At 45.3% G+C, this 72,089-nt stretch overlaps 3 protein-coding genes across 9 annotated transcripts; 1 reads left to right on the forward strand and 2 right to left on the reverse strand.

Annotated features, from left to right (window-relative positions):
• Positions 1-3,688: 3,688 nt before the first annotated feature.
• LOC141100186 (uncharacterized) lies at positions 3,689-35,600 on the reverse strand. Of its 5 annotated transcripts, none has more exons than XM_073588492.1 (7): positions 35,500-35,600; positions 21,088-21,170; positions 20,767-20,955; positions 20,558-20,681; positions 14,659-14,756; positions 8,478-8,598; positions 3,689-5,143 (listed from the first exon to the last, which is right to left on the reverse strand). In XM_073588492.1, exons 2-7 carry the CDS (start codon positions 21,157-21,159, stop codon positions 4,038-4,040), a joined length of 1,710 nt encoding a protein of 569 aa, XP_073444593.1. In that variant the 5' UTR covers positions 21,160-21,170; positions 35,500-35,600; the 3' UTR covers positions 3,689-4,037. The 5 variants fall into 5 exon arrangements, with proteins under 5 accessions (XP_073444593.1, XP_073444595.1, XP_073444592.1 ...); XM_073588494.1 differs by lacking the exon at positions 35,500-35,600 and adding an exon at positions 35,244-35,267; XM_073588491.1 differs by lacking the exon at positions 35,500-35,600 and adding an exon at positions 34,009-34,133.
• A 5,516-nt stretch (positions 35,601-41,116) lies between these two features.
• LOC141100192 (uncharacterized) lies at positions 41,117-43,658 on the reverse strand. Its single transcript, XM_073588506.1, has one exon. The coding sequence runs from the start codon at positions 43,487-43,489 to the stop codon at positions 41,840-41,842; it is 1,650 nt and encodes a 549-aa protein (XP_073444607.1). The 5' UTR covers positions 43,490-43,658; the 3' UTR covers positions 41,117-41,839.
• On the forward strand, positions 43,508-52,356 carry TMEM17 (transmembrane protein 17). Of its 3 annotated transcripts, none has more exons than XM_073588550.1 (4): positions 43,508-43,596; positions 46,562-46,665; positions 49,475-49,588; positions 50,700-52,356. In XM_073588550.1, exons 1-4 carry the CDS (start codon positions 43,590-43,592, stop codon positions 50,931-50,933), a joined length of 459 nt encoding a protein of 152 aa, XP_073444651.1. In that variant the 5' UTR covers positions 43,508-43,589; the 3' UTR covers positions 50,934-52,356. The 3 variants fall into 3 exon arrangements, with proteins under 3 accessions (XP_073444651.1, XP_073444649.1, XP_073444650.1); XM_073588548.1 differs by lacking the exon at positions 43,508-43,596 and adding an exon at positions 43,664-43,799; XM_073588549.1 differs by lacking the exon at positions 43,508-43,596 and adding an exon at positions 43,814-43,936.
• Positions 52,357-72,089: the final 19,733 nt, after the last annotated feature.

Raw genomic sequence — 72,089 nt, forward strand, 5'->3', positions numbered from 1 at the left:
GTGAATTGGAACGCGCGGGGTTAAAATTTCGCCTCACAACATAGCCTAGGACGCTCTCGAGGTCCAGACGTGTGACTGTGCCAAATTTTGTGGCTGTAGCTGCGACGGTGCGGATGCCTATCCCGGACATACACACACATACATACACACACTTGAGCTTTATATATTAGACTAGCTGAAGAGCCCGGCGCTGCCCGGGCATAGTAACTAACTGTGGTTAGTTGTAGCAAATTATAATTATCCTCCATCCCATAGTCCCGTGCCCATATACCCATCACACATCCTCCATCCCATAGTCCCATGCCCATATACCCATCACACATCCTCCATCCCATAGTCCCATGCCCATACACCCATCATACATATTCGCCATCCCATAGTCGAGTGCCCATATACCCATCATACATATCCGCCATCCCATAGGCCCGTGCCCATATACCCATCATACATATCCTTCATCCCATAGTCCAGTGCCCATATACCATCACACATCCTCCATCCCATAGTCCCATGCCCATATACCCATCATACATATTCTCCATCCCATAGTCCCATGCCCATATACCCATCATACATATTCGCCATCCCATAGTCGAGTGCCCATATACCCATCACACATCCTTCATCTCATAGTCCCATGCCCATATACCCATCATACATATCCTCCATCCCATAGTCCCGTGCCCATACACCCATCATACATATCCGCCATCTCATAGTCCCATGCCCATATACCCGTCATACATATCCTCCATCCCCTAGTCCAATGCCCATATACCCATCACACATCCTCCATCCCATAGTCCCGTGCCCATATACATATCCGCCATCCCATAGTCCCGTGCCCATATACCCGTCAAACATATCCTCCATCCCATAGTCAAGTGCCCATATACCCATCACACATCCTCCATTCCATAGTCCAGTGCCCATATACATATCCGCCATCCCATAGTCCCGTGCCCATATACCCGTCATACATATCCTCCATCCCATAGTCCAGTGCCCATATACCCATCACACATATCCTCCATCCCATAGTCCAGTGCCCATATACCCATCACACATCCTCCATCCCATAGTCAACCATTATGACATCATAATGAGCGGTGGCGGGGCTTGCGACCTATGATGACATCAGCGTCGCCATGGCAACCGTTGTGACATCATAATGAGGGGCGGGGCTTGATACGCACACACTGCTTCCCCAGTATGCAAATAGGGGCATTATGATATCACAATGAGGGGCGGGGCTTGACATGCACACACTTTTTCCCCCAGTATGTAGATAGGGGCAAAATTGTTAGGTGAATTGGAACGCGCGGGGTTAAAATTTCGCCTCACAACATAGCTTAGGACGCTCTCGGGGTCCAGACGTGTGACTGTGCCAAATTTTGTGGCTGTAGCTGCGACTGTGCGGATGCCTATCCCGGACATATACACACATACATACACACACATATATACACACACTCATACATACACACTTTGAGCTTTATATATTAGATTACCACCTCCATGTCCTTTATCACTTGTGCCTCAAAGAGGTCTATGAGATTACCAGGACAGGAAAGCGGCATATAATTAGAAGGTACCCCTTGATGGTGGATTTGTATACACTGTGTTTTCTGGACTAGTACCTGTGATCGCGGTGTCAAGCCTAAACACGCAGGATGGATTTGACAGCATAGACCTGCAGCGGTACCGACTGTCTTTTTTCTTGTCCGGTTGATAGTCAACATACACTATGGAGAAATGTGTGAGGAGATAGCATGGGGATGGAAAAATGTGGGAGGAGACCGTATGGGAAGAGGATGTGTGAAAAGACAGTATGGCGAGAGGGGAGAAATGTTTGAGAAGACAATATGAGGAGGGGAAATCCATAAGGAGACAATATGGGAAAAGGGGATGTGGAAAGATATAATAAGGTGAACAGAGGAGAACTTATTTTTCATAGTTTCAGGCGTTCCCTCAAAACACATTTGTTCAGAGCGGCCTATCACGTTCACTAATCAGTCATTCTATGTGTAAGTGTGCGTGTGTAGCCCATTCACTATCTCCAGCCATCCTTCACTCCCTCAAGATGGCTGGACCATCATAGTAAATACACCATTGTAAACACACACCTGTACTTTGTATCTCCCCCACCTCATTGTAGATTGTAAGCTCTCACGAGCAGGGTCGTCTTATTTTGCTTTAATTATTGTATTGTTAACGTTGTTACTTATGACTTGTGTTTTGAAACTGTTAAACTGTAAAGCGCTGCGGAATATGTTGGCGCTATATAAATATTATTATTATTTATGAACCAGTATGGGTGATGTGTGAGGACATAGTATGCAGATGAGGAGGATGTGGGAAGAGAAAGTAAGGGGAGAGGGGGGAATGTATTAGGAGACCATATGGGGAAGGGGATATGTGACAAGACAGTATGGGGAGAGAGGAGACTGTGAACACATAGTATGGGGAGTTGAAATGTGTGAGGACATAGTATGGGGATGTTGGAAAGTAGGAGGAGACAGCATGGGAGAAGGGATGTGTGAGAAGGCAGTATGGGGAGAGGGGGGAAATATTTGAGAAGACAGTATGAAGAGGCGAAATGTATGAGCTGACAGTATGGGGAGGGGGAATGGGGGAGCAGATGGCATGGGGAAGAAGGAATGTGTGAGGATACAGTATGGGAAGGGGGAAATGTGTGTAGAAGACAGTATGAGGAAATCTGTGTGGAGATAGTATGGGAAGAGAGGGGAATGTATGAAGAGGTAGTATGGGGAGGGGATATGTGCGAAGAGACTTCGTGAGGAAGTTTAATACTGTATGTGGGAGGAGACAGTTTGGGGAGGGGGAGATGTGTGAGGAGAAACTATGGGGATGGGGGGATGAAGGAGACAGTATGGGACGCAGGAGATGTGTGAGTAGGTAGCATGGGAAAGGGGAATCTCTGTGCATCCTGATGCATGTAAATAGTTACAAAACCTTTGTTCACTTGCACTGGAGGTAGATAATGAGTGAATCTGATGTACCTAAATGCTAATCTAATCCACATCATGGCTCTAAACAGTCAGTTGAGGAATTACAGACAGGAGATAACCCTGGTTAACAAATTCATCCTAATCCAATTTTCCTAGGTCCAAATTCCCTGAAATCTTAATTTTTTGTGACAAGATGCCTGTGTGCAGGCATTACTAGATTGGTGGTGGGGCTTAACACTTTGAATGCCACCATCACCTGTACTTGTGGAGTCTAAAGCCCCCGTTACACACTGCGATATCGCTAGCAATATCGCTGTAAAGTCACTGATTTTGCGACGTAGCAGCGATATTGCTAGTGATATCGCTACATGTGATACTTAACCCCGTTGATTATCGCTGATCGCGCGAGAAGGTCCTGGATCATTTCTCGTCGTCAGCTTCCTGCTGGACTTCCTGTGGCGCCGACGAGCGACGCGTGGACGCGGGCGGGAGGACGTCTTCAGCGCCGCGTCTGACAGGTAAGTAGCGACCCCCGACCCCAGCGATGACGCTGGTGAGATCTGCCTGTGTGGCAGCTCACTAGCGACCACTTAGCGATGCACCAGCGATCCATATCGTTGTCGGGATCGCTGGTGCATCGCTATGTGTAACGGTACCCTAAAAGGAGAAACTGTGACAAAATGCAGGCCCAATAATAAAATAATACACGTGCACACTTTTTCTTTTACAAAAAATAAATTATTATAAGCATTAAATAAGATACATATATTGGGTATTTTAAAAAGTGTAACAATATATTTATAATAGGGCATAAAATGATGAAAACTGAAGCAATTTTTTTTCTTCAAAATTAAACTGAATATAAGTTAAACACTAATGTAAATGTATAACAACCTAACAAAAAGTACAGTTTGTTCCGCAAAAGAAAAATGTTATACAGCAATGTCAAATAAAAATGGAAAATAAAAAAATATAATGTTCTGCGCAATACCTTTCTTTTCTTGGATTATGATAACATGCAAGTACAGGAGGTGAAAGATCGAGACCTAGTCCAAATTGAAAAATTCAAGTGCTGGGAAGACTCCTGTTCTGTGAAATGTTAGGCATTGCCATCGCCTTATGAATTCTCTCATGTTTTAGAAGTACAGATTTCTGGGTAAAACTTTTTCCGCATACCAAACATGGAAATGGCCTCTCTCCTGTGTGAATTCTCTGATGTTTAACAAGAGCTGATTTCTTGGCAAAGCATTTAGCACATTCTGAGCATGGAAATGGCTTCTCTCCTGTGTGGATTCTCTGATGCTTAATAAGACCTGATTTGAGAGCAAAACGTTTACTGCATTCTGAACATGGAAAAGGCTTTTCCCCAGTATGACTTCTATGATGCTTAACAAGATCTGATTTCTGGGTAAAAGATTTTCCACATTCAGGACATGAAAATGGCCTCTCTCCAGTGTGAATTCTCTGATGTTTAATAAGATCGGATTTCTTGGTAAAACATTTCTCACATTCTGAACATGAAAATGGCTTCTCTCCTGTGTGGATTTTCTGATGTTTATAAAGATCTGATTTCTGAGTAAAACTTTTTCCACATTCTGAACATGAAAACGGCCTCTCCCCTGTGTGACTTCTATGATGTTTGACAAGATCAGATTTCTGCGTAAATGATTTTCCACATTCAGGACATGAAAATGGCTTCTCCCCTGTGTGAACCCAATAATGGTTAACCAAACCATATTTCTTGGTGAAACATTTTCCACATTTAGAACATGAAAATGGCTTCTTTCCTGTATGGATGATCTGATGTTGAACTAAATTCGACTTCTTTGTAAAACATTTCCCACATTCTGAACATGAAAACAGCTTTTCACCCTTATGAATTTCCTTATGTTCTACACGACATGATTTCTTGGCAAAACTGGGGCCAAAATCCAAACATGAAAATGGTTTCTCTACTGTGTGAACTTTCTGATGCTCAGCAAGACCAGATTTCTGCTTAGAATATTTCCTACATTGTGGACATTGAAAATGTGTCTCTTTTGTGAGAGTTTTCTGATCTAGTCTGTGTTTAAGCCATTTCCCACACCCTAAACATTGATAATGATTATTTTCATTTTCTTCACAGGCTGGGGTGGAAAAGAGGTTTTGTCCCAAGTCCTTGATGTGGTCATCTGGAAAGGAGGAGAGCAGCTTAATTTTCTCACATTCCTCACATAAAGCTCTACATTTGTTAAGAAAATATGAAAAATCAGAAGTATGACCTCAAATCAATCCACTAAAAGGGGAAGAGGCATACAAAGATAACCACTTGAAAAGGATTACTTTAAAAATAACATACTTTATTTAAGTTTAAAATCAGCACAACATATAGTGATAATAATAATGAGACAAAACAAAAAAGGTGTCTCTTGTGTGAGGGGCTGCACGTCAGAAAATCCCTAGATTATATTAATAATTCTGAATTACAGTGATTGTTAAATGGATTATATTATGAGATTCCTATTACAAATTAATAGGTTATGTACAAAGTACAATCATGGCCAAAAGTTTTGAGAATGACACAAATATTAATTTTTACAAAGTCTACTGCTTCATTTTTTCTAATGGCAATTTGCATATACTCCAGAATGTTATAAAGAGTGATCAGCTTAACAGCAATTACTTGCAAAGTCAATATTTGCCTAGAAAATTAACTTTATCCCCCAAAACACATTTCAACATCATTGCAGCCCTGCCTTAAAAGGACCAGCTAACATCGTTTCAGTGATTGCTCCAATAACACAGGTGTGGGTGTTGATGAGGACAGGGCTGGAGATCAATCTGTCAGGATTAAGTAAGAATTACACCACTGGACACTTTAAAAGGAGGCTGGTGCTTGGCATCATTGTTTCTCTTCTGTTAACCATGGTTATCTCTAAAGAAACACGTGCAGTCATCATTGCACTGCACAAAAATGGCCTAACAGGGAAGAGTATCGCAGCTAGAAAGATTGCACCTCAGTCAACAATCTATCGCATCATCAAGAACTTCAAGGAGAGAGGTTCCTTTGTTGCCAAAAAGGCTCCAGGGCGCCCAAGAAAGACCAGCAAGCGCCAGGACCGTCTCTTAAAAGTGTTTCAGCTGCGGATCGGGCTACCAGCAGTGCAGAGCTTGCTCAGGAATGGCAGCAGGCAGGTGTGAGTGCATCTGCACGCACTGTGAGGCGGAGACTCTTGGAGCAAGGCCTGGTCTCAAGGAGGGCAGCAAAGAAGCCACTTCTCTCCAGAAAAAACATCATGGACAGACTGATATTCTGCAAGAGGTACAGGGAGTGGACTGCTGAGGACTGGGGTAAAGTCCTTTTCTCTGATGAATCCCCTTTTCGATTGTTTGGGACATCTGGAAAAGGGCTTATTCGGAGAAGACCAGGTGAGCGCTACCACCAGTCTTGTCTTATGCCAACTGTCAAGCATCCTGAAACCATTCATGTGTGGGGTTGCTTCTCAGCCAAGGGAATGGGCTCTCTCTCAGTCTTGCCTAAAAACACAGCCATGAATAAAGAATGGTACCAGAACGTCCTCCAAGAGCAACTTCTCCCAACCGTCCAAGAGCAGTTTGGCGATCAACAATGCCTTTTTCAACATGATTGAGCACCTTGCCATAAAGCAAACGTGATAACTAAATGGCTCAGGGAACAAAACATAGAGATTTTGGGACCATGGCCTGGAAACTCCCCAGATCTTAATCCCATTGAGAACTTGTGGTCAATCATCAAGAGACGGGTGGACAAACAAAAACCTTCAAATTCAGACAAAATAAAAGCATTGATTTTGCAAGAATGGACTGCTATCAGTCAGGATTTGATCCAGAAGTTGATTGAGAGCATGCCAGGGAGAATTGCTGAGGTCCTGAAGAAGAAGGGTCAACACTGCAAATATTGACTTGCTACATTAACTCATTCTAACTGTCAATATAACCTTTTGTTACTCATAATATGATTGCAATTATATTTCTGTATGTGATAAAAACATCTGACAAACACACATAAAAACCAGAGGGCAGCAGATCATGTGAAAATATAATATTTGTGTCATTCTCAAAACTTTTGGCCATGACTGTATATATGGTCCCAAACTTGTTACAATTTGCTGTATCAAATACTTCTAGAGACAGCCACAGAAAAAGTGCAAGTGTATCAGTTAGTAATAAGTATATGCCAAGTGGCAATTTATATGTTAGAATACCTGGATGTCTAGGATAACATGATAACAAGAGAAGGAAGGAATTTTATCTATTGGTATACGAAACCATGAAGATCCTCCGTGTTACTACGGGGTCTGACAGTGCCCAGGGGGTAGAGAGAAGCACTGTCAGACCCCGTAGTAACACTAATCACTGTAATTCAGTATTATTAATATAATCTAGGGATTTTCTGATGTGCAGCCCCTCACACAAGAGCCACCCTTTTATTTTGTCTCATTATTATTATCACTATATCGTGTGCTGATTTTAAACTTAATTGAATAAAGTATGTTATTTTTAAAGTACCGTCATCATTTTCAAGTGGTTATCTTTGTATGCCCCTTCCTCTTCTAGTGGATTCATTTGAGGTCATACTTCTGATTTTTGATATTTGTTTATGGTACCACCTTATTTGGACATTTTCATTGTTGATTTCATATTTGTTAAAGAACAACTTCATTTTTTAAAACTTAATTATTGATTTTTTAAAGTTATACATATTTGTAATTTACTTACCTAAGGCTACTTTCACACATCCGTCTTTTTGAATCCGGCACTATGCGGCGAAAAGTGTGAAAACCGGATCTGGAATTGGATCTGGTTTTGTCACATAGAAAGTAATGATCACCGCATCGTGCCGGATGGACATGCTGCGGCCCCGGTTCTACCCGGATACGGCAAAAATGCACCATCCGGCGACTGCAAAAAACGTTCCCTGCAACGTTTTTTGGCAGCGCCGGAACGGCTTTTTAAAGTGCGCATGCCCGGACACTGTGTGATTTAACCCCACAGGTGCCCGGTAAGTCTGTCTCTCTCTCTCTTTCCCTTTCTTTGTCTGATTCACTCGTCCCCCCGCTCTCTCCAGGTGGCTCTCATCGCTGCGACTCCTGTCTCTACAGCTGGCTCTTGTCGCCCGATGCTGCGGCTCCTTTAAATTTTATCCAGGCCGCATCCGGCGACGCATCCACATCCGGTGTCACCGCTACAGGCCGGTTCCAGCGGCACGGCTTTTCGCCGCAAGCCGCCGGAACCCTGAAACCGGATGTGTGAAAGAGGTCTTATTTTGCTTCTTTCTCTCATAAACAGAAAGTTAAAACCACTGTTTTAACTGCATAGTCCTTGCTCTTTCTGAAGATACTTTGAACTGCTGCTCTAGCAAGAGTATGTACTCAAAGATTGCTCCTAAGAATCCTTGTTATAAAGCTATGGCTAGGTAGTAATTGTTATAAGGAGAGAAGAGTACAATCTGATTTTTTTTTCAGGTATTTTCTTATTTTTACTCACCTGGGCTAATTTCAACAGGAATGTTCTCTTCCTTACACGTCTGATCACTCCCTAAATTAATTTCTTCTTCGTCTTCTTCTTCCTCAACAATTTTAATTTTAAGGTTTAGAAGATCTTCATCCTGATTCCACATGTAAACCAAATAAGAAACTACATTAATTTATTAAAAAAGAAAAGTTTGTAGTGTTATAAAACCTATACGAAAAAAAACGATCATAGATAGTAGATTATCCGTCTCCCACCAGGTAATCGCAACAGGAAGTGATAACTTAAAAAGTGCCTTCTAAATCAAGACAGATCTTAACGGAATCCACACATCTCTTTTTACGCTCTCAAGAACCATTAACTGTTAGATGCATTTATAAATAAGTACAGAAAATGTGTATGTATTACTCTTACAGAGTAGAACTTAAAGGGGTTGTCACAGCTCCTTAACCCCTTAATGACCCAAGCTTTTTTAGATTTTACGTTTTCGTTTTTCACTCCCCTTCTTCCCAGAGCCACAACTTTTTTATTTTTCTGTCAATATGGCCGTGGGGGGGTTATTTTTTGCGGGACGAGTTGTACTTTTGAAAGACATCATTGGTTTTAGCATGTCGTGTACTCGAAAATGGGAAAAAAATTCAAAGTGCAGTGAAATTGCAAAAAAGTGCAATCTCACATGTTTTTTGTTTGGATTTTTTGCTAGGTTCACTAAATGCTAAAACTGCCATTATGATTCTCCAGGTCATTATGAGTTCATAGACACAAAACATGTCTAGGTTCTTTTTTTATCTAAGTGGTTAAAAAAAATTTCAAACTTTGTTATAAAAAAAAAGCGTCATTTTCTGATACCCGTGGCGTCTCCATTTTTCGTGATCTGGGGTTTGGTGAGGGCTTATTTCTTGCGTACTGAGCTAACGTTTTTAAGGATATCATTTATGTGCAGATACGATCTTTTGATCGCCTGTTATTATATTTTAATGCAATGTCGCAGCTACCAAAAAAAAAACCGTAATTCTGGTGTTTTGATTTTTTCCCCACTACGTTGTTTAGCGATCGGCTTAATCCTTTCTTTATTAATAGATCTGGCGAGTCTGAACGCGACGATACCTAATATGTGTATCTGTGATTTTCTTTTTATTGTTTTATTTTGAATGGGGCAAAAGGAGGGTGATTTAAACTTTTATATTTTTTTATTTTTTTTCATATTTTTAAAAACATTTTTTTTTTAAATTTTGGCATGCTTCAATAGCCTCCATGGGAGGCTAGAAGCTGCCACAACTCGATCGCCTCTGCTACATACAGGTGATGATTAGATCGCCAACTGTAGCAGAATTACAGCATTGCAATGAGCGCCGACCACAGGGTGGCGCTCATAGCAATCCAGCATCAACAACCATAGAGGTCTGAAGGAGACCTCTGGTTGTTATGCCAACGCATCGTTGACCCCCCCGATCACGTTACGGGGGTCAGTAATGCCTGTATTTCCAGCCCAGCGGCCAGAAGAGCTTGTTAAATGCCGCTGTCAGTGTTTGACAGCGGCATTTAACTAGTTAATAGGTGCGGGTGGATCGCGATTCCACCTGCGCCTATTGCGGGTACATGTCAGCTGTTCAAAACAGCTGACATGTCCCGGCTTTGATGCAGGCTCACCGCCAGAGCCCTCATCAAAGCGGGGAATCTGACCTCGGACATACTATTCCATCCTAGGTCTAAAGGAATCTGACAGGTCATTTTTGCATACCCTAGTCGGCCAGTCAGAGGATAGCGATGCAATTCTCGGGCATATAGCAGCCTGACTGAATCACTGATGCCGGCTCAAAAGTTGGCTGGGATTATGGGTGGGGGAAGGGTTGAATATTCATTTGGCATTAACAAATGAATGATTAGGCCTGTTTCACACTTCCGTTTTTGTGTCCGCCAAACGGATCCGTTTCCGTTTTTTTGACGGAAACTGATGCAAACGGATCCGTTTTTTTAAAAACGGATCCGTTTTTTTGACGGATCCGCGGTAACCGTAATGGAAGTCTATGGGACAAAAAAACGGATCCTGCAAAAAATGGCGGATCCGTTTTTTTACGGAAAACAACGGATTTTGACGGATTTGAAAAAACGGAAGTGTGAAACAGGCCTTAGCCGGCGTGCGAATTTTCAGGGGCTTACAGCCCCACAATGGGGTGACGTGCATTAATGTAAGTTACAGATCCTGAAAGGGCTGCCCAAACCATATTTCAGGATACTATTAGTAGGGTACGCAAAAATGACCTGACAGATTCACTTTAAATGGGTACGATTGCAGAATGCTTGTTGCATCAGTTTTATCTGATCTGCTTTTTCACTGAAGTCGGTAGAATGAACTTTTTATCCATGGAGTCTTAGTAATGGATCAGTTAACCCCTTTACCCCCAAGGGTGGTTTGCACGTTCATGACCAGGCCAATTTTTACAATTCTGACCACTTTCCCTTTATGAGGTAATAACTCTGAAACGCTTCCATGGATCCCACTGATTGTGACATTGCTTTCTCGTGACATATTGTACTTCATGTTATTGGTAAAATTTCATTCAAATAACTTGCGTTTATTTGTGAAAAAAACGGAAATTTGGCGAAAATTTCGCAATTTTCCAACTTTGAATTTTTATGCCCTTAAATCACAGAGATTTGGCACACAAAAATCTTAATAAGTAACATTTCCCACGTTTACTTTACATCAGCACAATTTTGGAACCAAAATTTATTTTTGTTAGGAAGTTATAAGGGTTAAAAGTTGACCAGCGATTTCTCATTTTTGCAACACCATTTTATTTTTACGGACCACAGCGCATTTGAAGTCATTTTGAGGGGTCTACATGATAGAAAATACCCAAAAGTGACACCATTCTAAAAACTGCACCCCTCAAGGTGCTCAAAACCACATTCAAGAAGTTTATTAACCCTTCAGGTGCTTCACAGGAATTTTTTGAATGTTTAAAAAAAAATGAACATTTAACTTTTTTTCACAAAAAAATTACTTCAGGTCCATTTTTTTTTTATTTTACCAAGGGTAACAGGAGAAATTGGACTGGAAAAGTTATTTTCCAATTTGTCCTGTGTACACTGATACCTGATATGTGGGGGGGGGGACCACTGTTTCTGCGCATGGCAGAGCCCAGAAGGGAAGGAGCGCCGTTTGACTTTTTCAATGCAAAATTGGCTGGAATTCAGATCGGATGCCATGTCACGTTTGGAGAGCCCCTAATGTACCTAAACAGTGGAAACCCCCCACGAGTGACCCCATTTTGGAAACTAGATCCCCTAAGGAACTTATCTAGATGTGTGGGGAGCACTTTGAACCCCCAGTGTTTCACAGAAGTTTATAACGCCCGGGCGTGAAAATAAAAAAATCATATTTTTTCCACAAACATGATCTTTTAGTCCCCAATTTTTTTATTTTTCCAAGGGTAACAGGAGAAATTGGACCCCAAAAGTTGTTGTCCAATCTGTCCTGAGTACGCTGATACCCCATATGTGGGAGAAAACTAACGTATGGGCACATGTCGGGGCTCGGACAGGAAGTAGTGATGTTTTGGAATGCAGACTTTGATGGAATGGTCTGCGGGTGTCATGTCACGTTTGGAGAGCCTCTGATGTGCCTAAACTGTTGAAACTCCCCACAACTGACCCCATTTTGGAAACTAGACCCCCCAAGGAACTTACCTAGATATGTAGTGAGCACTTTGAACCCCCAAGTGCTTCACAGAAGTTTATAAAGCCCAGGCGTGAAAATAAAAAAATCATATTTTTTTTTCCACAAAAATGATATTTTTGCCCCCAATTTTTTATCTTTTTAAGGGTAACAGAAGAAATTGGACCCCAAAAGTTGTTTTGCAATTTGTCCTGAGTAGGCTGATACCCCATATGTGGGGGTAGAACATTGTTTGGGCGCATGGCAGAGCTTGGAAGGGAAGGAGCACCATTTGACTTTTTCAACGCAGAATTGGCTGGAATTGAGATTCTAACTCCAACCCTAACCCCAACACACCCCTAACTCTAATCTCAGCCCTAGCCCTAACCCTAATGGGAAAATGGAAATAAATACTTTTTTTTAATTTAATTATTTTTCCCTAACTAAGGGGGTGATAACGGGAGGTTTGATTTACTTATTATAGCGGGTTTTTATGTTTGGCAGCTGTCACACGCTAAATGACACTTTTAATTGTAAAAATAGTTTTTGCATCACCACATTTTCAGAGCTATAACTTTTCTGTATTTTCATCCACCGAGTCATGTGAGGTCTTATTTTTTGCGGGACGAGTTGATGTTTTTACTAGTACCATTTTTGGGCACGTGACATTTTTTTATCGCTTTTTATTCCGATTTTTGTGACGCAGAATGAACAAAAACCAGCATTTCAAGAATTTCTTTTGGGGGGGTGCGTTTACATCGTTCCGCGTGCGGTAAAATTGATAAAGCGGTTTTATTCTTCAGGTCGGTACGGTTACAGCGATACCTCATTTATGTCATTTTTTATGTTTTGGCGCTTTTATGCAAGGAAAACAATTTTATATAAAAATAATTATTTTTGTATCGCTTTATTCTGCGAGCTATAACTTTTTTATTTTTACACTGATGATGCTGTGTGGTGGCTAGTTTTTTGCGGGACAAGATGACGTTTTCAGCGGTACCATGGATATTTATATCCGTCTTTTTGATCGCGCGTTATTGCACTTTTTGTTCGGCGGTATGATAATAAAGAATTATTTTTTGCTTTGTTTTTTATTTTTATTTTTTAAGGGGTTCGCTAAAGAGGTTAACTAATGGGACAGTTTTATAGGGCGGGTCGTTACGGACGCGGCGATACTAAATATGTGTACTTTTATTGTTTTTTTTTTAATTATTTCCAAAAAAATGAATTTATTAGGGAATAATTTTTTTTTTTTTATTTATTTAGCGATTTTTTATAAATTAATTTTACACTTTTTTTTTTTTTTAACTTTATTACATTGTCCCAGGGGGGACATAACTGTCATGTGACAGATCGCTGATCTGTCACATCACAGATCGCTGATCTGTCACATCACAGATCGCTGTGACAGATCAACGATCTGTCACAGGCAGTGCAGAAGGCTTCCTCATGCCTGCGCTTTGCAGGCAGTGAGGAAGCCAGCTCCCTGCAGGTCTCCGCTGCCATATTGGATCCGGGGACCTGCAGGGAAGGAGGCCCCCCTGCTGCGGGGGTCTCAGGGAAGCACGGAGGGAGCCCCCTCCCTGCCGATGCTTCCCTAAACCCCCGGTACACTGCGATCGTGTTTGATCGCAGTGTGGCAGGGTTAATGTGTCGGGGGCGGTCCGTGACCGCCCCTGACACATAGTGCCGGGTGTCAGCTGTGATAATCAGCTGATACCCGGCCGCGATCAGCGGCGCTCACCACGTGAGCGCCGCTGATCGCTATGACGTACTATCCTGTCCCATGGGCATAGTTGCCCGGGTCCCATGGACGGTATAGTACGTCAGATGTCAGAGAGGGGTCAAAGATGGATAAAACTGGATGGAAACTCTGAAGTACAAAGAATGTCTTATTTGTGTCACCCGTTTAATATGGATCTTCATAGACTTTAATGGCCGAATCTGATCTGCATAATGGATGGTAATTGGACATGTTCTGTGTCTCATGGATTGGAGACACTGATCTGTATTTAAAACTGATGTGTACATGGATCAATGAAACTCTATAGGTCAGTGTGAGATAAAAAGTGCACTTAGAAAATTGGTGACATTTTCAATACTTATTTCACCCGCTGTATATTCCATGTAGTGTTAAACTATCTCAAAGTAACAACAGCAGATCTTTCAACTGTGTGTATTCACAGGCATTATCATCCTATTAATGTAGTACATCATAGTGAGATTTGCTAATCAAAGGTATTTAGGAATTTATTTATAATGCCATTTCATTTAGCTATTGTTTTCAATTCTTGGGAGAACCCCTTTAAAGTCTTTGGTAAGTATGGCAGAGCTGCTTGCATGAGCGTTTCTATAATCACCCACAGACCTGAATGGAAAGTTCTAGTCCCATTAATTTAATCAAATCAGCCTATGCTGACCAAATTTGTTTCATTAGCTGGGGTCGCAGAGTCTGATTTCCCCCATAGAAAGTTCCACTAGATTTACTGAGCGAAATTTTTACAAATGATCCACACAGACGTTAGCTCCATCTACCTGATGATCCTGTGGGACACCGTAGTTTTGTTCTTCTGGACAATCCTGGGAATATAGAGGACTTAGACATCTCGGTTGATTTCTCCAACTGGATACATCTGTAGGAAACTCATTATTTACAAGTGATTGTCAAAGCCAAGATCACTTACAAGAAAGAGGATCACCATCTGTCACAAAGAGTGGCCTAAAATGCTCCCCACAGTGATCAACTGGGACACTTGCAAGGAAAGGGACATTCAAAAATAGATGTTTCCCAGGATATGAATGATTGTTGTCATGTAAAATAACTTGTGTCATGATACATTGCGTTTTCGCATTGCCACTCATAGAACCAAATCTAAGGAACTGAAGTGTCAAAACCGAGTATAAACAAATTGCCCAACATTCTTTATATATATATAATTTCTACTAAATATTCAGGTGACTGGCTTAACCGGGTCACAAGTCAAATGCTCTGCCCCCTTCAGATGCCTATGGCAACCCTACCAAGCGAATACCAGAAAGGAAATGAAAAAGACCACTTACCTATGTTCTCCCCTCTACAAATAATCAAAGATTGTAAAAATGGATAAAACCATGGTTGGAGGGGGTCAGTTTCTTCAGTAAAGTGTCTTCAAGCAATTAATTAAACAAATTTGGTTTTTCAGTGTTGATAAAAATGCTTGGCCGATGCCAAAATGAAGACACTTTACTCCAGCAGCACAAATTTTAATTTAAGGGTTTCCATATTTCTGCAACCACATTGTTTTAGCTCTTTACTTTTATTTTTGTAAAAGAAAAAAAATTAGTTTCTCAATGGATTTGTTCAGATTGTGGGTGACATTAAGGTGAAAAAAAATCTGAAATGATTCTTTGTTATGATTTCACATGATAAAAACCTGGCATTTTAACGGGCATATAGACTTTTTGTATCCACTGTAATTCCATGCAGATAAAAGAACTCCTATAAAAAAGTAGGAGTCTTTATTAAATATTATTATTATTTATATAGCACCATTGATTCCATGGTGCGGTACATGAGAAGGGGTTACATACAAATTACAGATATCACTTACAGTAAACAAACTAACAATGACAGACTGATACAAAGGGGAGAGGACCCTTGTTGTGAGTTCATTTTCCCCTTCACCATTGAGGTCTGATGAACTCCCTCTTCTGGTGAAGGAAGGTAGTGAGGCTGATTACAAAGCACCTGAGCAGAATGATGATGACTGGGTGACTAGAATTGCTGACTGAATATAAGGCAGCCGACGCCCTTCTGCCTTGCGGGTGATTACTCTGAGGGATTCTTGGAGACCAGTCTGATTCCTGCTCCTCAAAAGCTAAGTTTTCTGCTCTACTTTTTGCATTTGTGTTTTGGTCTTGTTTTGCCTTGTTTTTCTGGATTTCTGCCTTTCCCTGCTGGGTGAGCTGAATTCCTTTTTGCTCTGTCTTCAGAAAATACCTGAGTACTGATATAGTCTTTTTGAAGCCTAGCGTCTTCAGGGCTTTTTTCCCTATCAGTCTGTTGGCTCTTGTTTTTGAGAGGGTTTTGGCGGATTGCAGACAGCAGCTTTTCTATTCTGTCCTATTTACTTAGCTTGGGCCCCATCATTTGCTCAGCCTATCTTTCTTTCTGTGCGAGTGTTTTTTCATCTTGCTTCACCGTCATTATATGTTGGGGGCTGCCTATTTCTTTGGGGTCTGCTCTGGGGCAGTTTAGATTTCCCTTTCTGTCTTTAGGCTATGTAGTTCTCCGGCTGTGATCAAGGGGTCTAGGGCACCATAGGAACCCCCCACGGCTACTGCTAGTTGTTGTTGTTAGGTTCAGGGGTCTGCAATCCGATAGCTGCCAACTTCTCTGGTTTTCTGGACTTAGCTAGTATTTTTTTTTTTGCCTCCTACGGTGACTCATTCATAACAGACCCTGCCCTTTCAGGCTTATATTCTACAGGATGGTGGGTAAGGAGACAGTAGGTTGGGGGGTTGCAGCAGTTCCAGTGTTAGTTGAGGTGGTAGCTCTGGTAGTGGTGAGGAGGTAGCGGGGTCATTGCAGGCTGTAAGCTTTCCTGAAGAGGTGGGTTTTCAGGTTCCGTCTGAAGGATCCGAATGTGTCTGATAGTCGGACGTGTTGGGGCAAAGAATTCTAGAGGATGGGGAATATTGGGGAGACGTCTTGGAGGTGATTGGGTGAGGAGCGAATAAGTGTGAAGGAGAGAAGGAGGTCTTGGGAGGACCAGAGATTACGTGAGGGAAAATATCGGGAGATTAGTTCAAAGATATATGGAGGAGACAGGTTATAGATGGCTTTGTAGGTCAGTATTAGTAATTTGAACTGGATAGGCTGAGAGAATGAATTAGTTGGACACCAGAGTTAAGGATGGACTGAAGAGGTGCGAGGAAGTTAGCAGGAAGGCCACAGAAAAGATGTTGCAGTAGTCGAGGGGGGAAACGATGAGGGCATGCACAAGCACTTGGAAGATCTGCGAGATGGAGGAAAGATGATGAGTTCAGATTTGTCTACATTGTGATTAAGGGAGCGAGAGGAGAAGAAGGAGGATGTGGCTGATAGACACTCCGGGATTCTGGACAGTAGAGAGGGGACGTCTGGGCCAGAGAGGTACATCTGATTGTCGTCAGCATCTGAATGTCATCAGGTACTGGAATCCATGGGACTTTATGAGTTGTCCCAGGTCAAGTGTATAGAATGAGAAGAGTAGGGGCCCTAGAACAGAGCCTTGGGGGACTCCAACAGAGAGAGGGTGGGATGAAAAGGTAGTGTGGGAGTGGGAAACGCTGAATGTGCGGTTGGAAAGGTATGAGGAGATCCAGGATAGGGCGAGGTCTTTTATGCCAAAGGAGGAGAGGATCTGTAGTAGGAGGCTCTGGTCAACTGTGCCGAAAGCAGAGGACAGGTCTAGAAGGAGGAGTATAGAGTATTGTCCGTTAGCTTTGGCTGTAAGTAGGTCGTTAGTAATTTTGGTCAGGGCTGTCTAAGTGGAGTGATGGGGGCGGAAACCAGATTGTAGAGTGTCAAAAAGCAAGTTAGATGAGACGTAGGAGGAAAGTTCTGCGTTGATGTGCTGCTCCAGGAGTTTGGAAGCGAATGGGAGCAGCGATATTGGGCGATAGCTGGACATAGCGGTTGGGTCTAGGGTTGGCTTTTTAAGGATAGGCATGATTGTGGCATGTTTGAAAGCAGAAGGGAAGGTACAAGAAATTAGTGATCAGTTGAAGAGGTGAGTTAGGGATGGGATAAGAGTGGTGGTGAGGTTGGGGAGGAGGTGGGATGGGATGGGGTCAAGTGCACAGGTGGTGAGGTGCGATTTGGAGAAGAAACGATTAAGCTCCCCTTCAGTGATGTTGGATGGAGTGTGAAGTTATGGGATTTGGGCATTGGTCTGGTATACCAAGGGGTTGAACAATGAAAACTTTCCTTGTTTGGTCGACCTTATTTTTGAAGTGTGTGGCAAAGTCCCCAGCAGAGATGAGGGAGGTTGGAGGGGGCAGTGGTGGGCGGAGGAGGGAGTTAAAAGTTTTGAATAACTGTTTGGGGTTGTAGGATAGGGAAGATACGAGGGTTGTGAAGTAGGCCTGTTTAACAGAGGTGAGGGTAGATTTGAAAGCGAGTGTTGTCTGTTTTAATGCAGTGAAGTTGTCTTGCAAATTTGTTTTCTTCCAACGCCGCTCTGCAGCCCTGGACACTTGCCGCAGCTTTTTAGTGGTGTTATTGTGCCAAGGTTTTCTGTTGATACGTTGCACTCTGCCATGAACAAGATGGGTGACTGCGTTAATAGCTGATGTGAGAGTGGCACTGTAGAAAGCAGTGGCACTGTCTGTGTCGTTGAGTGAGGATATGGATGCCAGTGGTAGAAGAGAGTCAGAGATCGTGTGGGAGTCTAGGTGTGAGAGGTTTCTGCAGGGGGTGCACATGTTGCTGGATATGGGTGACAGGTGAGGAGAACAGGGATGAGAAAGTGAGTAGATGGTGGTCGGAGAGAGGGAGTGGGGAGGTGGTGAAGTTAGATAGTGGGCAGAGATGGGTGAAGACCAGGTCTAATGTATGCCCGTCTGTGTGGGTGGCTGAAGAAGACCACTGATGAAGTCCAAAAGATGACGTAAGGGACAGGAGTTTGGAGGTAGTTGACAGAAGGGTATCAGTGGGGATGTTAAAGTCACCCATGATGATAGTGGGGATGTCAGTTGAAAGAAAGTGCAGTAAAATCCAAACAACACCTATATATTCAGATAATATAAAAAAATCACTGAAATGGGCAACAAAAGGTCACTGATCACACAATAAGAAATGCTGAGATCCTAGAATGACACATTCACTTAACGGTGTATCAAATAGATAATGGGAAATCGTATCCTTGGGTGAAGAGGTTAACCATCACATATCTTTAACCCATGTGATAGTTGATATTGGTCTCCAAAAGAATATGGCTCGAAATCATGAAGACTGGTGTTTTGTGCCATATCTTTTTATTTTTCCGTTGATATGGCCATGTGAGGGCTTGGTTTTTGCTGGACGAGTTGTACTTTTGAACTACACCATTGGTTTTAACAAGTCGTGCACTCGAAAACGAGAAAAAAATTCCAAGTGTGATGAAATTGCAAAAAAGTGCAATTCCACAACTGTTTTTTGGATTTTTCTTTTTATTTAAATGGTGTAAAACAAATCTAAATTTGTAAAAAAAAAAAAAAAAAAAAAAAAAAAATTGCGCCATTTTCCGATACCGGTAGCGTCTCCATTTTTCGTGATCTTGGGTTGGGTGAGGGCTTATTTTTTGCGTGCCGAGCTGACGTTTTTAATAATACCATTTTGGTGCAGATATGATCTTTTGATTAATGCAATGTTGCGGGGACCAACAAACGTAATGCTGGCGTTTTGACTTTTTTTTCGCTACGCCTTTTACCAATCGGATTAATTCATTTTATAGCTTGATAGATAGGGCGGTTCTGAATGCTGCGATACCAAATATGTGTATTTTTTTATTGTTTTATTTTCAATGGGGAGATAGAGGGGTAATTTGAACTTTTATATTTTTAAATATTTTTAAAAACTTTTTTTTACTTTTCACGTGCTTCAATAGTCTCCATGGGAGACTAGAAGCTACAGATGTCTGATCGCCTCTGCTACACATAGGTGATAATCAGATCACCTGTGTGTAGCAGAAATGCTCAGTTGCTATGAGCGCCGACCACTGGGCAGTGCTCATAGCAATCTGGCTATGACAACCATAGAGGTCTGCTGGAGGTCTCTGGTTGTCATGCCGACCCATTGGTGTCCCACGATCATGTGACAGGGTCACCGATGAGCGGGATTAGTGAAGTGCTTCCAGCGCGATCACATTAAATGCCGCTGTCAGAGATTGACAGCGGCATTTAACAAATTAAGGAACTTTTTGTATTTGAACCAGTGAATCCTGAGTGCTCAGGTATCAGAACAATTACAGCTGTGTTGTTGTTTGGATTTAGGGGAGTTTTAACTGTTCTTCAGCCAATTTGCCTGTCAGTGTAGATAGCATCACAGGCTAAGCTCAGTGATTGGCTGCAATGGTCATGTGTAACGTAGTTGTGACTTCACTGCAAAGCCTGGAGCAAAGACTGAAAGATGTTTCTGGAGCAGCAGAAGGTAACAGCTCATTTTAATAATCTAACTTAGAACAAGGTTGAAGAAACTTATTCCTAGAAATCCCCATTAAAGGATATTTAAGAAAGATTGTGACTTAATAAGTGTCCACACTGTGAATTAGTACTTGTTAATGGTGGTCTTACCGCTGTATTCATTATTGTTTATCTCAGAAAAGAACCATTAATTGGTAAGACTTCACTCATTCTTAACTAGAATTGTATCATTTTCCCATGTAGAGACCTCTCATACCAAATCCCACTTTACACTGAAGCTTCCTCTTACCTGGTGATGTTGGAAGCTGGTGGTCCTCCATCATGACGCCATTGTACAGATCCTTGTGTCCTTCCATATACTCCCACTCCTCCATGGAGAAATGGACAGTGACATCCTGACACCTTATAGGAACCTGACACACAATGATACAGTCATCATCCAGACACATCATCCCTTGTGTTACTGTATAATGCCCCAGTATTCCCAGCAGTGCTCACCTCTCTGGTCGTCAGCTCAATCATCTTGTTGATGAGGTCCAGGATCTTCTGGTCATTGTACTCATGTATAAGAGAGAGAAGTGGAGGCTCTATGATGGGGCTTTGGGTCCTGCTCCATTCATCAGACACACGAGAACATCTGCTGGAGGTCACACAATTTTCGGAAATCTTCTTCACTACTGTGTAGTCCTGTGCATGCAGGGAGATACTGCTAAATATCAAAAAATACATCTCCAGAATACATCACTTCCGTAGTTATGTCCCTGTTTTTTAAGTAGTCAAAAAAAGGTATAATGTGGCATCATTCTCTGATTTTCTTACCTCTCCTGTTAGCAGGTAGATGATCTCCAGGCTGAGGTTTAATAACTTCATCTTGCTTCTTTCTTCATCCATCCTTAGTGCATCTTGCAGGGAATGAACAGATATTTTACTAAGAGGAAACTTCTATGTACATAGGATCCATAGTACTGAGTAGTCAATGTATAAAAGTCAACTAGTAATACACTTTTCTGAATGTTAAGAAAAGGTACAGGACCCTTATAACGACTATAAGTAAGAATTACATTTTGGACCAACACCCATGACAACAGAATTATATGCAATGTCTCTTATATACGCACACCCGATAATGGGGCTGCCTGTCATATATACACACACAATAATGAGGTTTCCTGTCATATACACACCCAATAATGGGGCTGCCTGTCATCTACACACCTGATAATGGGGCTGCCTGTCATACACAACCGAAAATGGGGCTGCCTGTCATATACACACCTGATAATGGGGCTGCCTGTCATACACAACCAAAAATGGGGCTGCCTGTCATATACACACCTGATAATGGGGCTGCCTGTCATACACAACCGAAAATGGGGCTTCCTGTCATATAGACACCTGATAATGGGGCTGCCTGTCATACACAACCGAAAATGGGGCTGCCTGTCATATAGACACCTGATAATGGGGCTGCCTGTCATACACAACCGAAAATGGGGCTTCCTGTCATAGAGACACCTGATAATGGGGCTGCCTGTCATACACAACCGAAAATGGGGCTGCCTGTCATATACACACCTGATAATGGGGCTGCCTGTCATACACAACCGAAAATGGGGCTGCCTGTCATATAGACACCTGATAATGGGGCTGCCTGTCATACACAACCGAAAATGGGGCTTCCTGTCATAGAGACACCTGATAATGGGGCTGCCTGTCATACACAACCGAAAATGGGGCTGCCTGTCATATACACACCTGATAATGGGGCTGCCTGTCATACACAACCGAAAATGGGGCTGCCTGTCATATATACACACGATAATGAGCCTGACTGTCATATACACCTGATAATGGGGCTGCCTGTCATATACACACCTGATAATGGGGCAGCCTGTCATATACACACCTGATAATGGGGCTGCCTGTCATATATATACCCAATAATGGGGCTGCCTGTCATATACACACCCAATAATGGGGCTGCCTGTCATATACACACCCAATAATGGGGCTGCCTGTCATATACACACCCGATAATGGGGCTGCCTGTCATACACATTTGATAATGGGGCTGCCTGTCATATACGCACCCGATAATGGGGCTGCCTGTCATATACACACCCGATAATGGGGCTGCCTGTCATATACACACCCGATAATGGGGCTGCCTGTCATATACGCACCCGATAATGGGGCTGCCTGTCATATACACACCCGATAATGGGACTGCCTGTCATACACAACCGAAAATGGGGCTGCCTGTCATATAGACACCTGATAATGGGGCTGCCTGTCATACACAACCGAAAATGGGGCTTCCTGTCATAGAGACACCTGATAATGGGGCTGCCTGTCATACACAACCGAAAATGGGGCTGCCTGTCATATACACACCTGATAATGGGGCTGCCTGTCATACACAACCGAAAATGGGGCTGCCTGTCATATATACACACGATAATGAGCCTGACTGTCATATACACCTGATAATGGGGCTGCCTGTCATATACACACCTGATAATGGGGCAGCCTGTCATATACACACCTGATAATGGGGCTGCCTGTCATATATATACCCAATAATGGGGCTGCCTGTCATATACACACCCAATAATGGGGCTGCCTGTCATATACACACCCAATAATGGGGCTGCCTGTCATTTACACACCCGATAATGGGGCTGCCTGTCATACACATTTGATAATGGGGCTGCCTGTCATATACGCACCCGATAATGGGGCTGCCTGTCATATACACACCCGATAATGGGGCTGCCTGTCATATACACACCCGATAATGGGGCTGCCTGTCATATACGCACCCGATAATGGGGCTGCCTGTCACATACACACCCGATAATGGGACTGCCTGTCATATACACACCATTTTTTTTTTCAAAATCATATTTATTGAAATTTTACATAGTTAAACAGGAAAACACATCAATTCCGCAAACAGTGCAGAGTAGATTAATAATACATCAAGAAAACAGACATACAAACGTAGGAGGCAAGGAATAAGGGGGGAAAAGGGGGTAGGTACACTTAAGTATACGACTGTAAATTACTTAGATCAAAGGTCTTAACAGAAACTGATCTGCTAAAGTCCAGGTTCCTGAATATCAAAGTGGCATATAAGCTAGACACATAGCAATGTTCATCGCGGGCAGGGAATATCAGACCCTGAATCGAAGTAGCACAAGCATCATCACGGTGGATTGAAGGAGAGACGGCTACCAAGCCATGGTTCCCAAATCTGGGACTTTTTCTTTTTAGATAACGCAGATAATACCAGAGCCCTTTCGTATTGGCAATGAAGGTTCATCCTGTCAATCACAAATTGTATGGTCGGAGCGCTGGCCACTCTCCATTTGGATGCCACTGCCAGTCCAGCGGCTATAAACAAATGTGAGAACACTCCTCTCAACACATACAGGATCTCATTTAAACCGATATGCAATAAAACCATACTGGGTTGTAAGGCCATCCGGATCCCAGCTACCTCAGCTATCACGTCCTCTAGGCTAGCCCAAAAATTTAGTAATTTCGGGCACGACCACCACAATGTGGCTTGTTAAGCGCTGAAGGTTTGTTATAATTTTGCTTGGGACCCTCAAAGGGAGACATCTGAAATAATATAATATCTTGGGGAGAATTTTCATCTTGAAAATATTAATTCTAGCCACCCAGGAGGTCATAAACAGATGTAAGGTGTCCAGCTCAGTCTTTATCTGTCTGAATAAAGCAGTATAGTTCGCCTCTATGATATGTTGAGAGTGTGTAAGCTTTATACCAAGGTAAGGGATACCCTGATCAGTCCAACGAAAGGGAAACTTAATCTCTAATTCAGCTTTGGTGACCAAAGGGACCGCGACAGGGAATACCAGTGATTTGGATGCATTCAATTTGTAATAGGATACTGACGCAAACTCCTCTAGTTCAACCATGACGGCCGAAAATGACCGCTCCAGGTCCACACAGGCTATGATAATGTCGTCCGAGTAAAGACCGATCTTGTGAGCAGCCGGGCCCACCATCAGACCTGAGATATCAGAGTTAAGATGGATTTTCTCCGCCAGTGGCTCCATGCATAATGCAAATATAATGGGGGATAGTGGGCATCCCTGTCGCGTCCCGTTAGTGATCAAAAAGGGGGTAGATACAAACCCAGAGGCTAGGACTCTGGCTGATGGGGTGGAATATATGGCTAAAATCGCCGAAAGGATGGGGCCCTCCAAACCAAACTTCCTAAGAACACTTCCCAAATATCCCCAGTGCACCCTATCAAAGGCCTTCTCAGCGTCCAAGGACAGGAATGCACTGGGAAGGCCCGACAGTTCCGCCACCCTAATGAGATTCAACATTCGGCGGGTACCATCCTTGGTTTCCCGGCTAGCCACAAAACCGACCTGGTCAGGAGAGACAAGAGAGGGGATTATCAAATGAAGGCGGGAGGCTAGCAATTTGGTATATATCTTTAAATCAGAATTCAATAAAGCAATAGGTCTAAAATTCCCAGGACTATCAGGGGTCTTACCTGGCTTAGGGAGAGTGGTAATAGTAGCTTCCAAATTAGGGGCAGCAACTTTGCCTGAATCCCACCAACTTGAAAACAACCTCAATAGATATGGGGCCAGAAGTTCCTGAAAAGTGCGATAATATTCATTTGAAAGTCCATCCGGACCAGGCGCGGTGTGTAGCTTACTGCTTTTAATAGTTTTTTTGATCTCCTCTTCTGTAAATGGGACGTTTAACAATAATAATTGTTCTTGGGATACACGCGGTAAATTAACTGATTGCAGATATGAATCGATTGCTACCTGAGTAGGTTGACGGGTCTGTGGGTCAGAATGTAAGTTATATAATTGGGAGTAGTACTTAATGTCTCCGCTATGTCAATCGGATTCCTAACCAGACACCCATTCTGATCTTGTAAACCATTTATTCTGGATTTAGCCTCTCGTTTATGTACCTTACGTGCCAGTATTGCTCCCGCCCTATCTCCAGTGGCGTAAAACTGAGTTTTAAGCTTACGTAAATTACGGGCATAGGCAGAAAGCAAAACCTCCCGCAACTGAAAGCGAACCCCGTATATCTCATCCGACACTGCCTGCGAGGGTGAGGTTTTATTCAGTGATTCCAACTGGTCAAGTCTAGCTAAGAGGTCATCCCGTATCCCTCTATTACGCTTCAGTATGGAGGCTTGTTGTATGAGATATCCCTGTATAACCACTTTATGCGCAGCCCATAGCGTTTCATCTGAAACTTCCCCATTATCGTTAACATGGAAGTAGTGAGTCAACTCAGCAGAGATACCACACGTCACCTTCTCATTTAGTAAAAGAGACGGGTTCAGACTCCACCGAAAAGCAGGGTTCGCATGATGTTTTAACGCTAACTGTAACACAATGGGAGCATGGTCAGACCAGGTAATTAGTCCTATGCTGGAGGAGACGGATCTAGGAAGAACCGAAGTATCCACAAGAATATGGTCTATCCGAGTATATGTACGATGTCGGAAGGAATAGAAGGTATAATCTTTTTCACTCGCGTGGGAGTACCTCCAGAAATCGTGTAGATGATATTCTTTGGCTATGCCTTTCAACTCCCCCCTAGGCCGAATGCCACCTCGTGAGCAGTCTAGATCCCTGTCCATGGGAAGATTAAAGTCTCCACAGTATATCTTTTCACCCTGCGCCAGACCATCCACTCTATGTAGTACCTTGTGGATAAATGTCTGATGCGAATGATTTGGGGCGTAGATGACTGTGATAGTGTGCAACTCGCCATTCAATGTGCATATGAGGGACAGAAATCTGCCCGCAGGATCCGCTACCTTCCGAATACAATTGATGGCTAATGTATTTTTAAAGATGATGTACACCCCAGCCTTTTTAGTGTTATTATTAGCAAAGTAAATATTAGAGAACTGTGGGTGACACAGCCTAAAATTATCAGCTTCTATCAGATGCGTCTCCTGCAGGCAGATAATCTCTGCACCTGATTTTTTCACCTCTTTCCATAGGATGGACCTCTTACAAGGGGAATTCAACGCCCTAACATTTAAAGACATAATGGTAACACTCATAATTATACATTATAAAACTTGCTATCACACATACATCTTCATGAACCCACATCATCCGCATCTGGGCTCGTGTGTTGGCAACATAGAGAACCACAGTAACCACATTAAAAAGACCCATCTCGGAGGTGCACCTAAAAAACAGGAGACAAGGGAAACAAAACACAGAGAAAAGTAAAAAAAATTCTAAACACAAAGTCATGCAGCCACTAGGCGAAAGGCCAGGCTAGTCAGGCAGTGAAACGCCTGAGTGGTCAGTCTTAGACCACAGGTAAATGCCAGCTCAGGGCAGTTCCAAGGTTCACTCCCAAAAAGATGGAAAATAACCGAGAGTTATCTTGGACTGGGTGCTGGAGCAAAAAGAAAAAAAAACGGTGACAAAATCCGTAGCACCCTCACAGCAGAGTCCTGCATCCGGACAGCATCTCATCCTCCTCTTAAAGTTTGAATCCAGTCCTGAACAATTTTCTTTCCCATCGGGTTATGGCGGGGAGCAAAGGAAATCTTCCAATCGGTTAGCTTGTTCTCAGCCTGTTTGGGAGATTGGCAGACCACACCACGACCTTCATAAGATATTATCAGCCTGACAGGATTGAATCCCCATTTGTATCGGATATGAACATCACGTAGTGCTTTACAAACATGAGCGAATTCTCGCCTCCTTGCCAGCGTGGACGCTGATAAATCTGGGAACACCTGTAAGCCTTGGTATTCAGCAGGGAGCTCAGGGGGTTTCCTCATCCCCTGCATGAAGGCGTCTTTGGTAGTATAGAAGTGGACGCGCGCCAAAGTGTCTCTGGGCAAGGCTGGGTCCACATGCCAGGGTTTGGGGAGTCTATGTATCCTGTCAATCAGGAAATCCCTGGGGAGCAAGGTTGGGAGTACAGTTTGCATGAATTTAAGCAAAAAGTCAGCCAGATCCTTATCTGGAATGTCCTCCGGTATGCCCGACACGCACATTATTCCTCCGTGATCTATCTTCCAGATCATACATCTTATCCTGGACCACAGCCATATCCTGTCTCAAAGCTTCGTTCTCATCCACTAGTGCATTTATAGTCTTGGCATATTCAGCCATCTTGCTCTCGACATGAGCAGTTCTCTCCCCCAGGGACGAGACTTCCCCTCTAATCTCTTGCAGCATGGACTGCATATCTTCCTTTAGGGAAGGACGAATGGAGGCCAGAAAGTCTCTCATGTCTCCTTTAGTAATAGGAGACAGGTTGCTGTGAGTCTCAGAAGCCCCCCTCCCCCCAGAGCCACCCGATGAGTGGGAGGAAGCTGAGGGGGAAGCCGCAGCCATTTTACCTGCAGCATGTGCAGTTTGTCCTCGGGGGAAGAAGTCCGGGAGCTACGGCGGGGAACTGCGTTTCTGCGCTCTCCCTCGGGTCATCATGTGCCCAGGACCTTCAAGGAGCCGTTGCTGTGCACAGGGAGGAGGAGAGGTAATATAGAGTGCTGTTATTAGCTGGTTTAAGTCCGGAGAAGCAGGAGCCTGTGAGTTATGTGGCCTCTCTGGTCTGCATGCAGGCCACGCCCCCCCATATACACACCCAATAATGGGGCTGCCTGTCACATACACACCTGATAATGGGGCTGCCTGTCATATACACACCCGATAATGGAGCTGTTAGGAACGGCGGAACGCACTAACTAGAAATAAATAAAGTGCGTTCGCCGCTCGGGGTCCACTGTGCAGTAGGTGTTACACCGCTGCTAGGTAATGACAGAGGAGCAATATGGCGTATAATGCACCCGGGTTCAACTTCACTCGAAGTGCGCAGAGCGGGCTCTGTTCACACACAGAGGCGCCGCAACATAAACATACAAAAACGCTGAACCTGTTAGTGTCACAGGCCTCAGGAAAATGCACACACGGTATCTGGTCACAGGAGCAGGACCTAAGGCAGAGGAGCTGCGTCCCTCTAGACCTACCGTGTGTGTGGCGCCGCTTCTGCGAACGCCAAGAAGGGCTGCAACTGCAGCGCGGCGTAGTACACTGCCGCTTGACGACAAAGCTAGAAAGCAGGCGCAATGTCGGACGCTAGCGTAGAGGTGCGGTGTGCACAGTGGCCTAAGGATTGCCACTGACTGGTGCTGACTGCTAAACTAATTCCCTATCCACATACGTAATATCAGAGGGAAGGGGTTTTATAATGAGTCAGTCACCAGAATCATACATCCGTGACCATTCACACATAGCAAATATAGTCTATACTAGCGCATGTCGGAACGGCCATGCGCACTTTTTATAGCCGTGCGGGACCTTCCAGATCTCCGAGATGGACCAATGAGATCTGGAACAGGACCTGGGCACATGACTCCCGATCTCCAATGGGAGATCGTCTCGTGAGCATGCCCAGTAGGAGCACAGAGGGACTTAGCCTCTGGAGAGGTCTGCTGCAAAGTAATCTCCTCTGCACTAGAAAGACAGCAGGAGACCGCAGAATGTGAGGCTCTGGATTCCTGAAGAGCAGACGCAGAAACCTGACGCCTAACATTACCCCCCTCCTAGGGCCCCCTCCTCTCTGAGCCTTCCAATCCACCAACCTGTGCCCATCAGAGGCATAGGCCTCAGACTCGTCCGAATGCAAGTTTGGTGTCCCGGTAGGTGACACGGAAAACCGGGACACGTGGAAGGTATCAGAGGCGGCAAGATCGCCAGGTTTAAGAAGGGACACGTGGGAGACCACGGGAGCGGAAAAACCGCCCGGAGCATAAGTTGAAGTGGGACGCCGCGGTGTGTTGGCGGACGTCTCCATTCTCTGTTTAAGGAAGCTTACCTGAGCACACGAGGCGCATGCCTGAATATATTTTTTAATGTCCCGAGCCCTGTGCGGCCACCAATACGACCCTGCCAGGAGTTTTGTGATCTGCATGTAGCTATAGTGACCACCCACCCTGGACGCGTGTGCCCACGCGAGAACCTTCGGCCGAAGGCGAGGGGAGACAAAGGTCTTGCCCGGCGGCACAAAGTTTGGCCATTGCGGGGCCCCGTTATCCTGGTAAACAGAGTGCTGACAGTGGCAGCCGCAAGTGGAGCTTAGCGCCGGACGCGCCTCGAGACTGGCGCGAGACACCTCCATGGGCTCTGGGAGTGAACACTCTGGCTCGGGTGATTCCAGAGGTTCAAAGAGGTTGGGAGCCAGAGTAACCTTCCGTCTGGATTGAGCACGCTCCGAAAAACGGAGATCAATATGGGTGGTAATGGCAATCAGCTCCTCTAGACTTGCAGGAACCTCTCTGGTAGAAAGAGCATCCTTAACATGCTCAGCTAAACCTCTCCAAAACACATGGATGAGGGCTTTGTCAGATTACTCCAGCTCGAAAGCCAGTGTCCGAAAACGAACGGCATACTGACTAACCGAGAGGGATCCCTGAGTCAAAGCAAGTAGCTGTAGAGAGGTGTCGTGCGTGACCCGTGGTCCCAGGAAGACCTGCTTAATAGTTGCTAAAAACTGAGCAGCGGTCCAAACCTCTGGGTCACCACGCTCCCATAGTGGCGTAGCCCACTCCAACGCCTTGCCCGACAGCAGGGGAAACAATAAACCCACCTTGGCCCGTTCCGTAGGGAATCGCGCAGCCAGTAACTCCAGCTGGATAGAGCACTGGCTGACAAAACCCCTACAGGAGGCGCCATCGCCAGAAAATTTATCGGGCAACGGGAGGCGGGTAACTGTCGGGGCGTGGGAGGACGAGGACATACGTGAAACCGCCTCTGTGATCGCCTGTACAGCAGCCTCCGAAGACTTCGCCGCTGAGATAACACTCTCAAGAGTAGCCAACCGGCCCTCTAGCTAGCGAATGCACTGTAGGAATTGCTGCTGATCTGCCATTACTAGCCAGACACTGGCGCTAGTAGGAACGGCGGAATGCACTAAATAAAAATAAATAATAAAGTGCGTTCGCCACTCGGGGTCCACCGCGTAGTAGGTGTTACACCGCTGCTAGGTAATGACAGAGGAGCAATATGGCGGTATAATGCGCACGGGTTCAACTTCACCCGAAGTGCGGGCTCTGTTCACACACACAGAGGCGCCGCAACATAAACATACAAAAACGCAGAGCTTGTTAGTGTCACAGGCCTCAGGAAAATGCACACACGGTATCTGGTCACAGGAGCAGGACCTAAGACAGAGGAACTGCGTCCATCTAGACAATCCCTGTAATTTCCACCATCCATTTTCCCTGTCCCTGCTGCCAAAAAACATTTCCACAGCATGATGCTGTCACTACCATGTTTCACTGTGGGGATGATGTTCTTGGGGTGATGAGCTATGTTGGTTTGGTGTCAGACATACAGTTTACCTTGTTAGCCAAAAAGTTCAGTTTTGGTCTCATCTGACCACAGAACCTTCCTCCATACATTTGGGTAGTCTCTCACACGTCTTTTGGCAAACTCAAAACGAACCTTACAATTTGTGTAAGTAAACGCTTTTTTCTGCCCACTCTTCCACTAAGGCCACCTCCATTGAGTAATCAAAAAAAGGCGATTTGTCTAAGCACATTATAGGTGAATGAACAAATAAATTAATATCTAAATTCACATGTACTTAGCCAATATGGAATCAATAATATATGGCAATGTACAAAATATTAGAGAATTGTATAAAGAAAAAAGTGCAATTAACACCACAATGATAATAAATGTAAGAGAAAAATTATTGGGGATTTATTAAAATGACATAAAACACACAGTTGAGCCATGGTAACAGATAGAAACACACTCCAAGACAGAGACTAAATAGATGATTTACATTACATATGTACTGTATATAAAAAGTATCGCTGATGAGTAACAATAAAGGTACTGTCACACTTAGCGATGTACCAGCGATCCCGACCAGCGATATGACGCTGTCAGGATCGCTGGTGCATCGCTAAGTGGTCGCTAGTGAGCTGCCACACAGGCAGATCTCACCAGCGACATCGCTGGGGACGGGGGTCGCTACTTACCTGTCACACTAGGCGATCCGGCGTCCTCCCGCCCGGCTCCACGCTCGTCTCTCCACAGGAAGCCCAGCAAGAAGCTGACGACGAGAAACAGTCCTGGACGTTCTCGCGCGATCAGCGATAACCAGCGGGGGAGCGGGTCGTAGGTAAGTATCAGACACAGCGATATCGCTAGCAATATCGCTATAACGTCACAAGTTATAGCGATATTGCTAGCGAAATCGCTTAGTGTGACAGACCCTTAAGGGATTAGAAAGACGGTGATTCTGTAGACAAAGAGAAAATAAGTGTAACAATCCTAAATAACATGATGCAACTTCAGAAACGTATAAATCAATATGTAAAGTAACATGTTAAATTATTATTACCAATAGAGGAGGTGACTGTCAGTGTGTTTTATATTCATCTTAGTAAATCCCCAATAAAGATTTTTTCTGTTACATTTATCATTTTAGTCTTAATTGCACAATTTTTAAAGCATGATTCTCCACCTCTATGGAGTGTACGGCTTATTGTGGTCATATGGACGGATTCTCCAGTCTCTGCTTGGGAACTCTGCAGCTCCTTCAGGGTTACCTTTGGTCTCTGTTTTTTTAAGTTTTCTACATTACTGCTGACACAGGGCATAAAGGTAAAATATACTACATGTACTACAACATGCTTCCATGAGTAAATCCTTGTAGTTTGGCCACACAAATTGGATTATAAAAATATTTAAACGCAGGCTGTAATATAACAGAAAATATAAAAAGCCAAGGGGAGGGGGGTGTTGAATATGTTTGCAAACCACTGTATGGTGACATTAGAGGGATGATGTAAATGGGGACAGCGAAGAGGTCTTTTACACGAGGGGGGCAGCGGATAAGTCCTGTACACAATGGGGGCAGCGGATAGGTCCTGTACACAATGGTTGCAGTTGTATAAGAGGGGGCAGCAGAAGGGTCCTGTATGAGAGGGGCAGCGGAGGGGTCCTGTATAAAGGGGGGGCAGCGGAAAGGTCCTGTATAAGAGGGAGGGCAGCGGATAGGTCCTGTACACAATGGGGGCAGCGGATAGGTCCTGTACACGATGGTTGCAGTTGTATAAGAGGGGGCAGCAGAAGGGTCCTGTATGAGAGGGGCAGCGGAGGGGTCCTGTATAAAGGGGGGGCAGCAGAAAGGTCCTGTATAAGAGGGAGGGCAGCGGATAAGTCCTGTACACAATGGGGGCAGCGGATAGGTCCTGTACACGATGGTTGCAGTTGTATAAGAGGGGGCAGCAGAAGGGTCCTGTATGAGAGGGGCAGCGGAGGGGTCCTGTATGAGAGGGGGGGCAGCAGAAAGGTCCTGTATAAGAGGGAGGGCAGCGGATAGGTCCTGTACACAATGGGGGCAGCGGATAGGTAGGTCCTGTACACGAGGGGGCAGCGGATAGGTCCTGTACACGAGGGGGCAGCGGATAGGTCCTGTACACGAGGGGGCAGCGGATAGGTCCTGTACACAATGGGGGCAGCGGATAGGTCCTGTTCACGAGGGGGCAGCGGATAGGTCCTGTACACAATGGGGGCAGCGGATAGGTAGGTCCTGTACACGAGGGGGCAGCGGATAGGTCCTGTACACGAGGGGGCAGCGGATAGGTCCTGTACACGAGGGGGCAGCGGATAGGTCCTGTACACAATGGGGGCAGCAGATAGGTCCTGTACACGAGGGGGCAGCGGATAGGTCCTGTACACAATGGGGGCAGCGGATAGGTCCTGTACACGATGGTTGCAGTTGTATAAGAGGGGGCAGCAGAAGGGTCCTGTATGAGAGGGGCAGCGGAGGGGTCCTGTATAAAGGGGGGGCAGCGGAAAGGTCCTGTATAAGAGGGAGGGCAGCGGATAGGTCCTGTACACGATGGGGGCAACGGAGGGGTCCTGTATAAGAGGGGGGCAGTGGAGGAGTCTTGTATAAGAGGGGGTAGTGGAGGGGTCCTGTATAAGAGGGGAGGCAGCGGAAAGATCCTGTATAAGTGGGGGGCAGCGGAAAGATCCTGTATAAGTGGGGGGCAGTGGAGGGATCCTGTATAAGTGTGGGGCAACAGAGGGGTCTTGTATAAGAGGGGGGCAGTGGAGGAGTCTTGTATAAGAGGGGGGTAGTGGAGGGGTCCTGTATAAGAGGGGAGGCAGCGGAAAGATCCTGTATAAGTGGGGGGCAGCGGAAAGATCCTGTATAAGTGGGGGGCAGTGGAGGGATCCTGTATAAGTGTGGGGCAACGGAGGGGACTTGTATAAGAGGGGGGCAGCGGAGGTGTCCTGTATAAGAAGAGGGCAGCGGAGGGGTCCTGTATAAGAAGAGGGCAGCGGAGGGGTCCTGTATAAGTGGGGGCAGCGGAGGGGTCATGTACGAAAGGGGGCCTGCGAATAAAGACAGCAGCAGAGGCATCTTGTATATAAGGGGACGACAAAGAGATTCTGTATATCTGAAGGAAAGCACAGTCATTCTGTATATATGGGGGTAGTGGAAAGTCTCACTATGAGGGGCACGGGTGAGAACAAGCCTCCTATATATACGGTGACATCAGAGGGTTGATGTAAATAGGGGCAGTAGAGAGGTACTGTATATAAGGGGGCAGAGAAGCCATTATATATATATATATATATATATACTCAGCTATATACAGACATGTACCCATGATATGAATGTATACGGCTACATAATGACATAGATGGGAGCCGTACCTACCACAACCAGCACTAATTCGCTAGAAGCTAAATTGCACAGGGTAAAGGACCTTTCGATGATGTCATGACCATGTGATCAGTCACGTGTGGGAGGAGGGGGAGCCGTGTGGTGGGCAGTGACTCCCTTGCTATAAGGCGTGCTAGGGATTGTGGTAGTAACAGGCGCCTGCAGCTCACTGCTCAGGGCGCTGACAGGCAGCACTCATTACCCACCAGTATTGGTGAGGACTAGTCAGTGACTGGCAGGCACAGGAGGCTGCAGCCTCCGGACAGCAGGGGCGCTATTACTACGGACAGGTGGTAACGTGTTCTCTGCTCATGCTGCCCATCTCATTCATCTGAATAGGGCGTGTAAGAATCCTGGCACAGCTGCTGCTAGGTCACCTGGGTGCCTTGTTTTAGACTGTGTTCACACACAGCGTTTTTTTAGCGGTTTTTACCTCGGTTTTCACTATAAAACCGCTATAAAACCGCTAAAAATGAGGTGCACAGTCATTTCTATGCATTTTGCACTTTTTGTGCACATTGATGCGTTTTTTACCGCGAAAAAAACCGCATCGCGGTAAAAACCGCAGCATGCACATTAATTTTGCGTTTTTTTCCGCGGTTTAGGCTTCTCCCATGCTTTTAGAAACCGCTGTGGTAAAAAACGCATCAAAACCGCGCAAAAACCGCCGTGGAAAAATAGGTGCGGTTTCTGGGAAGGGATTCAGGTTTTTGTGCAGAAATTTTCTGCAACGTGTGCACTTAGCCTAACTAGTGCTCAGTGCCGCACCGTAAAGCCGCATATGGTTTTACCACCAGTTTTGGTGCTAAAAGTAAAACAGTGTTGATGGCCGTCCGGCTTTCTGGCCACAGATACATTGCAATTCTTTAACATAGAAAACTTTTTGTTCTTGTAAATTTTAGATTCTGATAAATTAAAATGGCTGCTCTACAGGTGGCAATACAGGTGAAACATCTGTTTATTCTGCACAAAAATCAATTTCCTTGTACTTTCGTATGAGTTTAGCCTCAGAGTGTCGCAAATTATGTGTGACAAAACCCTGACAGCGATGCCCGCTGCTGTGTGTGGCCGTACCCTAATCAAATTCCCGACTGAAAATGGGGATGTGTGAGGAGACAAGGAAGAATGTGAGGTGACAGTGGAGGGGGAATTTGTGAGGAGACAGTATAGGTGGGGAAGGAATGTGTGAGTAGGCAGGGGGAAATGTGTAAGGCTGGAATCACACTAACCTGCGCAAAATACGGTCAGTATTTTACATGCGTAATACGGATGAATGACCACTAAATAGTGCTCCGTAGGTCATCCGTAAGCAGGGTGAGGTCGCGTATTTTGCGCATGTGTGTCTCCGTATGGCGAAATTTTCTCGCAGCCTTGCAAAATGGACATTTAACGGTTTTGAGGCCTGCTAACAATTTAAATCATTAGCCTGCACCCTATTTAGACACTCAGAAACAGGTGGCTGCCTACATTCTGTACATTTCTCACCTTGCTTTCACGAGGTGTGTTGGTGTTCTTTGTGCAGCATGGCAGAGGGTCTGACATTCAATACAACCGAGCAGGTTCTCTTTACCTGGCTTTTGTCACGGCGCTTTGGCCAACCATATCCTGTGATAGTGGATCCGCGGAGGAGGAGACGCATGTGGGTCCACCCACTTTTGAGGCAACGACTCACAAGAGGGCATTTTCACCGCCTCTATTCGTCTCTGCGGGAGCATCCGGACAAATTTTACCAGTACTGTCGAATGAGCATTTCCACATTTGATCGCCTCTTGGAGACAGTGCGCCCTGGGATAACCTTTCAGGACACAAGGATGCGCAAAGCTGTATCTGCAGAGGAGCGACTTCTACTCATAATACGGTATGTACTACACAACCACATTCTCTATGTTCATAATGTGTGTGTTAATTTATGTTTTTTGGCCTTCTTGGACAATGTTTAATACCCTCATCTTACTCAAAATATGTTTCACCTGACACAGCAGAATGTTACATCTAATATGTACTGCATATCACTTAGTCATTGTGCCACCAAATATGTGTGTGTTGTTATCTCTCATTTCCTACCAAGTTTGGTCGGCATGTAACTGATTTTTTTGGACTTTATGCATTCTAACCTGTACTATTTCTGTTGTTCTACAGCTTCCTGTCCACTGGCCTGTCTTATGCCGCCCTCCACCATGAGTTTCTCATTGGAAAGTCCACCATTTCAGGCATAGTGAGGTCTACATGTGCAGAAATCTGGACAAGACTCCATCAGGTGGTCCTACCCGAGCCCAGGATGGAAGACTGGTTAAGGATTTCAAGGGACTTTTAGGAGGACTGCCAGTTTCCAAATTGTATTGGGGCCCTGGATGGCAAACATATCAGGGTGCGTAAGCCGCCGAACTCAGGGTCCCAATTCTTCAATTATAAGCAATACTTTTCTGTTGTATTGTTGGCTCTGGTAGACCCTCAATACGAGTTTATAATTGTTGACATTGGGGCCTATGGAAGGACGGGAGACTCTAGAGTCTTCAATACTTCCATAATGGGTCGGCGACTACGCACCAACCAGTTGGATCTACCACCACCACGCCAGCTACCAGGCTCCCCCGAACAATCAGTCCCTTATGTCCTTGTGGCAGATGAGGCCTTTCAGTTATCACGCAATGTAATGAGGCCATATCCTCGGCGCAACCTTGACCACAGGCGCAGAATTTTTAACTTGCGCCTATCACGTGCTAGGCGACTGGTGGAGTGTTCCTTTGGGATTCTTTGTGCCAAATGGCGGGTACTCCAGTCTGCCATTCAGTTGAGTGAGCAAAATGTGAATGAAGTTGTGAAAGCCTGTGTTGTTCTGCATAACTTCACCAGGATCCATGATTGTTCCTCCTCTGATGGTGTTGTGCGTAGGCCGGACAATGTGCGCAGGGTGAGACCACCTATCATCCCTCAACGTAGACCGCTCTCTGGCCTCAAAGTGCGTGATATATTCACGAATTACTTTATCTCACCTGAGGGGGCAACGTCTTGGCAAGAGAATGCTGTGTCTATGTTATAATTTCTTTTTTTCAAAGTGTGTCTAAATATATATTACTCAAGCCTTTTTATGATTCTATGAGTGTTTCTTTGCATTGGTTGGTGTCTGTAAGTATGTTGTGATGGATAGTGAGAAATCACACAGAGACGTTAACTAGAGTCGACAAATTTTTAGTTTTGCCTTTTTTTTTTTTTGTTTTGCTTAAAGGCAAACATAATTTTGCCAGAACACAAATTTGGCAATGGCCAAAATGACCCTTTGGGCCTTCTTTAACTTGGTGTAACATTAACATTACCGAAAAAAAATGCACCAAACATTATGCAATAACAACATTGCTGCATGCCTACATTAACCTTGATTAGGCAACAAAGGGTGAGCTCCATCACCTAAATAAAGTCAATAAGATAACACTCACATTTCCTCATAATGTTTTCCAATCATAGAAAGATTCCACCATGACAGGCAAGGCTACCTCACATCTTTCACACAGATATTACCTGTCTGTAGAACAGACAATATTTAAGCATGCTGTACTGGAAAGGATGACAATACAAAACTCACTTGTTAAGACATAGAGAGAGCGTGATATTGTGAATGCTGGTCGCCTCAAATTGGTTTACTAGAGAATGCTAATAACAAAGTTGACTACTTAACTAAAGTCAAGCACGCCTTTCCTATGCATTAGCAAGTGATTACTGTATTTTCATCCTTTCATGTCACAGTATAGCGCATTTAAATATTCTCTTTTATACACACATGTAATATCTGTGTGAAAGGCGTGAGGTAGAGTTGCCTGTCATGATGGATTGTTTCATATGTTTGGAAAACATTGTTTAAAAATGTGAGTGTGAAATTATGTTCTAAATGTTGGTGAAGGAGAACACCTGTTTTTTTTGTCTAGATTAGAAGCACCAGTTCCATGTAACTGGACATCTCCAAATTTTAGAGTCATAAATCCTGATATGTAGGGGAAGGGGAACGGGGAGGAACAGCCTGTGGGTGCTGCTGGACATTGTGGGCAACATCGCCCTGTGTGGGGCCATATTGTTGCCCATGATGCTGTTGTTGTCCAGCCTCCTGGGCCTGTTGGTGATACTGGCCAGAGTAATGATGATGGTGAGGGGCTTCTTGTTGGCTCTGGTAGGCCCGTGGATCATACCCACCAAGATAGCCAGATCGTCCCCAACCAGGTTGGGACCAGCCTCCAACACTGGGTGGGTACAAGTGGCCATATTGGTGGGGTTGGCTTGATGAAGACATTTGGGGCTGCGGAATAGAAGGATGGGTAGGGGGAGGAAGGGGTTGAGGTGTTGGCCCACGTATTAGGGGCTGTTCAGACCCTGCTTGAGCAAGCATCTGTGTGGATGGTCTCATGCGCATTAAATTTCTTGGTGAGAGCTGCCACCTCTCCAGAAATTCAAACACCTCATATGGGGTATTGGGGGGGTGCTTGCATCAAGCAGGATCTGAATACACCCCCTAATACGGAGCCTGACCTCACGGGTAAGGGCACGGAGATAAAGGGTGAGGCTACGTGCATAGGCCTCCTCACCATCATCTGTAGTGACTCTGGACAAGTAATTCAGCACCCCAGTGTCCACATGGGTCCGGCTCTCTTGAATGGCGACCTGGCGCCTTCTTCTTATTCGCCGTGATGCAAGAGCAGCCTGTGGGGAGGGCCTGATCTGGGCAGTTGGGCTGTTGCTCAAGTTGCCCATCTCTTCCAGGATGGGTGAGGTTGCAGCTGCAGACCGTCCTGGTGGTGTGTTGTGTCGGGCAGCCATTGTGTGTTCTGGTGATGCCTCCTCTTCAGCCATCCTACTTGTAGGGGGAGAAGATGGGCCAGCCACCTCATCCCCTACAGGATCAATAATGGGCTCTGCCTCTGAGGCCGTTCCTCGATCCGTAAGGTTGGATTGAGTTCTGTTATGAAATAGAACAGAGGCAAAAATACATCAATATTTTTGTCCCTGTAAAGTATTTGTGTAATGTTTTTGTGTCATGTGGTGTGAGGTATGTACTTACGGTCTCAGAGCCAGAATTGGGGCGAGGAAGTTCAGCCGGTCATAGTAGATGTATTTGCGCTTGACATGGCCAGCATCCCCACTGCTGGACCGCTGCTGGCGTTCCCGGCGGTACTGGTCCCGGATGCTTCTCCACCGTTTCATCACATCTTCCACTGCAATGTGACAGGAAAGATTGTCAAAATCACATATTTGAGAGGTCACATTTTCAAACAGTAGTCTAGGCATGGGGCCTTATGGGGGTGTGCGTTCTACCCATGGTGGCATATGTAATTGGGCCGATACCCAGGGTCTCATTAGCGCCCCTGAAACTAATTTCAGTGGCTAGGAGGATGAGGAGCTTGTGGCCTAACCCCTAATTATGGCTGTGTGAAGCCACGTGTCACATCCTAATGTAACGGCCTCATGAGGCTAATAAAAGTACATGCACAGGAAGGGGGGGGGGGGCTGATTGTAGAGTCATTTTATAGCGCGCGCTAACGTTAATTATATTTTTATGGTTGCACTTACGAATTTTCTGCTGCTCATCGCGTGGTCTGTCACCAAAGTCATGGTACATCTGGCGACAGATGCGCCTCCATGACGCCTCCTTTCTTGTGCGGTTCGCATAGTTTGCGTCGCGTGGGTCCCATATTTCTGGACGCTCCTGCACCAGCACAATTAGCATCTCTACATTAATATATGCGGACGCCATGCTGCTGCTGTACTCCGTGGAGGCGTACTTCCTGGATGTCTGGAGCGCTTTTTGAGCTCATTTGCATGTCTAGGCTTCCTGATGATGGATTGGCCCATTTCCTGTTCCCCAGCCAAAAGACCTGCGTATTGCTCGCAGGTCACACGTGTGTTCAGTGTGTAATCCGTATTTTTTGCGCACCCATAGACTTGCATTGGCGTACTACGGGCGTAGTACACTGACAATCGCAGCATGCTGCGAGTGGCACGGAGCGGAGGATACGGAGGAGAAATATACGCCTGGTGCGAGTGACCCCATAGAGAATCATTTGTCCGTGTCTAATGCGTGCTTTTTGCGCCTCTCACTCTCCCGTATTCCTCGCCAGTGTGACTCCGGCCTAAGGAGACAATTTGGGGGAGAAATGTGTGAGAGGCCAGTATGGGAGAAGAGTGTGCTGGCGCACTATATATAGACTTGGTAGTGTGGGCGGCAATGAAGAGAGGGATAGCATGGGGACAGTGTAAGGACACAGTATGGAGTCGACACTATGCAGAGTGGAGGAGCATGAGGAGGGAGGCACAGTATAAAGATTAGGCAGTATAGTGGAGACACAGTATGAGGAGACTGGATACTGGGCTGCGATGAGCGGTGAAACACTGCCCAAATCACAGTCCATTGGGGGACTGCATGTGACTGGGTCACGCTTCGGTGATGCAAGGGATTCTGGAACTTGGCGTGACTTCAGTGTCGGCTACAGCTGGGGTCTCGTGATGCCGAGTGATAGAGCAACGAGAGGTATTTACAAAAATACTTCTTTCAAGGTTTAAATCAGGGGCATTACAGTATACCATGGAGTGGACAACTGCTTTAATATGTTGATTATCAACATTTTAGACAGCTTACACAACCGGTATGTGGAGATGTGTGACCGCAATGAGAGGACGCATGACCGGAATGTGGGGACGTGTGACTGGAATGTAGGGACGCGTGACCGGAACATGGGGACGAGTGACCTGAATGTGGGGACGCATGACCTGAATGTGGGGACGCGTGACCGGAACGCGGGGACGCGTGACCGGAACGCGGGGACGCGTGACCGGAACGCGGGGACGCGTGACCGGAACGCGGGGACGAGTGACCGGAATGCGGGAAGGTGTGACAGGAATGTGGAGATGTGTGACTGGAACGTGGGAAGGTGTGACTAGAATGTGGGGATGTGTTACCGGAATGTGGGGACGTGTGACTCGAATGTGTGACCGGAATGTGGGGACGTGTGACCGGAATGTGGGGACGTGTGACCGGAATGTGGGGAGGCGTGACCGGAATGTGGGGAGGCGTGACCGGAAAGTGGGAAGGTGTGACTAGAATGTGGGGATGTGTTACTGGAATGTGGGGACGTGTGACCGAAATGTGGGGAGGCGTGACAGGAATGTGGAGACGAGTGACGGGAACGTGGGAAGGTGTGACTAGAATGTGGGGATGCGTGACTGGAATGTGGGGACATGTGACCGGAAAGTTGGAAGGCGTGACCGGAATGTGGGGACGCGTAACCTGAATGCGGTGACGCGTGACCGGAACATGGGGACGAGTGACTGGAATGCGGAGACGCATGACCGGAATGTGGGGACGTGTGACCGGAATGTAGGGATGCGTGACCGGAACGTGGGGACGCGTGACCGGAATGCGGGGACGCGTGACCGGAACGTGGGGACGCGTGACCGGAATGCGGGGACGCGTGACCGGAACGTGGGGACGCGTGACCGGAATGCGGGGACGCGTGACCGGAATGCGGGGACGCGTGACTGGAACGCGGGGACGCGTGACTGGAACGCGGGGACGCGTGACTGGAACGCGGGGACGCGTGACCGGAATGCGGGGACGCGTGACCGGAATGCGGGGACGAGTGACCGGAATGTGGGAAGGTGTGACAGGAATGTGGAGATGTGTGACTGGAACGTGGGAAGGTGTGACTAGAATGTGGGGATGTGTTAACGGAATGTGGGGACGTGTGACTCGAATGTGTGATCGGAATGTGGAGACGTGTGACCGGAATGTGGGGAGGCGTGACAGGAATGTGGAGATGTGTGACCGGAACGTGGGAAGGTGTGACTAGAATGTGGGGACGTGTGACTCGAATATGTGATCGGAATGTGGGGACGTGTGACCGAAATGTGGGGAGGCGTGACAGGAATGTGGAGACGAGTGACGGGAACGTGGGAAGGTGTGACTAGAATGTGGGGACATGTGACTGGAAAGTTGGAAGGCGTGACCGGAATGTGGGGACGAGTAACCTGAATGCGGTGACGCGTGACCGGAACATGGGGACGAGTGACCGGAATGCGGAGACGCATGACCGGAATGTGGGGATGCGTGACCGGAATGTAGGGATGCGTGACCGGAACGTGGGGAGGAGTGACCGGAATGTGGGGACGTGTGACCGGAATGTGGGTAGACGTGACAGGAATGTGGAGATGTGTGACGGGAAAGTGGGAAGGTGTGACTAGAATGTGGGGATGTGTTACCGGAATGTGGGGATGTGTTACCGGAATGTGGGGATGTGTTACCGGAATGTGGGGACGCGTGACTGGAATGTGGGGACGCGTGACTGGAATGTGGGGACATGTGACCGGAAAGTTGGAAGGCGTGACCGGAATGTGGGGACGCGTAACCGGAATGCGGGGATGCGTGACCTGAATGTGGGGACGCATGACCTGAATGTGGGGACGCATGACCTGAACGCGGGGACGCGTGACCGGAACGTGGGGACGCGTGACCGGAACGTGGGGACGAGTGACCGGAATGTGGAGATGTGTGACGGGAACGTGGGAAGGTGTGACTAGAATGCGGGGATGTGTTACCGGAATGCGGGGACGCATGACCTGAACGTGGGGACGCGTGACCTGAACGTGGGGATGAGTGACCGGAATGTGGGGACGTGTGACCGGAATGTGGGTAGGCGTGACAGGAATGTGGAGATGTGTGACCGGAACGTGGGAAGGTGTGACTAGAATGTGGGGATGTGTTACCGGAATGTGGGGACGTGTGACTCGAATGTGTGATCGGAACGTGGGGAGGAGTGACCGGAATGTGGGGACGTGTGACCGGAATGTGGGTAGGCGTGACAGGAATGTGGAGGTGTGTGTGTCGGGAAAGTGGGAAGGTGTGACTAGAATGTTGGGATGTGTTACCGGAATGTGGGGACGCGTGACTGGAATGTGGGGACATGTGACCGGAAAGTTGGAAGGCGTGACCGGAATGTGGGGACGCGTAACCGGAATGCGGGGACGCGTGACCGGAACGCGGGGACGCGTGACCGGAACGCGGGGACGCGTGACGGGAACGTGGGAAGGTGTGACCGGAATGCGGGGATGTGTTACCGGAATGCGGGGACGCGTGACCGGAACGCGGGGACGCGTGACTAGAATGTGGGGATGTGTTACCGGAATGTGACGACGCCTGACTGGAATGTGGAGACATGTGACCGGAAAGTTGGAAGGCGTGACTGGAATGTGGGGACGCGTAACCTGAATGCGGAGACGTGTGACAGGAATGTGGGGACACGTGACTGAAAAGCGGGGACGCGTGACTGAGAGGTGTGATGGAATTGTAGAGAAGTGTGACCCGATTGTAGGTTGGTGTAACCACAAAGTGAAGTAGTGTGATTGCAATGTGGGGAGCTGTGACCCAAATACAGTGACGTATTTGTGTGTCGTGACCCCGGTGTATGGACAGATCACTGCAGCTTATCACAGAACACATGAGCTAGCCACAACCTCCCGGCGTCTAACGAAATCATATCGGGCATGCGCATTGCAGTCTGCCAGGCACACAGCAATCAGCGCGGGATGGAAAGTGACGCATGTGTGGTAATAGTCTCTCGTCACCGGATATGTATTGTTGTCATGGAAGCTGGTCTCCAGGCTTTGGCTGAGGCTCGCTTGAGAACACAGTGTGTGCAGCATGGCGCTGCCAGGGCCCGTCCGTCGGCAGTTAGATTCTGTGACACGCAGCATATTTCATGATGTGAGGCGTACGGTGCCAAACCAGAGCGAAGTGACTGCTAGCAGCGGTGAGAGACGGACGCGGAGCAGGGGGCACTATACATGGCATTAGGACTGGATGGGGGCTTCTGTGTGCCCACCCTAACTTGCAGGCTCAGTAACCCCAGTGTGCCCCTGTATAGTGCTGCAGCTGCCTATTACACAGGTAGGCCATGCAGTGTATAGTCAGAGCTGTGTCCTCTATAGGGTGAGTGATCGCCATATAGCCACTATATAGGCGAGCTGTGTGTGCATGGCGCCCTCTCAGACACCAGCCTTTCCTTTACGTGTTCCTCTGTTACTAAAAAATTAGAGACTGAAGTGCTTTCAGTATACAAAAGCACTTCCCAAGCCTCTGTCACTCCGGCTCTATTCTCCACCCAGCGCTGTCACCTCCTGCTTGTCCGATAGCGCCTTTCTGTGGGACTTCAAGTAAAGGGAATGTAAGGCGGCGCTGGGCTGAGAATAGACCTTGGGGAAGTGCTTCCACACGCCGAAAGCACTTCAGCCTCATTTTCATGTTGATGTAAATAGTAATTTCAGGTTTACCTATCCAGTAGAAGTTGTCTCAGACTTGGTATTGAGAGATTTCAAAAAGTGACCTCTGCTTCGTACAGCCCGATGTTATGGCAAGCTGCCATGCAAGTCAGTGAGTTTGTGGACACCATCAGACTGCACTCATCATTTGAGTACAGCCTGATTTCCGAGCACTGACAGAATGGAGAAGATGGAGACTTCTTTTTTTTCTCCATCTTCCTGAGAGAATTGGAGTACACTGTCAGTCAGACGTTGATCAGAGTGTCATTTGCATAATCGGCACAACTATCAGATGAGTGAACCTACATCCGTCTGCACTGCCCTTTTGAATAGATTGGCAGTGCACATGCCAGACGTGTGCCCATTACTTCCCTATGGGGCTGCTGACTGCTGAGGAGGAGAGCCACCATCTTATGGCTCCCTTAGGCCATACGGAAAGGGGTGATCAGGATAGTGGGACTCGTGTAAGGCTCAGCATCCAAAACAGCCCCAAATAGACTCAATTGTCTCATGAAATTACAATGGAAATCAGGTTTTACCAAACTTTATACTGAGACACAAAACCCGACATCCATTATACAGTGGCGTTAAACCCAATTAATAAAAATCAGCTTCTACTTGTGCCAACAGTATCATTGTAAAGCAACACTTCATTAGTTATCTGTGTATACAGCATCACCGAGGCTTACTTCTTACCATAGACATCGGTGGCCTATCACTAGCATGGCATATGCCATCAACAGAGGTCAGTACATGGAATTGTGAGGAGCCAATTCTCACTCAGAGCCAAAATGAAGTGGTGTGTGTTAGGAGCGGTGGAACGCACTAAATAAAATTATAAATAAAGTGCGTTCACCGCTCGGGGTCCACCGTGCGGTAGATGGCAAGACCGCTGCTAGGTGGTGGCAGAGGTATCTGGCGGTAGAGTGCACAGGGTTAAGACTTCACCCGAGAGCACTGAACAAGCTCTGTTGCACTCACAGAGCACATGAACAGATAAGGCTGCAGCGAGCTCTGTTTGACTCACAGAGCTGCAAGCATACGCAAGCTCTGTTACACACACAGAGCTGCAAGCATACACAGACCCTGTTACACACACAGAGCTGCAAGCATACACAGACCCTGTTACACACACAGAGCTGCAAGCATACACAGACCCTGTTACACACAGAGCTGCAAGCATACACAAGCTCTGTTACACACACAGAGCTGCAAGCATAAACACATGTGCAACAACGCTGAGTCTGTTTGAATGTCACAGGAGCTCAGCGACACAGACACGGTATCTGGTCACAGGAGCGGCCCTAGCTGACGGCACCAACTCCGTCTAGACCTACCGTGTACGTCTGGGAAATAGGGCGTTGCCAGTGCGAACGCACCTAGAGCTGCTACTGCAGCGTGGAGTTAACTAAGCCGCTGTAGAAACACTGCTGTCAAGCAGGCGCAAGGTGACGCTAGCTGCTGAGCGCTGGAGCAATGGCGCGCTGGCGCTAGTACTGGCTCTAACTCAAACTCTCACACATTCGTAATAACCAAGGAATGGGGGGTTTCAAATGAGTCATTCACCAGTCCATGCATCCATCAACAAACATACAGCAGCAAGTATGACTATATTAGCGCATGGCGGAACAGCCATGCGTGCTTTTTATAGCGTACGGGACCTGCCGGAAATCTCCAGAACTCCAATAGGAGCCAATAGGATTCAGAGCAGGACCTGAGCACCTGACTCCCGAACTCCAATAGGAGCTCGTCCTGTGAGCATGCTCAGAAGCTGGCACAAAGGACTTCGCCTCTGGAGATAAATGTGAGGACCTGGGTTTCTGCATAGGTATGTCAGAACTCAGATTCCTAACAGTGTGTTACCTCTGCTTAGCTTTTTTTTCGGAGGCTGCTTAGAATCCTTCCTATAGTATTGGCCGGCAGGATGAATAGAGCTGACTGTCACGTCAGTAGAGTTGCCGTCACTATGCCGATCACAGTGATCAGTCTAGGCCAATTTTACTGTGAAAAGTCCCTCCTGGTGGTGTAGTTCATAGTTTCCTTGCCTAGGTGGTCCTGAATCAGTGGTAAGACCACCCTACCCCCATTATCACCGCCTGCATGCTACAACATGGACAGTTCCCATTGTAGTTTCAGCTCCCGCATGAGAAGTAGATGGAGATAGGTTCTGTTGGGTGACGCCGGGAGAGATGATCTGTGCCAGTTTTTGCGATGTATATCATGTTACTGATTATTTTCCTCTCGTCTCTTTTAGAGGTCGACATTGTCTCTAGCTTGCCGCTCCAGATGTCGCTCTATTTCAACGCCTTTTATTTCCCCTTCTGGTGGATCTGCGATGTTTTAACACTTCAATTAAAGGTACTAATTAAAATGTATGTGTGGATGAAAATGCTAAATAGTGTCATTCTAGCCGATTAGTCAGTTAGTCTCCTATGGTTATCAGACGTTCCCTTTTCATTAGACATTCTTCATGAATAGCTTTGCATGTTTTATTAGATGCTTCTTGTCAGTGTCACAGATCACCGTAGGAAAATAAATGGCATATGGTACCTTTCTACCATGTTGCTGGTGCAGCTGGCATCTCTGCTGAAAGATTAGATCATATAGACTTAACTTTTCATGTGAGCTGCGCCAAAGCATAATGATGAGAACAAGGCTTATGTTTTTCTGCAATCATAAAGAACTCAATGCTGAGGATAACAAGGAGTCTTGGGTCTCCCTCTGAAAACCTGGAAAAGTCACAGTTTAGCACCTATTTGTAGGATAGGTGATAAATGATGAAGAGGAGACTGATTGGCGTAGTGGTTGGGCGTACACCCTGCCCGTCCAGTTATGTCTATGAGGATGCTAGAATTAGCCGACTGCTTTGTCACTGTATACGGGCTGCTATTAGGAAAACACTTAGACTTGAATCATCATTGCATTTCCGCCAGTTTTTTTTAGCATGAATACCCTTCAATTATTGACTGTCTGATTTGCCACAAATTCATCACAGATTTGCGCCTTTTTTCAAGTTGTCTTTTGTGGTCTTGTTAGTTTTCTGATTTTTAAATCAGTGTGGCTTTTCCAGATGTTTTAGACAATTTCGTCAAATGTGACTCTTCTAAAAAAAAAAAAAAAGATGCAGAAATTGGCACAACTCTACTCCACTCCTCTCCTGGATTGATTTTATGTACGGCAAACCATTTTGATGAAATTGGGGCAAACTCGTCAGTGAAAACCACAGGTAAAAAAAAAAGTGGTTTTAAAAAACCTACAAATGATGAATCGGGCCCTAACTGTGGCTGATTGCACAGGGGTTTCTTAGTCCCTGATTATATCACTAGGAATTTTTTGATCTGGGATGTGCACTGCCCCTCCAGTCAGAGGACTTTTAAGTTGCCCTTTTCTCAGTTTGAAATGTAATTCAGAAATGGCAGTTAACAGGAACTGTGGAGGTCAAGAAGATCAAGCAACATTTTAGTGAGAGCTGCTTGTAGGTTTGATAGAGAGGCAAATCAGAACCCCCGCTTGACTGCAAACGTCTTTCAAAAAGATTTAGCAGACTCTGGAGTTGTAATACACTGTTCTACTGTTCAGACACCTGCACAAATATGGCCGACATGGAAGAGTCATCAGAAGAAAATCTCTCCTTCTTCCTCACCATAAAATTCAGAGTCAGGGTATGTTTGTGACGATCAGTGAACGCTGCTGGTTGGATGCTGCGTGCTTGTGCAGTGTCCAACCTGAAGCGTCCAGATGTTACAGCAAAGTGGATGGGATTTCAAGAAATTCCGATGCTTGCGGATCACCCGCAGAGACGAACATGCGGTGCATCTTTCCAAACCGCAGTAAATCAATTTCTCTTGCAGAGACTAGCGTCTCCGCAAGAGAAATTTCACCCAATGTATTGGATGCAGTGAATCCTCACGGGTCAGTGAACACATGCGGATTCACCTGTGTCCAGTAGCCGGAAGCGCTTTTGACGTAACAAACATGCGCTGTGTCAAAGCGCTGTCAGTTTCTGATCGTCTGCATATACCCTTATAAGTATACAAAAGAACATCTAAACAAGCCTGATGCTTTTTGGACACAAGTCCTGTAGACTGATGAGGTTAAAATAGAACTTTTTGGCCACAATGATCAAAGGTATGTGTGGAGAAAAAGGGCACAATTTCAGGTACAGAACATCTCACCAACCAATAAGCATGGGGGTGGATCAATCATGATTTGGGGTTGTGTTGCAGCCAATAGCATGGAGAACATTTCATGAGTAGAGGGAAGAATGGATTAAATGAAATTTCAGCAAATTCTTGATGCAAACATATCATCTGTAAAAAAAAAAAAAGCTGAAGTTGAAAAGAGGATGGCTTCAACAAGTGGAGAATGATCCTAAACATAAGTAAAAATCCACGATAGACCACCTCAAATGGGGCAAGCTGAAGGTTTTACAATGGCCCTCACAGTCCCATGATCTAAACATGATTGAAAATCTGTGACTAGACCCCAAAATAGCAGTGAATGCAAGACGACCCAGGAATCTCACAGAACTGAAAGAATTTTCCAATGAAGAATGGATGAAAATTCCTCAAGTAAGGAATGAAATCCTCTTGGCTTGCTACAAAAAGCGTTTGCAAGCTGTGATACTTTCAAAAGGGGGCCCTGCTAGGTACTAACCATGCAGGGTGCCCAAACTTTTGCATTGGCCAATTTTCCTTTTTGTCATTTTTAGAATGTAAAAGATGGGGAAAAAAATTATATATATATATTTTTTTTTTTGCCTAAAATTCATAGGAAATGCTTCATCTTTAACGTTAGGCCTTTTAGAGATCATTTAATCTTCAACTTGATTAACTGTATACAATAACAGTAATTTTGACCACGTGTGCCCAAACATGGCACTGTACTCTGAGCGTTACAGATGAATATAATAGAAGCAGGGTCTTATGTTTGTTAAATTTCTTAATTTCAGTTTATTTTAATCTGTCTTTTTTGCATGTCCAGTGAGTGAACCCTTAGAGCTGCGTGCTATATGTGACCTGCTACCATGTGTATGTCCGTCAAGTCCTACTTCTGTCCCCTCCAGGAAGCTTATGGATTTGTGTCCTCTATCTTCTCAGTATGGCTGCCTTATACTATTATTGCAGACTTGCCATTGGTGACAGTGTTGCTTTTTTTATTTTTGCAGTACGTTCTCCTTCCCGATCACTACAAATTCATCCTAGTGACTCTTCTGATCCTGATGTCTATGATTGAAATAATTCGGCTATACCTTGGATACAGTGGAAACCTGCAAGAAAAGGTATCCTAAAGCATGGTAGAGCTGTGAAGCCAAGGGATAGACATCCCTGGAACTGATCTGCTCAAAAAAGGTTTATTGCTTATGCACATATGTAGAATCCTTGATCTAGTCTGATAGCCACTTCGTGATCAGGAAGGGTTACTTTCCTTGCAGGAAATGTGGACACAACATCTTTTAAACTTTTTTTCTGAATGCTTTTTAAAGTGGATTTCAGACTGAATCCACCTGGAAAAGACGTTGTGTTCACATTGGGTCAATTTTCTTCCTTACCGATAAGTGATATTTCCTAATTGCTTCTGGCTCAAAAGTAAAGAAACTGTTAATACACACCGGCACCAGTACAGTAATATTTAAAAATGTACTCATAGATTTACAAATTCATCTATTTTCTCATTTAGTAGTAGGTCTGTTTCCAAATATTTTTGGCCTGGTAAAAAAAAGCAATGGTGATACAATACAATAGTAAAATAGTGGCACATTTATATAGAAAAATGATGTAGTCATTTGGGATGCCTCTCAACCAATATGCTTGGATGTTGTTACGTTCGATGATCCTTAAGCCCTTCACGATGTATAATGTATATTTACGTCATAAGTCGTGTCAGGTCATTTTTACCATATAGTGAGCATGGGAAATAAAAAACCCAAAAAACAATTGTGAAATTGCACTTTTTTCACCGCACTTAAATTTTTTTGCCCGTTTTCCAGTACATTATATGGTACAATCAATGGGGTAATTCAAAAGTACAACTCGTCCCACAAAAAACAAGCCCCCTTGCGTCTATCTTGACAAATATATAAAAGTTATGGCTCTTGGAAAAGAGGAAGAAAATACGAAAAATGGCCATTAAAGGGGTTGTCCAGACTTAAAAAAATGGCTGCTTTCTTTCAGAAACAACATTGCCTCAGTCCATGGGTTCTGTGCATTATTGTAGTACAGCTCCACTTCACAGGGTTGCAGTACTAAACACAGCCCATGGTCATGGATGGTGCGGTTTCTGAAAGAATGCAGACATTTTTTTCTAATCCATGACAACCACTTTAAGCGACTAGTTAAGGGGTGTGTTTACCTTTTTATATTTGTTCAATGCCGTTTACTGTTTTTCACTAGGTTCCTGAACTAGCTGGATTTTGGCTGCTCAGCATCCTTTTACAGTTGCCACTGCTACTTTTTCTTTTATGTGATCCTGGCGTGGAACCATTGCCACTTGAACGAGCATCACATGGAATACTCGCAGCATTTTTGGTCTTTCAGATACCTGTATCGTCACTTACTCTACGGAAGACTACCAGACGTCTCGCTGGGAGATTTCACCAGCTCGGAAACTTGGGAGAACATGCCTAAATGGTTATAACACTGTGTAAGAGGTAGTCACACATTGCAAACAGGACCAAGTGCAGGACCTGCGGCCGAACGTACTGCTACATGTAGTACAGAAAAACAGATACGTTGCACATAGGATGCTTGTCTGGGACTTGGCAATTATTGGGTTCTCTATTGTTAATTCAACATCCTTTAAAGATAAGTGCACTTTATGGGTATCCTGTAGATGTACATGCTACACCCAAGGTAAAGCCGGGAGCATCTGATGGTGTTTCGTGTGCCATTCCCACCCAGCGACCATAATGGACCTACTCCTAAATGCCAGTTATGGGAGGAGATAGTTTGATATCATTTTATATGTCACCTCTGGGCTCCATGACCTGTATAAATGGACTTGTGGTTTTGCTTAGTTACAGACTTATTCATTGCTGTTTGATAATCTTAGAATTTCTAAAAATGAGTGCATTACCCCATATATTTTCCTATTTTTATTGTTTTTTACAAACCCCAATCTCTAAATTTGCCAATTCCTTAATCTAATTTTTCAAAAAGTGTATTGCTGTGTTATCAATTAGTGTGTGTGTGTATATATATATATATATATATATATATATATATATATTAATTAGCTGAAGAGCCCGGCGTTGCCCGGGCATAGTAACTAACTATGGTTAGTTATAATAATCTTAAGTGTAGAGCCCCGCCCACTCTGCATAGCCACATTCACTATAATATCCCACATCATCCCGTCAGCCAGAGCTACCGACCTACTACCCCTAATATCCCACATCATCCCGTCAGCCTGGGGTCAGAGCCAGAGCGCTGAGTGGAACGGTCCTAACTTCCATACCGGGAATCCCTTTGAGAGGCCTGGCGTCAGAACCAGAGGCCTGAGTGGATTTGCCCTGACTTCCATATCAATGATCCCTTTAATAGGAGCCTGGGGTCAGAACCACAGTGCTGAGTGGAATGGTCCTAATTCCATACCTGTGATCCATTTAAGAGAGGCCTGGGGTCAAAACCAAAACGCTGGATGGATTTGCCCTAACTTCCATACCAATGATCCCTTTAAGAGATGCCTGGGGTCAGTATCAGAGCGCTGAGGGATTTGCCGTAACTTCCATACCGGAGATCCCTTTAACCCCTTCATGACCCAACCTATTTTGACCATCATGACCTGGCCATTTTTTGCAATTCTGACCAGTGTCCCTTTATGAGGTAATAACTCAGGAACGCTTCAACGCATCCTAGTGATTCTGAGACTGTTTTTTTGTGACATATTGGGATTCATGTTAGTGGTAAATTTAGGTCAATAATTTTTGCGTTTATTTGTGAAAAAAACGGAAATTTGGCGAAAATTTTGAATTTTTATTGTTAAACTAGAGTTATGTGACACAAAATAGTTAATAAATAACATTTCCCACATGTCTACTTTACATTAGCACAATTTTGGAAACAAAATTTTTTTTTTTGTTAGAAAGTTATAAGGGTTAAAAGTTGACCAGCGATTTCTCATTTTTACAACAAAATTTACAAAACCATTTTTTTAGGGATCACCTCACATTTGAAGTCACTTTGAGGGGTCTATATGGCAGAAAATATCCAAAAGTGACACCATTGTAAAAACTGCACCCCTCAAGCTACTCAAAACTACATTCAGGAATATTATTAACCCTTCAGGTGCTTCACAGGAACTAAAGCAATGTGGAAGGAAAAAAATGGACATTTTAATTTTTCCAACAAAAATTTACTTTTAGCATCTATTTTTTCTTTTTCACATGGGCAACAGGATAAAATGGATCCTAAAATTTGTTGGGCAATTTCTCCTGAGTACACCGATACCTCATATGTGGTCATAAACCACTGTTTGGGCGAACGGCAGGGCTTAGAAGGGAGGGAGCACCATTTGACTTTTTGAATGGAAAATTAGCTCCAATTGTTAGCGGACACCATGTCGCGTATGGAGAGCCCCTGTGTGCGTAAACATTGGAGCTCCCCCACAAGTGACCCCATTTTGGAAACTAGACCCCACAAGGTACTTATCTAGATGTGTGGTGAGCACTTTGAACCCCCAAGTGCTTCATAGAAGTTTATAACGCAGAGCCGTGAAAATAAAAAATCATTTTTTTTCCCACAAAAATCATTTTTTTTTCCAAGGGTAACAGGAGAAATTAGACCCCCAAAGTTGTTGTGCAATTTTTCTTGAGTACGCTGATACTCCATATGTTGGGGGTAAACCACTGTTTGGGCACACATCGGGGCTTGGAAGGGAGGGAGCACCGTTTGACTTTTTGAACGCAAAATTGGCTGGAATCAATGGTGGCGCCATGTCGCGTTTGGAGACCCCCTGATGTGCCTAAACAGCGGAAACCCCTCAATTGTAACCCCAACTCTAACCCCAACACACCCCTAAACCTAATCCCAAACCTAAACATAACTCTAATCTTAACCCTAATTCCAACCCTAACCCTAATTCCAACCCTAATAGAAAAATAAAAATATTTTATTATTCGTCCCTACCTGGGGGGGGTGATGTACTATTTTTTTTTTTTTTATTTTCATCACTGTGATACGATCTATCACAGTGATCAAAGTGAATGGATGGAATCTGCCGCTTGACGGATTCGATAGGCGCACTGCGCATGCGCCCGGTATTTTGGGAGCTGGCGGCGCCCATCACTGTTGGTGGCGGGACATCGGGAGCCACAGCGGGACTCGGAGGGTACCGTGGGGGGGGTGATCGGGAGGGGGAGCAGATAGTCACGGTGGCGGCAGATCACTGCCATCAGTCGGTGGCGGGGGCAGATCGCCACTGTCATTTGGTGGGGGGGGGGGGGTCAGATTACTGTGTCCAGCCATGGCCGATGATATTTCAGCACCGGCCATGGCTGGATTGTAATATTTCATCAAATTTCATTGATGAAACATTACTATCGCTCTGATTGGCTTTCACTTTCAACAGCCAATCAGAGCGATCGTAGCCACGGGGGGGAGGGGGCAAAGTCACCCCCCCCCCCGGTGTGAAGCACAAAGCCTCTTGTATCTGCGGGTCGGGTGACCTTTCAGTGACCCCAGTCACCCGACCCGCAGGAACGCGATCAATTCATGACACCACATAGGCGTCATGGGTCGGATTGGCACTGACTTTCATGACGCCTACGTGGCGTCCAAGGTCGGGAAGGGGTTAAGAGGGAAGATGTGCCTATGGGATGGAGTATGTGTGATGGGTATTTGGGCAGGGAGGGGGTGATTCATTTCTGTCATGTTCTCTCTGCTCCTTTCTGGGGGGCAGACAATGGCTGGGAGCTTATGTTCCCGGGGATGCTAGATTTCTCCCACCCGGTCAGTGTCCGTTGAGGTGTTGTCGAGTGGGAAAACTGTTGCTCAAAGCAACCAATCACAGCTCAGCTTCTTTTAAACAGATCTGGTGAAATGAAAGATGCTTATTGATTGGTTGCAAGGAAAACTGTTGCTCATAGCAACAAATCACATCTCAGCTTCTTGTAAACAGCTCTGGTGAAATGAAAGATTCTTTGTGATTGGTTGGTGATACACACACACACATTCAACTTTATATATATATATATATATATATATATATATATATATATATATATATATATACACTCACTGGCCACTTTATTAGGTACACCTGTCCAACTGTGTGTTAAGACTTAATTTCTAATCAGCCAATCACATGGCGGCAACTCAGTGCATTTAGGCATGTAGACATGGTCAAGACAATCTCCTGCAGTTCAAACCGAGCATCAGTATGGGGAAGAAAGGTGATTTGAGTGCCTTTGAACGTGGCATGATTGTTGGTGCCAGAAGGGCTGGTCTGAGAATTTCAGAAACTGCTGATCTACTGGGATTTTCACGCACAACCATCTCTAGGGTTTACAGAGAATGGTCCGAAAAAGAAAAAAAATCCAGTGAGCGGCAGTTCTGTGGCCGGAAATGCCATGTTGATGCCAGAGGTCAGAGGAGAATGGGCAGACTGGTTCGAGCTGATAGGCAACAGTGACTCAAATTGCCACCCGTTACAACCAAGGTAGGCAGAAGAGCATCTCTGAACGCACAGTGCGTCGAACTTTGAGGCAGATGGGCTACAGCAGCAGAAGACCACACTGGGTACCACTCCTCTCAGCTAAGAACAGGAAACTGAGGCTACAATTTGCACAAGCTCATCGAAATTGGACAGTAGAAGATTGGAAAAACGTTGCCTGGTCTGATGAGTCTCGATTTCTGCTGCGACATTCGGATGGTAGGGTCAGAATTTGGCGTAAACAACATGAAAGCATGGATCCATCCTGCCTTGTATCAACGGTTCAGGCTGGTGGTGGTGGTGTCATGGTGTGGGGAATTTTTTCTGGGCACTCTTTGGGCCCCTTGGTACCAATTGAGCATCGTTGCAACGCCACAGCCTACCTGAGTATTGTTGCTGACCATGTCCATCCCTTTATGACCACAATGTACCCAACATCTGATGGCTACTTTCAGCAGGATAATGCGCCATGTCATAAAGCTCGAATCATCTCAGATTGGTTTCTTGAACATGACAATGAGTTTACTGTACTCAAATGGCCTCCTCAGTCACCAGATCTCAATCCAATAGAGCATCTTTGGGATGTGGTGGAACGGGAGATTCGCATCAGGGATGTGCAGCCGACAAATCTGCGCCAACTGTGTGATGCCATCATGTCAATATGGTCCAAAATCTCTGAAGAATGCTTCCAGCACCTTGTTGAATCTCTGCCACGAAGAATTGAGGCAGTTCTGAAGGCAAAAGGGGGTCCAACCCCTTACTAGCATGGTGTACCTAATAAAGTGGCCAGTGAGTGTGTGTATATATATATATATATATATATATATATATATAGTTAGAAGGGTGGTGGTCTGACCACCGGATCACTCAACAATCCTGGGAAAGAAGGGGCAACAGTGGTTTTCTCTGTATAGTTTAGCTGGTGCGGTTTATCTGCTGGATGAAGTAAGTGCTGCCGTCCACTTGATTTTGTTGGAGTGATCTTCCATCACTTTATAAGATGGGTATTACACTTTAATTTTGGAACTAATTAGAATCAATCATTATTGGGTCAATTTCTGATTCATTTTGGATGGAGGTGTTAGGCCACGTTCACACGTTCAGTATTTGGTCAGTATTTTACCTCAGTATTTGTAAGCCAAAGCCAGGAGTGGAACAATCAGAGGAAAATTATAAGGCTATGTTTCCTCGGTCCGGAATCCCTGTGCTTTGGACGCTGCGGAAAGCCCGCTCTGCCCAAAACGCCGTCCCCTGTTGTACGTGTGGTGATTCCGCAAGATAAATAGGCTGCAGTCTATAAAGACGCGCCGCATGTCCCGATTCGTGGGTGTCACCCGCGTTTTAGTACGCATAGTTGAGACAGGATTTCTTAAAATCCCCTCCACTATGCTGGAACATCTGGACGCAGCGTTCAATCCGCAGCTAATCCTGATGTAATCCAGACTGTGGAAACATAACGTAACAGAAACACATCACCACTTCTGTATTTATCACCCACTCCTGGTTTTGGCTTACAGATACTGAGCAAATACTGAATGTGTGATTGTGGCCTTACATTTGCAGCAGAACCAGTAGAAATTACATATGTCCATTTTAACTGGAATGGAAGTATCTCATGTGTCTTCAGAAACTATTACTGATTCAAAATATTAAATTTTAAAATTTGTATGTGTTTTTAATAAAAACATCACTATTCCCAATTTTTTATTTGACTATCTTTAGAAACCTGATACTATATATGGCTTTGGGCCACAATAATGCAATGAAACCGCCCTGTTTCTGAGTTGGAAAATCCATCCTGTCTGGCCTATACTATTACTGGTGGTTCAGTCCCTCTGTCCTTGTTCACATTTACATCACTTGACAAGTGGAAAGGGTTGCCGTGACGTGGCGGGATGGCTTCTACATTATTTTGATCAAAATTGTTAACTCATTACCCTTATTATTACTATTATTACTACCTTCATGCAATTTTTGCAATATATTTTTTTACTTTTTTATTCCAGGATATTTGTTTTGTGTTTTGTTTTTGTTTTTCTCTGTGTTAAGGTCATGTGTTCATATGCAATTACATTTTGCATGCACATTAATTTACTTTTTCTGCTCAGACCCAGTTTCTCCGACACGTTAAATTAGCCAGCAGGTGTTAACCCTTCCCTCCTTCCTATAAAAGGGTGTCAGGTGCTCTGGATCACTGTTGGTGATACTGGTCATTTCCTAACCAACCTTGGAGGAGAGAGGAGCTATTTGGAGCAGTGCTTTGCAGCTCATCTAGAGCTTTGGTGTTTCAGCTGTTCAGTTGGAAGCTGCATCCGGGTGCCGTAGTCTGTTGCCTCAGGAGCATTGGCAACAGAGAAAGCTAAGTTGTTTGTTTTCCCCTGTTCGTTATTTTTCCTGGTGTTATATTAGTACAGCGGTGGGACCAGTGTCCGCACTAGCCAGTTCCCTAGTAAGGGATAGGTGCAGGGCTAGTGAGGTACTAGGTATCTTGGTCGGCGACAGGTTCAAAGAACCTGTATAGGGAACGTGAGGAGTGTTCAGGGACACCGCCTCAGGAGAGTGCAGGAGTTTTCCACGTCCCCGTTCCCTATTGTAGGGCCCACCGTTGTAACTGTCCCCGGTGTTCCCTTGTTTGTCTTGTTTTAGTTACTGACATGCTGGTCGCGTCACACAGGGCATGTCACTACGTGGCAGCAACACAAAGATAATGGTCAATGTCCGCTAAAAGTTAATATAACCCCAAGATTACAATCCAAATTCGGAATAAAACATTTCAAAACCTTGGCACTTTTTGCATAATCTCAACCCAGAGTTTTGCTTTATGGCTTTGTCAGGGGCATGATGCAAGATCCATAAAGAATAGGTTGGGTTATTTTGGTATGAAAAACATTGATTGGCTCACACAGAGCCTTTACCTCAGTTCCATAAAATAGCTTTCGAATTAAATAGAACTGTTATTGCGATGCAAGCCCTCTCGTCCATCATTCGTGTCTGACCTCTTAAATGCTCTTCTGGATTAATGGGCAACAATTCCAACAAGTACACTCCAAAATCTTGTAGTAAGTCTTTCTAGCAGAGTTGAAGCTGTTATAGCTACAGAGGAGAGACTGACTCTACACTTATGTTTGTGGATATAGAATGGAGGGTCAAAAGCTTCTGTAGCTGTAATGCTGAGGTTTCTGTCACAACTCTGTTGTGAGAATACCCAGGGGCTTCTTCTTTGCCCCTAAAGCTAGGGGCGCTCTAGCTAGTCCTCCCTGGATTTCTTCTGATGGTGAAGACGCCAGGGTCACTTTCCTTGCTGACCTCCTGAATCAGTCATATATGTGTCCCCACCCAGGGAAGTGGGGAGTAATAGTATGTGTATATACACAAACCAGACTAACAAGGGAGGACGTACAGGCATAAATGAAAATACTAAACAGACAAGTATGCGCTCATAGACAATAGAGAGGAACACCAGGGAGAAAAGGAAGGAAAAACAGATAGGAAAGGATAAGTAATTGCACACAGCTAAAACACCAAGCAACAGTCACAAATCAACGCTCCAGACGCCTCTACCAACAATCGACACCTCCACACCACACCATGCAGTACAAGACTAAGGGTACCATTACACTTAGCGATGCACCAGCGATCCCGACCACGATATGACGCAGTCAGGATCGCTGGTGCATCGCTAAGTGGTCGCTAGTGAGCTGCCAAACAGGCAGATCTCACCAGTGACATAGCAGCGGTCGGGGGTTGCTACTTACCTGTCAGACGAGGCGAGCCTGACGTCCTCCCGCCCGCGTCGCTCGTCGCCACAGCAGGAAGTCGCCGACGAGAAACGGCCCAGGACGTTCTTGCGCGATCAGCGATAATTAGCGGGGGAGCCGGTCGGAGGTAAGTATCACACATAGCGATATTGCTAGCAATATTGCTGCTGCGTCACAAAACCAGTGACGTTATAGCGATATTGCTAGCTATTTCGCTTAGTGTAACGGGCCCTTAACACTGGCATTCCAGATTGCCAGAGGCTAGTATATATAAGAGAGAGGAGTGGCCAATACTAAACAGCTGAGATCATCCAAGCAGGGAGGCTTCAGAGACTCTAAGCTGGACAGTTTAACCTCTGCACTGCTAGCAGAAACCTGCACTGTTTAATGTGAAGAAGTGCTTCTGTGCAGTGCTGGAGTACTTGAAATGAGACGCTGCTGTCTTCTGCCCCTCTGTCGTGAAAACCCGTGAGAGTTTCCTAATTCTTTGGTCCATATAATGGATGAATGTGTTGTGAGTTCATTTTCCCCTTCACCATTGAGGTCTGATGAACTCCCTCTTCTGGTGAAGGAAGGTAGTGAGGCTGATTACCAAGCACCTGAGCAGAATGATGATGACTGGGTGACTGGAATTGCTGACTGGATATAAGGCAGCCGACGCCCTTCTGCCTTGCTGGTGATTTCTCTGAGGGATTCTAGGAGACCAGTCTGATTCCTGCTCCTCAAAAGCTAAGTTTTCTGCTCTGCTTTTTGCATTTGTGTTTTGGTTTTGTTTTGCCTTGTTTTTCTGGATTTCTGCCTTTCCCGGCTGGGGTGAGCTGAATTCCTTTTTGCTCTGTCTTCAGAAAATACCTGAGTACTGATATAGTCTTTTTGAAGCCTAGCGTCTTCAGGGCTTTTTTCCGTATCAGTCTGTTGGCTCTTGTTTTGATAGGGTTTTTGGCGGTTTGCAGACAGCAGCTTTTCCATCCTGTCCTATTTAGTTAGCTTGGGCCCCATCATTTGCTCAGCCTATCTTTCTATCTGTGTGAGTATTTTTTCATCTTGCTTCACCGTCATTATATGTCGGGGGCTGCCTATTGCTTTGGGGTCTGCTCTGGGGTAGTTTAGATTTCCCTTTCTGTCTTTAGGCTATTTAGTTCTCCGACTGTGATCGAGGGGTCTAGGGCACGGTAGGAACCCCCCTCGGCTACTGCTAGTTGTTGTTGATAGGTTCAGGGGTCTGCAATCCGATAGCTGCCAACTTCTCTGGTTTTCTGGACTTAGCTAGTATTTATGTTTTTGCCTCCTACGGTGGCTCATTCATAATAAATATGCCTAATATAGTACATATTCACACAGTGTAGGTATGTTGACATTGACTGACTGGGAAATGATTATTTTCATTAAAATCTGAATCTATGCCCCACAAGTCCTCACATGCAGGACACACTTCCGGGGCATAGACTGCGCTGGAAAATACCGGCGCTTGCGCAGTAGCGATTATATGCTTCGCCCACAGTCGGGCAAAGCATACTGCGCAGGCGCCGGGGGCCTTTACATTGTGCAAGGGCGGAAACCAACGGTGTCTGTGGTATTCGCAGACGAAGATTACGTTAAGCAAGCCGAGGAGGTGGGGGGAGAAGACTCCTAAGCCACGCCCATCGGACCGGTCCTCTGCGATTTGCATGCATCCGCAACAAGCTAAAAAAGGTATTTATGCCTCAAAGGTGCGGGGTCGGGGGGAGTCAAAGGCCCGACTAGAATCCTTATGGGACGCACAATTTAGTGATATCTTTACATGATATCACTAAATATAGGTGACAGATTCCCTTTAACCGCTGTCTGCATCCTGCGAATGCGGACAGCTTGCGACGGTGAATGGACGGTGGGTGAGGGCCTGTAGGACACTGTTTTAGCCCTTTTTTTCAGCCTTGTTTTAGATATGGACCGTGGGCTGCAGTTTACAACCACTTTTAAAGAGTTGTTCTAAAGTTTCATCCTAGAGAGCACACCATTCCTCAGCCTTCCAGCTACAAGTTAGCTGGGGGCGGTGCGTTCCTGAATGTGGCTGTTTGATCATATTACCGTACTATTCTACTACAATGACAATGGTCGGTAACCTACACAACAGGGATTAAACAATGAAATTAAAAATCCCTCTGTTCAGAACAGAGTGATTTTTAGTAAGCTTAAAATTGCAAAGTTGCTTGTGTTTACAGCCACTTTGCAATTTTAAACATTTTTGATGTTGAGACAAAAACTTTAAGCAAAACTGGGGTTCTCTAAAGGTTCTGTAAGGAGAATCTATCATAGGGTTTTCTCTGTAAAAGCCGTTTCCACCCTGTAGTCCTTACTTTTAAAGAAGTTGTACAGGACTTTTTTTTTTTTTTTTTTTTATTACGAGCCTAAGAAATACAGTGCCTACAAGTAGTATTCAACCCCCTGCAGATTTAGCAGGTTTGATAAGATGCAAATAAGTTAGAGCCTTCAAATTTCACACAAGAGCAGGATTTATTAACAGATGCATAAATCTTACAAACCAAAAAGTTATGTTGCTCATTTAAATTTTAATAAATTTTAAACATACAAGTGTGGGTCAATTATTATTCAACCCCTAGGTTTAATATTTTGTGGAATAACCCTTGTTTGCAATTACAGCTAATAATCGTCTTTTATAAGACCTGATCAGGCCGGCACAGGTCTCTGGAGTTATCTTGGCCCACTCCTCCATGCAGATCTTCTCCAAGTTAGCTAGGTTCTTTGGGTGTCTCATGTGGACTTTAATCTTGAGCTCCTTCCACAAGTTTTCAATTGGGTGAAGGTCAGGAGACTGACTAGGCCACTCCAACACCTTGATTTTTTGCCTCTTGAACCAGGCCTTGGTTTTCTTGGCTGTGTGCTTTGGGTCGTTGTCTTGTTGAAAGATGAAATGACCCATCTTAAGATCCTTGATGGAGGAGCGGAGGTTCTTGGCCAAAATCTCCAGGTAGGCCGTGCTATCCATCTTCCCATGGATGCGGACCAGATGGCCAGGCCCCTTGGCTGAGAAACAGCCCCACAGCATGATGCTGCCACCACCATGCTTGACTGTAGGGATGGTATTCTTGGGGTCGTATGCAGTGCCATCCAGTCTCCAAACGTCACGTGTGTGGTTGGCACCAAAGATCTCGATCTTGGTCTCATCAGACCAGAGAACCTTGAACCAGTCTGTCTCAGAGTCCTCCAAGTGATCATGAGCAAACTGTAGACGAGCCTTGACATGACGCTTTGAAAGTAAAGGTACCTTACGGGCTCGTCTGGAACGGAGACCATTGCAGTGGAGTACGTTACTTATGGTATTGACTGAAACCAATGTCCCCACTGCCATGAGATCTTCCCGGAGCTCCTTCCTTGTTGTCCTTGGGTTAGCCTTGACTCTTCGGACAAGCCTGGCCTCGGCATGGGAGGAAACTTTCAAAGGCTGTCCAGGCCGTGGAAGGCTAACTAGTCCCATAAGCCTTCCACTTCCGGATGATGCTCCCAACAGTGGAGACAGGTAGGCCCAACTCCTTGGAAAGGGTTTTGTACCCCTTGCCAGCCTTGTGACCCTCCACGATCTTGTCTCTGATGGCCTTGGAATGCTCCTTTGTCTTTCCCATGTTGACCATGTATGAGTGCTGTTCACAAGTTTGGGGAGGGTCTTAAATAGTCAGAAAAGGCTGGAAAAAGAGATAATTAATCCAAACATGTGAAGCTCATTGTTCTTTGTGCCTGAAATACTTCTTAATACTTTAGGGGAACCAAACAGAATTCTGGTGGTTTGAGGGGTTGAATAATAAATGACCCTCTGAATAAACTTTTCACAATTTAAAAAAAAATTAAACAAAGAAATAACATTCTTTTTTGCTGCAGTGCATTTCACACTTCCAGGCTGATCTACAGTCCAAATGTCACAATGCCAAGTTAATTCCGAATGTGTAAACCTGCTAAATCTGCAGGGGGTTGAATACTACTTGTAGGCACTGTAACAGGCAGGTAGATGCTAGCTACCTGCCTATGTGCCTGGCCATTGATCTCTGCCGGGACATAGTGGTCACATACTGCTTTTGCTGTCGATCCAGCGGCTTCCACTGACGTCACGTCGATAGAGCAGCTGCTTCTCTTTCGCTCTGCTGTGTTGAGGTGGCATGACTACCGACATCACGCTGATTGACAGCCGGCTCCATGCTGCCTAACTACAGGGAGCTTGCTGTCAACCAGCATGATGTTGGCAGTTGCACCCTATCAACAGAGCAGCCTGGAAGAGAAATAGTTGCTCTGTTGACGTGCCACAGCTGAAACGCTGGCAGGAGCTGTCAGTGTCGGCACTGGGTAGAACATGCAGGTAGTTACCTCTCTTAGCAACTATTTGCCTGTTTAGTTTTTAGGCCCTTAGTAAAAAAAAAATAATTAAATCATCCTAGACAACCACTTTAATTTCTCTAACAAGCTGTTGCTAACCTGTCACGGGTTTAGTGCCAGGCTTTGCTTCCTTCACCAATGGCCGGCTCCCCCTGTGCTAGTCTGCGCCATGATTACTGTGATACTCTGGCATACACCTATGACATTATCAAGCAAGGCCTTTTGCTGGCTTTGTGCCATCTGACTATTCAGAAAGTAGAGCAATCCTGCTTTTCCAGGAATTTTCCTCATTTTTTATGTCTCTGCTCCAACCAGGTCTCAAATTGTCTTTCCAGCTGCTTCTGACTGCAATCCAGCAACCAGATGTTACTTCCAAGCTTAATCCAGCTAAAATTTGTGCTATTGTACTTTCGGCTCTATTGTGTTAAGCTCCATGTTTAGAGACCCATCTCTGCTGTCAAGCTACCTTAGGCTGTGTGCATACGGTGCGGTTTCTGCTGCGTTTCCGCAGCGGTTTTGCCCCTGCGGAAACGCAGCATTTCCCCTGACCAAGTACAGTACAATGAAACCCTATGGGGTTTCAAAAACGCTGTGCTGACGGTGCAGATTTTTCCGCGCGGTTTTGCTGCGGTTTACAAACCGCAGCATGTCAATTGTTTGTGCGGTTTCCGCAGCGGTTTCATACCTCTACCATAAAACGGGGAAAAAAACACAGCGGAATCCGCAACGTGTGCACATAGCCTTATAGTATTTCTGCTATCGCACACATACATGTGGACTATACCTCAGCTAGCAAGATACCAGTTTGCCTATACATCTCTGCTATTCACGTCTGTAATTGCACTTCTGCACAAAGATACCAGTTGGCTTCACATCTCTGCTGTTCTTATACAGTCCACACATCTGACCCTGCTGCATCTAGTGCTTCCAGCTCTGACTGGCTATCTACCATCCGGCATACCCTGCTGTACTGGTCCTTGCAGATCTGCTTGGTAGTCTAATGAGCACCATTCAGTGGGCGTCTATAGACCATGCTTGGCGCCTCCTCTCTGCCTTCCTAATGACACAGCTCCACCTATAATTGACATGGATAATATCGCCTACACGGCAGACAAAGCCTTGCTTGAGCAGGGAGCCTTTGCTTTTGCAAAAATGAGACTGTGCAGAATGTGTAGATCAAACAGACGTCACTCATGTCAAATATAGGTGACGTGGCAGCATTCGGGGGGCGGTGGTCTTGAGCTCATACAGTGTAAGGCCCACATCAAAACTTTTGTTAAAAGGTGTGCTACATGGGTATAATTAAAATATACAGGGCATTTTAGGGATAGATTAAAAGGCTGCAGAACAGGGAGGCAACAGCTTTTTTAGGGAAGAAGACAGGTTCCCTTAAACTGGCTACACTTTGCTTGAAAGAGCCAAGCACAAGTCAGGATCCTCACTGTCCTGAGATCAGGGCTCTGGCATGGCCATTCATTGTCTATAGGACTGCTACAGAGTGCTGATCTCTGTACTGGGCTATTTCCAGTAGTCCCATACACAATGCGACCCCCAGCGCTCAGGACGTTATTACTTATTCTATAGATATGTGCAAATTCACATTCTTTGCACATCCCCTTTAAGAAACCGTCTTTTCCCCTCCTTTCATATGGACATCATGTCTGTTTTAGTTTTCTTATATATCTCATCATTTAGGATACCTGCACATGAATCTAATTTGCTGCAGATTTTCACACTAATTTTCTTGTGGATTTCATCATTTTACATTACCAATAGTGAAATCTGCAATGAAAATACATTAAAAAAATTGACATGTTAATTAGTGATGAGTGAGCACTAAAATGCTCGGGTGCTCGTGTCGAGCAAATTGGAATACTCATGTACTTGGAGAGAACAACGAGCTCACTGTAAGTATATGGGAGACCTGAGCATTTTTACCACGATCCCCCCCCCCCCGGGGGTCCTTTTAAGGTCTAAAAACGTCTGAAAATGATGGAAACACTGCTCAATTGACACTGGGACATCATGGGGATCACCCATGGAAGCATTTCTCACTCCCAGGTCACAGCTCTAAATAATATTGTCAGAGTTTCACGCCATTTTTACAGGCGCACCAAAAAAACCTACAAAAACGAAACCAAAATGGATTTTGCTGGGAAATTTGTTAAGGAACATCCTTTCCAGGTTAATGACTTTTATTTAACCAAAATAATTAACTCAAAACAAAAATTTTCCTCTACCACTTGGACTATGTTCACTCACAGCGTTTTTGAGGCGTTTTGCAACTTTAGCATTGCTTTCAACCAAAACAAATGCATTCACTGGGAAATGTCATTGTAACATTTAACAACCCTAGCTGGCCATGTGGTGTGGTACACATACAGTAAGCAGACACCTTGTTTCATTTATGAAGGAGGGACTCTTAAAGTCACAGAGCCTATTTTTACAGGGGCATCAGGCAGCATTAATATTTTTAAAGGCCCATTATTAACCAGTGGGTCTCCTAAACTGTTGTAGCCTATGCAGTGAGTGGATGGGCTGCCAAGAATTACGACGCACCCCAATACCCCTTTCACGAGAGGTACAGGAGGGCTTCCTGAAAAAATGTTGCATTGAATGCAAGGTCTTGCCTGCACCAAAGGTACATGGACCCCAATAAGTTTTTCAATCCACGTACTGGATGGGCAAAGGAAAGTCCACTTCACATTATTCATTTTGTGCTCCCAAACTCTTTTCTTATGCATTGCCTGCAAGGCCTGCCCTGCTACCAAGTCATATGCACCTCAATAAGCCTTTGAACCCAGGTACTGGGTGGGCACAGGAAAATCTGCTTCACATTATTCATTTTGTGCTCCCAAACTCTTTTCTTATGCATTGCCTGCAAGGCCTGCCCTGCTACCAAGTCATATGCACCTCAATAAGCCTTTGAACCCAGGTACTGGGTGGGCACAGGAAAATCTGCTTCACATTATTCATTTTGTGCTCCCAAACTCTTTTCTTATGCATTGCCTGCAAGGCCTGCCCTGCTACCAAGTCATATGCACCTCAATAAGCCTTTGAACCCAGGTACTGGGTGGACACAGGAAAATCCGCTTCACATTATTCATTTTGTACTCCCATTCTGTTTTCTTATGCATTGCCTGCAAGGCCTGCCCTGCTACCAAGTCATATGCACCCCAATCCCCCTTGGAAGAAAAATGGATGAGGGCCTCATAAAAAAAAAAAAAAATGTCCCATTAAAAAGGAGCTGGTCTCCTAGACTTGTAATGGCCATAAACTAAGTGTATTGGCTGGCAAACATTTTCCCCTGTGGGGTACACTTAAAGCTTTTCCATAAGAAGTATTTTACGCCCAGCATAACCACCCACCCTTGTTAATAATACGACACTGGCTGTAGCAGCACGGAAAACGTTAACCCTGTTGATCTAGTGGCGGTGGATGATGAGACGTGGAGGAAGGCCTGATTTAAAAAATAGTCCCAATTTAAAGGAGCGGGGCTCCTAGACTTGTAATGCTTATACACTAAGTGTATTGGCTGGCAAACATTTTCCCCTGTGTGGTACACCTCAACCTTTTCCATAACAAGAATTTTACGCCCAGCATAACCACCCACCCTTGTTAGGAATTCGACACTGGCTGTAGCAGCTTCTCCTCTTCCTCCCTGTCCTCAGGCCATTCACGCTGAACAGACGGTATGACAGTTGTGGTTGTAGTACTGTCTATAGCGCACGAAAGTAGCTCCTGTTCTTCCTCCTCCTCTTCCTCATTGTCAACCAATCCACGTTGGGATGACATGAGGCTGGGTTGTGTGTAATCACCCTGACTGGTTCCTTGCTCCATGTCCACGTGCTCTGCCTGCAATTCATCCTCTTTCATTGTGAGCAGAGAGCTTTTCAGAATGCAGATGAGCGGGATGGTGACGCTAATTATGGTGTCATCGCCGCTCACCATCTTGGTGGACTTCTCAATGTTTTGGGGAATGTTACATATGTCTGACATCCATGTCCACTCCTGAGGTCTTATGTGTGGAGTCAAATTTGAATAACGACGACCTTGTTAATGCTGGTATTCAACAACAGACTGCTTCTGCTCACAAATCCTTTCCAACATATGCAGTGTAGAGTTCTAACGCATGGGGACATCACACACTAGTCGGTGAGCTGGAATTTGCAGTCGCTGCTGAAGCATGGCAAGGGTGGCTGAAGCTGTAGCTGACTTTCTAAAATGGGCACACAGGCGGCATACTTTCACCAGCAGATCTGGCAGCTCCGGGTAGCTTTTTAGAAAATGTTGAACAATGAGGTTAAGCACATGGGACAGGCATAGTACGTGTGTCAGTTCGCCTCGCCTCAGAGCCACCACCAGGTTCCTACCATTGTCACACACAACCATGCCTGGCTGGAGATTCAGCGGTGTCAGCCACACACATATGCCTTGTCTCTGGTCTTTCAGAGCTGTCAACAACTCTTCAGCATAGTGCAGTTTGTCACCTAAGCAAATCAGCTTCAGCACAGCCTGTTGCCGCTTGGCTTTGGCAGTGCTTCCAGCTTGTGACTGAAGTGCTCATTTTGGAGATGGAGGCTGAAGAGGAGGAGGATGAGGTGCAGGAACTGTACACAGTGGGGGCAACCCTGATTGACGTAGGGCCTGCAATCCTTGGCGTCGGGAGGACATGTTCCATTCCAAGGTCTGACTGGGTCCCGGCTTCCACTATGTTACCCCAGTGTGCCATCAGCGAGATGTACTGTCCCTGGCCACAAGCACTTGTCCATGTGTCCGTGGTTAGGTGTACTTTCCCAGTAATTGCATTGTTGGGGGCACAGGTAATGTTGTGGGACACATGCTTGAGTAATGCCGGGACGCCACAGCGGGAGAAATAGTGGCGGCTGGGGACCGAGTACCTTGTGACGCCGCCGCCATCAGGTTGCGGAAAGCTTCCGTCTTCACTAGCCTAAAAAGCGACATTTTGAGCACAAGCAGACAAGAAATATGAGAATTGAGTATTGTGGCCTGTGGGACGTTGGCTGTGTATTTACGCTTGCGTTCCTATGACTGAGGTATGGACAACTGAAGGCTGCGCTGGGACAAGGACGTGGACGTGCTTGATGATGGTGTTATTTGACTGTGGGCAATGGCAGATGCAGGACAGGAGGCATCTTCGCATGCACTGTTGATGGGATTGGCTTGCACGCACAACAGTGGAAGAAGCGGTGGTGTCACCCGCAGACACTGTTCTTGGGGTTGGGCCCACAAAGTCGGGTGCTTTGCTGCCTTGTGCATGATCATGCTGGTGGTGGTAAGACTGGTAGTTTTGCTACCCCTGCTGATGCTGTCATGACAGGTGTTGCAAATAGCCTGTTTGGGGTTATCGGCAGAGTCTTTAAAAAATAACCAGACTCGGGAAGACCTAACAGTTGGACTGGCAACTTCCGTCATGTTGGTGTTACGGAGAACGGTTGCACACCTTCTGTCTACAGCCACCACACTGCTTCTTGCTGCCTGAAGGGGTGCTAGGCCTCCCTCCCCCTGTGTGCTGCTGTCCTCGCTCTGCATGTCCTCCTGCCAGGTTGGGTCAGTTACTATATCATCCACCACCTCATCTTCCACTTATGCACCCTGGTCCTCCTCCTGACTTTCCGGCAATTGTGTGTCGTCATCGTCCACCTCTTGTGACCCTGGCTGCTCAAATATTTGTGCATCGCTACATGGAATATCATCTTGCCCCGCTTCAAGTGGACCAGGCGAGAGGCACGACTCTACAAATGGAAAACTGAACAGCTCTTCGGAGTGTGGGATCAGTTGTCTGAGGGCACTCAGCATGGTGGGAGGAAGGAGGATCAGGGTGAGGAATATGCAGTCCAGATTCATGGCTACTCTGACTTGACCGTGTGGAAGACAGGGTGCTGGTGGTGGTGGATAAGTAACTGGAAGTATTATCCGCTATCGAACCCACAGCCTTTTTGCACTGCTCGGGCTCCAATAGTTCTGTCTTGTCGCGGTCCCCTAGGACTTCGAACACTTGAGGTCCAGCGAGAAGATGTGGATGTTTTTCGTGGCCCGATTTCAGCTTGGCCACGGCCTTGGCATGCACCATCACGTCCATTTCCCCATCCCTTGCCACGCGTCTTGCCCATTGTAAATGTACTAGACTATTATACACGTTCACTACAAATGGCTGAATTGGGAGCAAACTTGTGTGTGATACGTGTGCGGGAAAACCACACTTTTACCTATCTGGACTGTAGGTACAAATGTTTTTTGGCTTTTCAAATTTGTGTCAATAAGTACGGTAACAGAATACAAAACCAATAGAATATGAAGGCCTAAAATAGCCAAATTTTTTGCACAGATAAATGAGGCCTGTTAGGGAGATACCACACTGACAAATATGTGGCCTGTATTTTTTGCTTTTTTATGCTAAATAGTGCTGTATATAACTACAGTGACACACAGGAAAAAAATGGAAAACCGGCCTAAAATGGGCAAACTTGGAGCGCGCAGATATGAGCTGACAGGGAGATACCACACTCACAAATATGTGGCCTGTATGTTTTTGTATGCTAAATAGTGCTGTATATAACTACAGTGACACAACAAAAAAAAGGAATTTAGGCCTAAAATGCCCAAATTTTTAGCAGACAGATGGATGAGGCGTGTCACAGATATACCACACTGTAAAATATGTGGTCTGTATGTATTTTTTGGGGAGTTCATGAAAATGGTGTCAAAAATTGTGTAAGACACTTAAAAAAATTCTACTCTACCGTACCACATAAAAATGAAAGATTTCTCTGCGCACTCAAAAGTGATTTTTGGTACCCCTTTAAAATTGCTGGATTTTCACGCTGTGCTAGGAAAACGATCTGGCTGTATTGTGCAGTGTCAAAAAGCAAATGGAGAAAAAAAAAGAGCTCTGGATTGCTTTGCAATAAAATAAGCTCTATTAACCTGGCAAAAAAAAAGTTTCCTAGCCAATTAGATATGGGGCTAGGTATTTACGGTCAATACATCCTATAGGTAGCAGCAGCAGACTGGAAGGGAATTGACCCTCTTGATGTATGCAGTTATATCTATATACAGTTGTGGCCAAAAGTATTGACACCCCTGCAATTCTGTCAGATAATACTCAGTTTCTTCCTGAAAATGATTGCAAACACAAATTCTTTGGTATTATTATCTTCATTTAATTTGTCTTAAATGAAAAAAACACAAAAAGAATTGTCCTAAAGCCAAATTGGATATAATTCCACACCAAACATAAAAAAGAGGGTGGACAAAAGTATTGGCACTGTTTGAAAAATCATGTGATGCTTCTCTAATTTGTGTAATTAACAGCACCTGTAACTTACCTGTGGCACCTAACAGGTGTTGGCAATAACTAAATCACACTTGCAGCCAGTTGACATGGATTAAAGTTGACTCAACCTCTGTCCTGTGTCCTTGTGTGTACCACATTGAGCATGGAGAAAAGAAAGAAGACCAAAGAACTGTCTGAGGACTTGAGAAACCAAATTGTGAGGAAGCATGAGCAATCTCAAGGCTACAAGTCCATCTCCAAAGACCTGAATGTTCCTGAGTCTACCGTGCGCAGTGTCATCAAGAAGTTTAAAGCCCATGGCACTGTGGCTAACCTCCCTAGATGTGGACTGAAAAGAAAAATTGACAAGAGATTTTAACGCAAGATTGTGCGGATGTTGGATAAAGAACCTCGACTAACATCCAACAAGTTCAAGCTGCCCTGCAGTCCGAGGGTATAACAGTGTCAACCCGTACTATCCATCGGCGTCTGAATGAAAAGGGACTGTATGGTAGGAGACCCAGGAAGACCCCACTTCTTACCCCGAGACATAAAAAAGCCAGGCTGGAGTTTGCCAAAACTTACCTGTAAAAGCCTAAAACGTTTTGGAAGAATGTTCTCTGGTCAGATGAGACAAAAGTAGAGCTTTTTGGGCAAAGGCATCAACATAGAGTTTACAGGAGAAAAAAAGAGGCATTCAAAGAAAAGAACACGGTCCCTACAGTCAAACATGGCGGAGGTTCCCTGATGTTTTGGGGTTGCTTTGCTGCCTCTGGCACTGGACTGCTTGATCGTGTGCATGGCATTATGAAGTCAGAAGACTACCAACAAATTTTGCAGCATAATGTAGGGCCCAGTGTGAGAAAGCTGGGTCTCCCTCAGAGGTCATGGGTCTTCCAGCAGGACAATGACCCAAAACACACTTCAAAAAGCACTAGAAAATGGTTTGAGAGAAAGCACTGGAGACTTCTAAAGTGGCCAGCAATGAGTCCGGACCTGAATCCCATAGAACACCTGTGGAGAGATCTAAAAATGGCAGTTTGGAGAAGGCACACTTCAAATATCAGGGACCTGGAGCAGTTTGCCAAAGAAGAATGGTCTAAAATTCCAGCAGAGCATTGTAAGAAACTCATTGATGGTTACCGGAAGCGGTTGGACGCAGTTATTTTGAGTAAAGGTTGTGCAATCAAGTATTAGGCTGAGGGTGCCAATACTTTTGTCTGGCCCATTTTTTGAGTTTTGTGTGAAATGATCAATGTTTTGCTTTTTGCTTCATTCTCTTTTGTGTTTTTTCATTTAAGACAAATTAAATGAAGATAATAATACCAAAGAATTTGTGTTTGCAATCGTTTTCAGGAAGAAACTGAGTATTATCTGACAGAATTGCAGGGGTATCAATACTTTTGGCCACAACTGTACACACATACAGTGCCTGCAGGCCTTGCACTGATATGTATAGAGCAACGTACAATCCCCTGCCTACCTAACACTGCAACCCATATACCCCGGAATTAGTCCTTAGAGGTTTTGCTGGATTTAAGAAATTTAGGATGGTAGACCCCACAGTGACTCATAAATCCCCAAATCTGACCCTATCTCGACAGCAGCTCTCCCTACACTATCTAAATCCGGAGCTGAATGTGCCGAGCAGGGCGGCGTCCAGTCTCTTATACCCCGATGATGCTGTGCGGCCAGCCAATCACTGCACGACCACA

Source organism: Dendrobates tinctorius, unplaced genomic scaffold (assembly GCF_039654945.1).
Source record: "Dendrobates tinctorius isolate UK_male_01 unplaced genomic scaffold, ASM3965494v1 ptg000103l, whole genome shotgun sequence".
NCBI lineage: Eukaryota > Metazoa > Chordata > Amphibia > Anura > Dendrobatidae > Dendrobates > Dendrobates tinctorius.

Coding starts and splice junctions, on each gene's coding strand:
- LOC141100186 (XM_073588492.1), bottom strand. CDS start 21,159: ATGGATGAAGAAAGAAGCAAGATGAAGTTATTAAACCTCAGCCTGGAG. Junction 8,599..14,658: donor GTGTCCCACAGGATCATCAG/GTAGATGGAGCT, acceptor ATGTGGAATCAG/GATGAAGATCTTCTAAACCT. Junction 5,144..8,477: donor TCCTGTTGAAATTAGCCCAG/GTGAGTAAAAAT, acceptor CCTCCTTTCCAG/ATGACCACATCAAGGACTTG.
- LOC141100192 (XM_073588506.1), bottom strand. CDS start 43,489: ATGTGTTCTGTGATAAGCTGCAGTGATCTGTCCATACACCGGGGTCAC.
- TMEM17 (XM_073588548.1), top strand. CDS start 43,691: ATGGCGCTGCCAGGGCCCGTCCGTCGGCAGTTAGATTCTGTGACACGC. Junction 46,666..49,474: donor TTTTAACACTTCAATTAAAG/GTACTAATTAAA, acceptor TTATTTTTGCAG/TACGTTCTCCTTCCCGATCA. Junction 49,589..50,699: donor GTGGAAACCTGCAAGAAAAG/GTATCCTAAAGC, acceptor GTTTTTCACTAG/GTTCCTGAACTAGCTGGATT.